General features: G+C 42.6%; 1 protein-coding gene and 1 long non-coding RNA gene across 3 annotated transcripts; one reads left to right on the top strand and one right to left on the bottom strand.

Moving 5' to 3' along the window:
• Positions 1-39,598: 39,598 nt before the first annotated feature.
• On the bottom strand, positions 39,599-41,741 carry LOC311257363 (uncharacterized protein). Of its 2 annotated transcripts, XM_084352959.1 has the most exons (5): positions 40,980-41,741; positions 40,830-40,883; positions 40,265-40,345; positions 39,973-40,048; positions 39,599-39,890 (listed from the first exon to the last, which is right to left on the bottom strand). In XM_084352959.1, the coding sequence occupies exons 1-4, from the start codon at positions 41,733-41,735 to the stop codon at positions 39,980-39,982; spliced, it is 960 nt and encodes a 319-aa protein (XP_084209085.1). In that variant the 5' UTR covers positions 41,736-41,741; the 3' UTR covers positions 39,599-39,890; positions 39,973-39,979. The 2 variants fall into 2 exon arrangements, with proteins under 2 accessions (XP_084209085.1, XP_084209084.1); XM_084352958.1 differs by having other exon boundaries at positions 40,830-41,741.
• Positions 41,742-48,269: 6,528 nt separating this feature from the next.
• Positions 48,270-48,872, top strand: LOC311257086. Its single transcript, XR_014622580.1, has 3 exons — positions 48,270-48,362; positions 48,458-48,529; positions 48,786-48,872. It is a non-coding gene; the product is annotated as an uncharacterized lncRNA (long non-coding RNA).
• Positions 48,873-72,089: the final 23,217 nt, after the last annotated feature.

Here is a 72,089-nt window from a genome sequence, read left to right as displayed (position 1 = left end):
ACGTCTGGGAGAAATTTCGAGTCAATCGGTCCAAAGACCTGGAAGCTATTGAAAAAATCGGCCGACGTTTTCATGAAAAAGGCCATTTTTTCTTTAAAATATTCGCCAAAAATACAAATTTCACCCGAATCCAATGGGGACTGCTGTGTCTCGTTCAGCCAGTATAGGACCACGTCTGGGAGAAATTTCGAGTCAATCGGTCCAAAGACCTGGAAGCTATTGAAAAAATCGGCCGACGTTTTCATGAAAAAGGCCATTTTTTCTTTAAAATATTCGCCAAAAATACAAATTTCACCCGAATCCAACCAAAACCGGCGAGCCTCATTCCACCAGTGAGGAGGACATGCATGTGCAATTTCGAGTCAATCGGTCAAAAGACGACCGTAACCCTAACCCTAGCCCCATAACCCTAACCCTAACCCTAACCCTAGCCTCAGCCTTAAGCCAGCCTCATGAAATATTGTCCCTCTCACTAAAATATTCGCCAAAAATACAAATTTCACCCGAATCCAATGGGGACTGCTGTGTCTCGTTCAGCCAGTATAGGACCACGTCTGGGAGAAATTTCGAGTCAATCGGTCCAAAGACCTGGAAGCTATTGAAAAAATCGGCCGACGTTTTCATGAAAAAGGCCATTTTTTCTTTAAAATATTCGCCAAAAATACAAATTTCACCCGAATCCAACCAAAACCGGCGAGCCTCATTCCACCAGTGAGGAGGACATGCGTGTGCAATTTCGAGTCAATCGGTCAAAAGACGACCGTGACCCTAACCCTAGCCCCATAACCCTAACCCTAGCCCCATAACCCTAACCCTAACCCTAACCCTAGCCTCAGCCTTAAGCCAGCCTCATGAAACATTGTCCCTCTCACTAAAATATTCGCCAAAAATACAAATTTCACCCGAATCCAATGGGGACTGCTGTGTCTCGTTCAGCCAGTATAGGACCACGTCTGGGAGAAATTTCGAGTCAATCGGTCCAAAGACCTGGAAGCTATTGAAAAAATCGGCCGACGTTTTCATGAAAAAGGCCATTTTTTCTTTAAAATATTCGCCAAAAATACAAATTTCACCCGAATCCAACCAAAACCGGCGAGCCTCATTCCACCAGTGAGGAGGACATGCGTGTGCAATTTCGAGTCAATCGGTCAAAAGACGACCGTAACCCTAACCCTAGCCCCATAACCCTAACCCTAGCCCCATAACCCTAACCCTAACCCTAACCCTAGCCTCAGCCTTAAGCCAGCCTCATGAAACATTGTCCCTCTCACTAAAATATTCGCCAAAAATACAAATTTCACCCGAATCCAATGCGGACTGCTGTGTCTCGTTCAGCCAGTATAGGACCACGTCTGGGAGAAATTTCGAGTCAATCGGTCCAAAGACCTGGAAGCTATTGAAAAAATCGGCCGACGTTTTCATGAAAAAGGCCATTTTTTCTTTAAAATATTCGCCAAAAATACAAATTTCACCCGAATCCAATGGGGACTGCTGTGTCTCGTTCAGCCAGTATATGACCACGTCTGGGAGAAATTTCGAGTCAATCGGTCCAAAGACCTGGAAGCTATTGAAAAAATCGGCCGACGTTTTCATGAAAAAGGCCATTTTTTCTTTAAAATATTCGCCAAAAATACAAATTCCACCGGAATCCAACCAAAACCGGCGAGCCTCATTCCACCAGTGAGGAGGACATGCGTGTGCAATTTCGAGTCAATCGGTCAAAAGACGACCGTAACCCTAACCCTAGCCCCATAACCCTAACCCTAGCCCCATAACCCTAACCCTAACCCTAACCCTAGCCTCAGCCTTAAGCCAGCCTCATGAAATATTGTCCCTCTCACTAAAATATTCGCCAAAAATACAAATTTCACCCGAATCCAATTGGGACTGCTGTGTCTCGTTCAGCCAGTATATGACCACGTCTGGGAGAAATTTCGAGTCAATCGGTCCAAAGACCTGGAAGCTATTGAAAAAATCGGCCGACGTTTTCATGAAAAAGGCCATTTTTTTCTTTAAAATATTCACCAAAAATACAAATTCCACCGGAATCCAACCAAAACCGGCGAGCCTCATTCCACCAGTGAGGAGGACATGCGTGTGCAATTTCGAGTCAATCGGTCAAAAGACGACCGTAACCCTAACCCTAGCCCCATAACCCTAACCCTAGCCCCATAACCCTAACCCTAACCCTAACCCTAGCCTCAGCCTTAAGCCAGCCTCATGAAACATTGTCCCTCTCACTAAAATATTCGCCAAAAATACAAATTTCACCCGAATCCAATGCGGACTGCTGTGTCTCGTTCAGCCAGTATAGGACCACGTCTGGGAGAAATTTCGAGTCAATCGGTCCAAAGACCTGGAAGCTATTGAAAAAATCGGCCGACGTTTTCATGAAAAAGGCCATTTTTTCTTTAAAATATTCGCCAAAAATACAAATTTCACCCGAATCCAACCAAAACCGGCGAGCCTCATTCCACCAGTGAGGAGGACATGCATGTGCAATTTCGAGTCAATCGGTCAAAAGACGACCGTAACCCTAACCCTAGCCCCATAACCCTAACCCTAACCCTAACCCTAACCCTAGCCTCAGCCTTAAGCCAGCCTCATGAAACATTGTCCCTCTCACTAAAATATTCGCCAAAAATACAAATTTCACCCGAATCCAATGCGGACTGCTGTGTCTCGTTCAGCCAGTATAGGACCACGTCTGGGAGAAATTTCGAGTCAATCGGTCCAAAGACCTGGAAGCTATTGAAAAAATCGGCCGACGTTTTCATGAAAAAGGCCATTTTTTCTTTAAAATATTCGCCAAAAATACAAATTTCACCCGAATCCAACCAAAACCGGCGAGCCTCATTCCACCAGTAAGGAGGACATGCATGTGCAATTTCGAGTCAATCGGTCAAAAGACGACCGTAACCCTAACCCTAGCCCCATAACCCTAACCCTAACCCTAACCCTAGCCTCAGCCTTAAGCCAGCCTCATGAAATATTGTCCCTCTCACTAAAATATTCGCCAAAAATACAAATTTCACCCGAATCCAATGGGGACTGCTGTGTCTCGTTCAGCCAGTATAGGACCACGTCTGGGAGAAATTTCGAGTCAATCGGTCCAAAGACCTGGAAGCTATTGAAAAAATCGGCCGACGTTTTCATGAAAAAGGCCATTTTTTCTTTAAAATATTCGCCAAAAATACAAATTTCACCCGAATCCAACCAAAACCGGCGAGCCTCATTCCACCAGTGAGGAGGACATGCGTGTGCAATTTCGAGTCAATCGGTCAAAAGACGACCGTAACCCTAACCCTAGCCCCATAACCCTAACCCTAGCCCCATAACCCTAACCCTAACCCTAACCCTAGCCTCAGCCTTAAGCCAGCCTCATGAAACATTGTCCCTCTCACTAAAATATTCGCCAAAAATACAAATTTCACCCGAATCCAATGCGGACTGCTGTGTCTCGTTCAGCCAGTATAGGACCACGTCTGGGAGAAATTTCGAGTCAATCGGTCCAAAGACCTGGAAGCTATTGAAAAAATCGGCCGACGTTTTCATGAAAAAGGCCATTTTTTCTTTAAAATATTCGCCAAAAATACAAATTTCACCCGAATCCAATGGGGACTGCTGTGTCTCGTTCAGCCAGTATATGACCACGTCTGGGAGAAATTTCGAGTCAATCGGTCCAAAGACCTGGAAGCTATTGAAAAAATCGGCCGACGTTTTCATGAAAAAGGCCATTTTTTCTTTAAAATATTCGCCAAAAATACAAATTCCACCGGAATCCAACCAAAACCGGCGAGCCTCATTCCACCAGTGAGGAGGACATGCGTGTGCAATTTCGAGTCAATCGGTCAAAAGACGACCGTAACCCTAACCCTAGCCCCATAACCCTAACCCTAGCCCCATAACCCTAACCCTAACCCTAACCCTAGCCTCAGCCTTAAGCCAGCCTCATGAAATATTGTCCCTCTCACTAAAATATTCGCCAAAAATACAAATTTCACCCGAATCCAATTGGGACTGCTGTGTCTCGTTCAGCCAGTATATGACCACGTCTGGGAGAAATTTCGAGTCAATCGGTCCAAAGACCTGGAAGCTATTGAAAAAATCGGCCGACGTTTTCATGAAAAAGGCCATTTTTTTCTTTAAAATATTCACCAAAAATACGAATTCCACCGGAATCCAACCAAAACCGGCGAGCCTCATTCCACCAGTGAGGAGGACATGCGTGTGCAATTTCGAGTCAATCGGTCAAAAGACGACCGTAACCCTAACCCTAGCCCCATAACCCTAACCCTAGCCCCATAACCCTAACCCTAACCCTAACCCTAGCCTCAGCCTTAAGCCAGCCTCATGAAACATTGTCCCTCTCACTAAAATATTCGCCAAAAATACAAATTTCACCCGAATCCAATGCGGACTGCTGTGTCTCGTTCAGCCAGTATAGGACCACGTCTGGGAGAAATTTCGAGTCAATCGGTCCAAAGACCTGGAAGCTATTGAAAAAATCGGCCGACGTTTTCATGAAAAAGGCCATTTTTTCTTTAAAATATTCGCCAAAAATACAAATTTCACCCGAATCCAACCAAAACCGGCGAGCCTCATTCCACCAGTGAGGAGGACATGCGTGTGCAATTTCGAGTCAATCGGTCAAAAGACGACCGTAACCCTAACCCTAGCCCCATAACCCTAACCCTAGCCCCATAACCCTAACCCTAACCCTAACCCTAGCCTCAGCCTTAAGCCAGCCTCATGAAACATTGTCCCTCTCACTAAAATATTCGCCAAAAATACAAATTTCACCCGAATCCAATGCGGACTGCTGTGTCTCGTTCAGCCAGTATAGGACCACGTCTGGGAGAAATTTCGAGTCAATCGGTCCAAAGACCTGGAAGCTATTGAAAAAATCGGCCGACGTTTTCATGAAAAAGGCCATTTTTTCTTTAAAATATTCGCCAAAAATACAAATTTCACCCGAATCCAATGGGGACTGCTGTGTCTCGTTCAGCCAGTATATGACCACGTCTGGGAGAAATTTCGAGTCAATCGGTCCAAAGACCTGGAAGCTATTGAAAAAATCGGCCGACGTTTTCATGAAAAAGGCCATTTTTTCTTTAAAATATTCGCCAAAAATACAAATTCCACCGGAATCCAACCAAAACCGGCGAGCCTCATTCCACCAGTGAGGAGGACATGCGTGTGCAATTTCGAGTCAATCGGTCAAAAGACGACCGTAACCCTAACCCTAGCCCCATAACCCTAACCCTAGCCCCATAACCCTAACCCTAACCCTAACCCTAGCCTCAGCCTTAAGCCAGCCTCATGAAATATTGTCCCTCTCACTAAAATATTCGCCAAAAATACAAATTTCACCCGAATCCAATTGGGACTGCTGTGTCTCGTTCAGCCAGTATATGACCACGTCTGGGAGAAATTTCGAGTCAATCGGTCCAAAGACCTGGAAGCTATTGAAAAAATCGGCCGACGTTTTCATGAAAAAGGCCATTTTTTTCTTTAAAATATTCACCAAAAATACAAATTCCACCGGAATCCAACCAAAACCGGCGAGCCTCATTCCACCAGTGAGGAGGACATGCGTGTGCAATTTCGAGTCAATCGGTCAAAAGACGACCGTAACCCTAACCCTAGCCCCATAACCCTAACCCTAACCCTAACCCTAGCCTCAGCCTTAAGCCAGCCTCATGAAACATTGTCCCTCTCACTAAAATATTCGCCAAAAATACAAATTTCACCCGAATCCAATGCGGACTGCTGTGTCTCGTTCAGCCAGTATAGGACCACGTCTGGGAGAAATTTCGAGTCAATCGGTCCAAAGACCTGGAAGCTATTGAAAAAATCGGCCGACGTTTTCATGAAAAAGGCCATTTTTTCTTTAAAATATTCGCCAAAAATACAAATTTCACCCGAATCCAATGGGGACTGCTGTGTCTCGTTCAGCCAGTATAGGACCACATCTGGGAGAAATTTCGAGTCAATCGGTCCAAAGACCTGGAAGCTATTGAAAAAATCGGCCGACGTTTTCATGAAAAAGGCAATTTTTTCTTTAAAATATTCGCCAAAAATACAAATTTCACCCGAATCCAATGGGGACTGCTGTGTCTCGTTCAGCCAGTATAGGCCCACGTCTGGGAGAAATTTCGAGTCAATCGGTCCAAAGACCTGGAAGCTATTGAAAAAATCGGCCGACGTTTTCATGAAAAAGGCCATTTTTTCTTTAAAATATTCGCCAAAAATACAAATTTCACCCGAATCCAATGGGGACTGCTGTGTCTCGTTCAGCCAGTATAGGACCACGTCTGGGAGAAATTTCGAGTCAATCGGTCCAAAGACCTGGAAGCTATTGAAAAAATCGGCCGACGTTTTCATGAAAAAGGCCATTTTTTCTTTAAAATATTCGCCAAAAATACAAATTTCACCCGAATCCAATGGGGACTGCTGTGTCTCGTTCAGCCAGTATAGGACCACGTCTGGGAGAAATTTCGAGTCAATCGGTCCAAAGACCTGGAAGCTATTGAAAAAATCGGCCGACGTTTTCATGAAAAAGGCCATTTTTTCTTTAAAATATTCGCCAAAAATACAAATTTCACCCGAATCCAATGGGGACTGCTGTGTCTCGTTCAGCCAGTATAGGACCACGTCTGGGAGAAATTTCGAGTCAATCGGTCCAAAGACCTGGAAGCTATTGAAAAAATCGGCCGACGTTTTCATGAAAAAGGCCATTTTTTCTTTAAAATATTCGCCAAAAATACAAATTTCACCCGAATCCAACCAAAACCGGCGAGCCTCATTCCACCAGTGAGGAGGACATGCGTGTGCAATTTCGAGTCAATCGGTCAAAAGACGACCGTAACCCTAACCCTAGCCCCATAACCCTAACCCTAGCCCCATAACCCTAACCCTAACCCTAACCCTAGCCTCAGCCTTAAGCCAGCCTCATGAAACATTGTCCCTCTCACTAAAATATTCGCCAAAAATACAAATTTCACCCGAATCCAATGGGGACTGCTGTGTCTCGTTCAGCCAGTATAGGACCACGTCTGGGAGAAATTTCGAGTCAATCGGTCCAAAGACCTGGAAGCTATTGAAAAAATCGGCCGACGTTTTCATGAAAAAGGCCATTTTTTCTTTAAAATATTCGCCAAAAATACAAATTTCACCCGAATCCAACCAAAACCGGCGAGCCTCATTCCACCAGTGAGGAGGACATGCATGCACAATTTCGAGTCAATCGGTCAAAAGACGACCGTAACCCTAACCCTAGCCCCATAACCCTAACCCTAACCCTAATTAGGATCCAGGGTTGTTTTTTTACTGCAAAGTTGGGTGTTACAACTGCAAAAGTGGATTTCAAAGTTGGGTGTCCTTTGACCCTATTTTTGACCCTTTTCCTGAGGTCCTAAAAATTTTTTGACCACAGCTCCGAGCTCCTGGGATTTTTCTGAGCATTTTGGAAAAAAAAAGTTCCTTCTACGACATCCCTGTGAAAAGTTGAAAATCTTGCAGTACCTTAAAAAATTCAGGGGGGCGCTGGACCTCTTCATGAGACCCAATATCTACATAAAGAAGCCCAAAATGTCCATATTGTACCCTTTCACCCTAAGTTCACAAAGATCTCAGTACAGACCCAACTTCTCCCTAAACCCAAATGCTTTCTTTCTTTCTTTCTTTCTTTCTTTCTTTCTTCCTGTCTTTCTTTCTTTCTTTCAGTGCAAAAGTAAATCGCATTTGAGAGGGGCTAAAGATGCTCAAAAACTCTTTGCACAAAATTCAGCCATAGGAGAAATTTACGTTTGATATGGGTCTCGGGCATGGGGTGGGGCAAAATGGCTCAACAGCGCCCCCAAAATTCAGGCAGCAGGCCATGATTTACCTACATGTACGAAATTTGGTAGGCACATGTATCATGGCCAAGACAAGAAAAAAAGTCTTTTGCAGCAAAACCCTAAACCCAACAGGAAGTCCGCCATTTCTGAATTTAGTGGCCATTTTAGGGCAATTTCCAGGTGTACTTTAACAAACTCCTCCTAGAGATTTTATCAGATTAACTTCATATTTGGTCAGTAACATCTAAAGACCTTTGTGATGAAAAGTTTTTTCCTCAGTCAGATGGTTTGGCCGTGGTGGCGTGGCGAATTTGTCTTGCCACAAAACATCAAGTCAACTGTCAATGGTTGAATCTGCCCCAAACTTCACATGTTTGATAAGAGTCCCAGCCTGAACACATTGACATGGGTCTCGGGCATGGGAGGGGGGTCAAAATGACTTAACAACCCCCCCTAAACTCAGCCAGCAGGCCATGATTTACCTACATGTACGAAATTTGGAACGCACATGTATCATGGCGAGACAAGAAAAAAAGCAAAACCCTAAACCCAACGGGAAGTCGGCCATTTTGAATTCTATGGCCAAAGTACAGTAAAATAACCAAAAAAATCCCTTGGAGGAGTTCATTAAAGTAAAACACCTGGAAAGTGTTTTACTTTAATGAACTCCTCCAAGGGATTTTATCACATCAACTTCATACTTGGTCAGTAAGATCCAAAGACCTTTGTGATGAAAAGTTGCTTCAACAGTTTAGCTTTCATCAAACATTTTGGCAGTGGCGGTATGGCGAACATTGATGTTTCGCCATGAAACATCAAGTTGCTATAACTCCACTGTACATGGTTGAATCTGACCCAAACTTCTTTGGTCTTTGAGATGTTGAGGAGCAGGTTGTTGGCCCTGTTCAATGTTGACAGCTGCTCCACCTCATCTCTGTAGGCAGACTCGCCCCCCGGACCCCCATTGATGAGCCCCACCACTGTGGTGTCATCCGCAAACTTCTCCATGCTGTTGCTGTGATGGACAGGGAGCAGTCAAGTGTGTAGAGGGAATAGAGCAAGGGACTCAGCACACAGCCCTGGGCAGAGCCAGTGCGGAGGCTTAGGGCCGTGGATTTGTGGTGGCCCACTCTGACCCTCTTTCTGTGATCAGAGAGGAAGCTATTGATCCACATGCAGGTTGTGTGTGTAAGCTCCAGTTCCCCCAATTTGACCAATAGCTTGTGAGGGAGGATAGTATTGAATGCAGAGCTATAATCCACAAAGAGCGTCTGCACATAGTTCCTCTGCTGCTCCAGGTGTGATAGTGCAGTATGGAGAGCTATGTCTGTGGTGTTCTCTGTGGATTGGTTTGCTATGTAGGCAAACTGGTGGGGGTCAAGGCTGGTGGGCAGGGCTGCTGTCATGTGACTCCAGACCAGTTTTTCAAAGCACTTCATCACCACTGGGGTGAGTGCCACTGGTCGGTAGTTGTGAGGCTAGAGATGTGGTGTTTCTTGGGCAGGGGAACTATTGGTGAGGATTTCAGGCAGGGTGGGACATTGGACTGTGCCAGGGACTGGTTGAAGATCTTTGTGAAGATTCTAGACAGCTGATCTACACAGTCCTTCAGCACGTGTCCCAGGACGCCATCAGGACCAGTCGGCTTCCTCCAGTTGACGGCCCGCAGCGTGCGCCTCACCTCATGCTCTTCAATTGTGAGGTTTACTCTGCTGTGGGCTGTGTGGTGTAGTCAGAATTTTAATCAGAACCCGCCCCTTCCCCGAAGTCAGATTTCCAACTCGGAATGTCAGATGAATCTCACCAGCCCGACATAGGATTCATGCTATCTGCTTCTCATGTAACAGTACCTGCATGTTTTATTGTACGTTTGTACAGCTGGGAAGCGCTGGGAGCACTCAACTTTAGGGTTATGTTGTTCCAAGCTCCAAGTTCCGACTTTCAGTGGAAACTGAACACACCATAAGGCACAACTCTCACTCCCTAGGGTCCTAAAGAGGAACTGGTAGCTCCACCTGTGCCTGTTTTGGTGATGAGACCATTGTCTACTATGAAAGAGCGGGTCATTTCAATTCAATGAAGGAGCATAATGAAGACAAAAAAACCCAATCAGAGCGCTTTTTCCAAAAACAAAATATGTAAGTAGTCTATCCTACACCTGTTGCCTGTTGACTTTCTCAGATGTGGCAGATAATCATTTTGTAATCATGTTGACTAGCTAGTCTGTGTCATGTTCCCCTGTTTAGTATTTTATTTTCTCCCTCATGTTTCATGTCTTGTCTTCCTGTTTTATTTTGTGATCACTCACCTCTGTCTCGGTTCCAGGTTCCTGTCTGCCCTGCCCCCTCCTCGTCTGTGTGCACCTGATGCCTGATTGTGGCTCCCTCACCTGTGTCTTATGCCTCTTGCCTTTTGCCTGACGTTTTTGGATACCTTTGCCTGATTGGACTGATTCTCCGTGTACCAACCTCTGCCTGAAATAAACCTTGCTTTTTCTTATCCAACTGTGCCGAGTCGTGCATTTGGGTCCTTGCCTTCCTGTGCCTAGTTCATGACAGTCTGACAATGATAAACAGCATTTGCTCTTACCTGAAGTAGGCTAAATCTAAAATAAAACACTTTTTAGGCGGTAGGTGAATAACTTTAATGTTGCTTTTTAATTTTTATGTATAATGTTATTTTGATAAGAAACTATTAAGTGAAATAAAAAATAAGATTTAAAATGTTAACATTATCCTCCAGGTCTGCAGGCAATTCCTGATGACAGGCCCATGAGGCAGGCCCTAGTCAGTCAAGAGAGGATCCGCCAGGGGTCAGCCACAGTAGAACAAGACGGCATGAAGAAGGAGAGACAGTAGGAATACAGACAGAAGAAGCAGGGACAGAACAAAGAGGGACAGGAGGCGACACATGGAGAGAAAGTTGACATGATAATGACACATACAAAGCCAAATCAACCTGACCCTAAAGTTTTGCAAAAACAAGTACTCAAAGACCGGACAATGACATTCCAAAAAGCATCATATGAGAAGTATCCCTGGCTGCTTGTTAGTATGAGTACTGATGGTGTTCTGTGTTCTCACTGCTCTGAATATTTTAAGACAGGGAAACCAGCACAAGCCAAGAGTATAGACCTAGGTTTTGTCGATACTGGATTTAAAAACTGGAAAAAAGCACTTGCTACATTTTCCATGTGTAACCACTACTTGGAATGAGCCAATTGTTAAGTAAATAGTTACATGAATGTCAATAGTTACATGAATATGCCCAATAAGGAGGGTGGTAAGCAAAACATGAATGCCATGTAATGGAAACAGAATTGATAAAAAAAATGCTAAGAAAATAAATAAATCAATAAATCAAGATTTCTCCCTCTGTCTTAGGATTTTAGCTTAGATTTCTCAATCAAAAAGAATAAAATGGGATAACTGGGAACTGAAATACACCACCCTGCAGCCTCTCAACTCCAATATTAAACAAAACACAAAGATGAAATTAAAGAGTCCACCTTTACAGTTTTTTCCTTTAAGTAGTGTCACAGTTTCCTTTACAATCCTTTTGAATTCACTCTAAGATAAATGTCTTTCTATTCTTTGAAAATCCAGTTCTGTTAAGTAAGGTCAGTGTGTCTCTTCTTCTTTTAGTCAACAAGTCAGATCCAGTTTAGTTAGTTAGGAAGTTCAGTTTGGTTACGTAGGTCATCCAGTTTAGTCATGCAGACGGTTCAGTTTTGTTATGTAGGGGTCCCTTTTTAGGTGTTCTTTTTGCTCGAGCTTAGTGGAAATCCAACGCGTCTCAGAACATCCACTTGACTCTCTCTGCCTCTCTCACTCTCAAGCTACAGCATGGATCCTAGATACACCTCCTGCTCACTGGGAATCTGCGGCACCATCCTCTTCTTCAGAAAGCGACTAACAAAAGAAAACCATTGGGAGAATTAAACAACTTCAAATATTGATTCTTCTTTCACCCCTCGGCAACCAAAACATCCTGTAAAAAAAACGTAAGTTACCTATGGAGAGAATTTTGTTCCTTTATTATTCAATCAAATAGAATAGATTTGAAACCAAAAAAGAGATTTGAGAGCAAAAGAGAGTAAGTGGCAATCAAATTTTTTTTTTTTTGAGATTGAAACAGAACAGGTTGCAATTGAAAAAAAAATATGAGAGAGCATATTTCTTCAACTTCAATCAAAACTCAAAACCATTTTGCTTATAAATCAGTCCTCTTTGCTTTCAAGTTAAAAGCCTTTGCTTGCAGATCAGTCCTCTTTGGTTGCAAATTCTAAAGTTTTGCTTGCGAATTCAACTGCACTTGATGGGCGGGGCCTACGCTGGTGGATGAGAGAAGAGTTTCTATTGGCTGGTTTGACCTGGCTCCAGCGCCAGCTACGCCTTCCGCATTACACCCACATCCCCCTTGTGCTGTGCTGCTTGGAGGTAGAGTTTAGATTCTCTGCCAAAGCCCGAGCCCGAGCCCGGACTTATTTCCCACCAGTATCCTCGGGCCGGGCCGGGCCCTTGATCAAGCATTTGTGTATGTTTGTTTTTTTTAATCATTACTTTATTCATTTGCGATCAATTCCGTTCTGAATAAACAAACAATGCAGTGTACATGCTTCTTCCTTGTTGCATTATTCATTAAGATAATTATAAACAGACTTCTGTAGTTCAAACACCTGGGAGTTATAGTTGAGAGCGTCAGTTATAACAGCCCACTGTAACATGGGCTGCTGAAGGGGAAGGTGATTGTCCACTTTAGTGCGGTGCCTCCGGTTACTAAAGAGACAGCAGGCAGCATGTGGGGGTTTCCACACGGCACTTTATTCATAATACTGACCACACCATGCCAGGTCTCTGCGGCACTAGATGTTACAGGCACACATGCAAACGATCCAGGCCGAGGTTCTTGCACCAACACTTTACTAAATAAAGACTAAATAAAATGGGGAGTCTTCTCTCTGTCAGCAGTATCCTTTCTCACAGGGAGCGGAAATACACCTGCTCTTCCTCATCGTACAGGTTACATCACCCACTAAACAAAAGGAGGCTACATTGAATAACTCTGACTGTTACGCCACGTATTAAAAATTGTCAGGTTTAAATCGGGCTCGGGCTCATAATTACAGTTAATGTGTCGGGCCGGGCCGGGCTCGGACACAACGGGCTCGGGTAGGGTCGGGCTTGATTTTTTGGGCCTGATCTAAGCTCTACTGGGAGGTAAGTTGATAGCCTGTTGCTCCTGAAACGTTTCCCATAAGTAATGAATTGCGCTATATATCGTTAGCTACAGCCTGCCGTACATTCACAACAACAACACAAGTAATGAATTATAATGCCCTGCTGCTGCAACCACACTGATTAGCAGCATCATGGTTGTCTCTGCTAGTCACGGCCTGAGCAGAGTAGCCTAATGAGTGAGTGAATTACAGGGAGGTGTATACAACGTAGGGCTGTGATTTAAACATTTAGTGTTGCATGGTACTGCAGTGCCAACACGTCACGGTTCCTACACAACAGTACTACCGTGGATTACTAAACTACCTCAACTAAACTCCTCCCGGCTCCGTTCTCACTACAGCTGTTCTAATGTCAACAAACAGATCAGTGGTGCTGAAATGTGCGTTTCTCTCCTATAGCCTACGCATTCTACATCTCGGAGGTCAAAAGCATCATTCAGTGTCATTTAAGTTGGACGTCTGACGCAGCTGCTCCTGTACAGACCAGTAATGCTGGCTGGTTAGAAATATGTGCGTCAATTTGTTAAATTATTCGCCACGTGTGTTTGTTGACATTAGAACAGCTGTAGTGAGAACGGAGCCGGGAGCAGTAGCAGCAGCCCGCTACACAGTGGAAAGTGGCACCGCGTTCAGCGGTAGTTTAGTAATCCACAGTAGTACTGTTGTGTAGGAACCATGACGTGTTGGCACCGCAGTACCATGCAACACTAAATGTTTAAATCACAGCCCTACGTTGTATACGCCTCCCTGTAATTCACTCACTCATTAGGCTACTCTGCTCAGGCCGTGACTAGCAGAGACAACCATGATGCTGCTAATCAGTGCGCTTGCAGCAGCAGGGCATTATAATTCATTACTTGTTGTTGTTGTTGTTGTTGTGAATGTACGGCAGGCTGTAGTCAACGATATATAGCGCAATTCATTACTTATGGGAAACGTTTCAAGAGCAACAGGCTATCAACTTACCTCCAAGCAGCACAGCACAAGGGGGATGTGGGTGTAATGCGGAAGGCGTAGCTGGCGCTGGAGCCAGGTCAAACCAGCCAATAGAAACTCTTCTCTCATCCACCAGCGTAGGCCCCGCCCATCAAGTGCAGTTGAATTCGCAAGCAAAACTTTAGAATTTGCAAGCAAAGAGGACTGATCTGCAAGCAAAGGTTTTTAACTTGAAAGCAAAGAGGACTAAGCAAAATGGTTTTGAGTTTTGATTGAAGTTGAAGAAATATGCTCTCTCATATTTTTTTTTCAATTGCAACCTGTTCTGTTTCAATCTCAAAAAAAAAAAAATTTGATTGCCACTTACTCTCTTTTGCTCTCAAATCTCTTTTTTGGTTTCAAATCTATTCTATTTGATTGAATAATAAAGGAACAAAATTCTCTCCATAGTTACCGTAACCGTAAGTATCTCCAAAAAACAGCAACTCAAATGCAACAACAGCAATATTTATTTAATTACACTGAATATGTATGAAATGTAAATAACTGTAGGTTAAATAAGAATTTATGTATATAAAAAATTAACTGAAATGTAACTATAACTGTCATTTTTCTTATGCTATGTGTAATCAACCATAAACAAATGAACTTAAACAATAACATTAAATGTGTTAAATGGGGGTTACACATGCATGAGAAACAGAGGGTCACAAACTGGCTGTTAAACTGCTGCATATGAAAACAGGCCTGTTACGACACAGTTGAGCAGTGCAGTACACAGCAGGCAGAAAACAGAGCTAGACTGTTAAAAATAAAAGGGTGTGAGATGTTTCTGGCGTGTCAGGGATTGGCCTTTAGAGGGCATGAACATCATCAAGGGAACCTTGATCAGCTTCTGAAATACAAAGCTGAAGATGATCAGTCATTCAGTTGGTCATTATCTGTAAAGAGGGGGGTGTACACATCTTGGGATTGTCAAAATGAGCGGATAAATTTGATGAGTTCATCAACTATCAGGAAAATTGCAGATGAGATCCGGTCCATACCAGTATTGCAGTATTCCATTATTATGGATGGGACAAGGGATGTCTCTGTTGAGCAGGAGGTGATGTGCCTACATTATGTTAACACTGATTTGCTGGTGCACAAAGACTTTGTAGGGTTGTATGAAGCAACTCCTTCAACAGGTGAAAACCTTGCCAGGATCATTTCGGATGTTCCGTTGAGGCTGAATTTGCCAATATCAGGCCTCAGAGATCAGGCACATGATGAAGCTTCAAATATGGCTGGAAAGTACTCAGGTGCACAGGATGTATAAATGATATATACAAAGTAACCAATATTTTGAAATTAATATTATTCGCAGATGATACAAATATTTTTTGTTCGGGGAATGATTTGAACCAATTAGTGGAAACAGTCAATAATGAAATGGCCAAACTCCACATGTGGTTCAATATAAATAAACTATCACTAAATCTAGAGAAAACTAAATACATGCTATATGGGAAGAAGGGCCACAACAAGAGTATTAACATTCAAGTCAATGGAGTGAATATCGAAAGGGTCAATGAATACAAAGTGCTGGGGGTGACTATCGATGACAGGTTAAATTGGAAAACCCACATTAAACACTTAAAAAGCAAACTTGCCAGGAGTGTGTCCATACTTTGGAAAGCGCAAAAACTACTTAATCAAAAAGCACTACATCTGTTGTACTGTGCACTAGTCTCTCCACACCTACAATACTGTGCAGAGGTCTGGGGACACACGTATAAAGGTAACACACATCCCCTGCTAATGCTTCAAAAAAAGGCTTTGAGAATTCTACATTTTGCCAACTACAGGGAACACACCAATCAATTATATATCAAATCAAAATTACTCAAATTACATGATTTAATAAACTACCGCACAGTACAAATGATGTACAAGGCTGCCAACAAAAGCCTCCCTCACAACTTACAAACACTATTCCTACATAGACAGGAGGGACACAATCTGAGAGGGAACTTTGTTTTCAGAAAGAGAAAGGTACGAACTACATTAAAGTCTTTTACCATGTCGGTCATGGGTGTCAGACAATGGAATAATCTTGATGAGGAAGTCAAAAAATCTGCAAATCTGAGTGTTTTCAAAAAAAAGTATGTAAATATGATTATTGATCGTTATAAACTGAACCAAGAAGAGAGTCTGGTAAAGGTCAGAGGCAGGAATCAGCAGACGCTATGTTGAGACTACAGGGAAGAATAAACAAGTACCAACTGTACCCAAACAATAGCTGACACTGAAAAGTACAAATATCCACTTGTGTGAAGAATTCAACTGACTCTGTTAATCGAGACACAAAGGAGAATCAATTGGTCCATGATAGAGTTGCTAAACTGGTCACTGAATGCAATCGACAGAGTGTTCTCAACAAGGCGTACTAGTGCTGGTGAGCCTACATGCCCGGACGGGACCTTCATGGCCGGCTACACAATGGATGGATGGGGAAAATGGAGAGTCTTGTGCCTTGCCGTAATGGATATAGAGGACGTTGAGGACGTGTACATATTCACGTTCATGACAATCGGAATGCTCTCCCTGGGATATGGAATGTTCATGCAACTTCGGAAGCTGAGAAAGATCACTGCCGAGCAGACCAGTGTGAGGGCTGACAACGCCAAAACTCGGAGTGCTGTGGTGGAGATGCGATCTGGCATCTCCACAATGTGCGAGTACATGGGAAAGATGCGAGCAGACGTGGCTTCTAATCAAGAGGTCTTGGTGAAGCTAAGCGCGGCGAAAGCTACAGAAGAGATGGATGAATAAAGACGGCAATAAGGGCTCTCACACCATCCCAGTTAACAACCAAATAACTGAAACTAACCTATATCGATTGGACCACCTTATGACTGTGTTACACTCCAGGCAACAAGTAGAGACTGTTGTTCACTCATGATGGACCAATATAGACACTGTGCAGACACACACGTAGTCTGTTGACTGTCTAGAGCTGGACTGCAGCTCTGTTCACTGCATGCTGCTGTAACATGTACGTCAAAATACAAAAGAAATATAATTTGTGGAAATAATGTATTCTGTGGGTAACGGGGGCGGGACTAGATAAGCATCTGCTTCTCCCGCTTTCCCTTTCGGCCATGTGTACTACCTGATTTTAACTAAGATGATGTGTGATGATGACTGTCTAATAACATGCCGAAATAAATAAATAAATAAATAAATAAATAAATAAATGTTATTCAGCGAGCACAGCCATTAGCACGATATATACATTGTGGAGCACAGTGTGTCAATTTAGTTACACAACAAGCTTGCTCAACCTTGTGTGTTGTGCGAAATCCACTCGACTGGATACATGACCTTGGCACATTTTTTGGGTAGTCTGGTAAGGTGAAAGACAAGCCATTAAAGCCATTGTTGCAGCTGAAGGGGACGGCCCAGCCCTGCCCATCAGGCCTTTATGTCCCACGAGGTGGACTGTACGCTCACCTGCTATCCATACTGTTCTCAGCCAGTATGGGATGGTACTAAGTGCACTAGATGAGATGGCTGCAAGTCATTCTGTCCCAACTTGTACCTTTGAGACCCTTTATTAAAAATACAATGTTGGCTGCAGAATGACTGAGACCTGTTTGGCCAAATATGGGTGTATGGAGATACAGTCATGACACCTTTGTTTCACACAACAGGAAGTAACGTAAGTATGACTCTGGCATTCATGATGTTATTGAAGACCACTTTCTCGGTATCTAAAGGCTAAAACACCCAGCTTGTACCTTTTGAGACCCTTTATTAAAAATGCAAAGTTGGCTACAGAATGACTGAGATCTGTTTGGCCAATATGGGTGTATGGAGATACAGTCATGACCCCTTTGTTTCACACAACAGGAAGTAACGTAAGTATGACTCTGGCATTCATGATATTATTGAAGACCACTTTCTCGGTATCTAAAGGCTAAAACACCCAACTTGTACCTTTGAGACCCTTTATCAAAAATGCAAGGTTGGCTACAGAATGACTGAGACCTGTTTGGCCAAATATGGGTGTATGGAGATACAGTCATGACCCCTTTGTCTCATACAACAGGAAAACTTTAGTATGACTCCAGCATTCATGAGATTATTGAAGACCACTTTCTCAGTATCTAAAGGCTAAAACACCCAACTTGTACCTTTGAGACCCTTTATCAAAAATGCAAGGTTGGCTACAGAATGACTGAGACCTGTTTGGCCAAATATGGGTGTATGGAGATACAGTCATGTCACCTTTGTTTCACACAACAGGAAGTAACTTAGGTGTGACTCCAGTGTTCATGAGATTAATGAAGACCACTTTCCCAGTATCTGAAGGCTAAAACACCCAACTTGTACCTTTGAGACCCTTTATTAAAAGTGCAAAGTTGGCTACAGAATGACTGAGACCTGTTTGGCCAATATGGGTGTATGGAGATACAGTCATGACACCTTTGTTTCACACAACAGGAAGTAACGTAAGTATGACTCCAGCCTTCATGAGATTGCTAAAGACCACTTTCCCAGTATCTAAAGACTAAAAGACCCAACTTGTACCTTTGAGACTCTTTATCGAAAATGCAAGGTTGGCTACAGAATGACTGAGACCTGTTTGGCCAAATATGGGTGTATGGAGATACAGTCATGACCCCTTTGTCTCATACAACAGGAAAAATTTAGTATGACTCCAGCATTCATGAGATTATTGAAGACCACTTTCTAAGTATCTAAAGGCTAAAACACCCAACTTGTACCTTTGAGACTCTTTATCAAAAATGCAAGGTTGGCTACAGAATGACTGAGCCCTCTTTGGCCAAATATGGGTGTATGGAGATACAGTCATGTCACCTTTGTTTCACACAACAGGAAGTAACTTAGGTGTGACTCCAGTGCTCATGAGATTAATGAAGACCACTTTCCCAGTATCTGAAGGCTAAAACACCCAACTTGTACCTTTGAGACTCTTTATCAAAAATGCAAGGTTGGCTACAGAATGACTGAGCCCTGTTTGGCCAAATATGGGTGTATGGAGATACAGTCATGACCCCTTTGTCTCATACAACAGGAAAACTTTAGTATTACTCCAGCATTCATGAGATTATTGAAGACCACTTTCTCAGTATCTAAAGGCTAAAACACCCAACTTGTACCTTTGAGACCCTTTATCAAAAATGCAAGGTTGGCTACAGAATGACTGAGACCTGTTTGGCCAAATATGGGTGTATGGAGATACAGTCATGTCACCTTTGTTTCACACAACAGGAAGTAACTTAGGTGTGACTCCAGTGTTCATGAGATTAATGAAGACCACTTTCCCAGTATCTGAAGGCTAAAACACCCAACCTGTACCTTTGAGACCCTTTATTAAAAGTGCGAAGTTGGCTACAGAATGACTGAGATCTGTTTGGCCAATATGGGTGTATGGAGATACAGTCATGACCCCTTTGTTTCACACAACAGGAAGTAACGTAAGTATGACTCTGGCATTCATGATATTATTGAAGACCACTTTCTCGGTATCTAAAGGCTAAAACACCCAACTTGTACCTTTGAGACCCTTTATTAAAAATGCAAGGTTGGCTGCAGAATGGCTGAGACCTGTTTGGCCAAATATGGGTGTATGCAGATACAGTCATGACCCCTTTGTCTCATACAACAGGAAAACGTTAGTACGACTCCAGCATTCATGAGATTATTGAAGACCACTTTCCCAGTATCTAAAGGCTAAAACACCCAACTTGTACCTTTGAGACCCTTTTTAAAAGTGCAAAGTTGGCTACAGAATGACTGAGACCTGTTTGGCCAAATATGGGTGTATGGAGATACAGTCATGTCACCTTTGTTTCACACAATAGGAAGTAAATTAAGTATGACTCTGGCATTCATGAGATTAATGAAGACCACTTTCCCGGTATCTAAAGGCTAAAACACCCAACTTGTACCTTTGAGACACTTTATTAAAAATGCAAAGTTGGCTACAGAATGACTGAGACCTTTTTGGCCAAATATGGGTGTATGGAGATTCAGTCATGACCCCTTTGTGTCACACAACAGGAAGTAACGTAAGTATGACTCCAGCCTTCATGAGATTGCTAAAGACCACTTTCCCAATATCTAAAGACTATAAGACCCAACTTGTACCTTTGAGACTCTTTATCAAAAATGCAAGGTTGGCTACAGAATGACTGAGACCTGTTTGGCCAAATATGGGTGTATGGAGATACAGTCATGACCCCTTTGTCTCATACAACAGGAAAACTTTAGTATGACTCCAGCATTCATGAGATTATTGAAGACCACTTTCTCAGTATCTAAAGGCTAAAACACCCAACTTGTACCTTTGAGACCCTTTATCAAAAATGCAAGGTTGGCTACAGAATGACTGAGACCTGTTTGGCCAAATATGGGTGTATGGAGATACAGTCATGTCACCTTTGTTTCACACAACAGGAAGTAACTTAGGTGTGACTCCAGTGTTCATGAGATTAATGAAGACCACTTTCCCAGTATCTGAAGGCTAAAAGACCCAACTTGTACCTTTGAGACCCTTTATTAAAAATGCAAAGTTGGCTGCAGAATGACTGAGACCTCTTTGGCCAAATATGGGTGTATGCAGATACAGTCATGACCCCTTTGTCTCATACAACAGGAAAACTTTAGTACGACTCCAGCATTCATGAGATTATTGAAGACCACTTTCCCAGTATCTAAAGGCTAAAACACCCAACTTGTACCTTTGAGACCCTTTATTAAAAGTGCAAAGTTGGCTACAGAATGACTGAGACCTGTTTGGCCAAATATGGGTGTATGGAGATACAGTCATCTCACCTTTGTTTCACACAATAGGAAGTAAATTAAGTATGACTCTGGCATTCATGAGATTAATGAAGACCGCTTTCCCGGTATCTAAAGGCTAAAACACCCAACTTGTACCTTTTGAGACACTATTAAAAATGCAAAGTTGGCTACAGAATGACTGAGACCTGTTTGGCCAAATATGGGTGTATGGAGATACAGTCATGACACCTTTGTCTCATACAACAGGAAAACTTTAGTATGACTCCAGCATTCATGAGATTATTGAAGACCATTTTCCCAGTGTCTAAAGGCTAAAACACCCAACTTGTACCTTTGAGACCCTTTATTAAAAGTGCAAAGTTGGCTACAGAATGACTGAGACCTGTTTGGCCAAATATGGGTGTATGGAGATACAGTCATGACACCTTTGTTTCACACAACAGGAAGTGACGTAAGTATGACTCCAGCCTTCATGAGATTGCTAAAGACCACTTTCCCAGCATCTAAAGACTAAAAGGCCCAACTTGTACCTTTGAGACTCTTTATCAAAAATGCAAGGTTGGCTACGGAATGACTGAGCCCTGTTTGGCCAAATATGGGTGTATGGAGATACAGTCATGACCCCTTTGTCTCATACAACAGGAAAACTTTAGTATGACTCCAGCATTCATGAGATTATTGAAGACCACTTTCTCAGTATCTAAAGGCTAAAACACCCAACTTGTACCTTTGAGACCCTTTATCAAAAATGCAAGGTTGGCTACAGAATGACTGAGACCTGTTTGGCCAAATATGGGTGTATGGAGATACAGTCATGTCACCTTTGTTTCACACAACAGGAAGTAACTTAGGTGTGACTCCAGTGTTCATGAGATTAATGAAGACCACTTTCTCGGTATCTAAAGGCTAAAACACCCAACTTGCACCTTTGAGACCCTTTATTATAGATGCAAAGTTGGCTGCGGAATGGCTGAGACCTGTTTGGCCAAATATGGGTGTATGCAGATACAGTCATGACCCCTTTGTCTCATACAACAGGAAAACTTTAGTACGACTCCAGCATTCATGAGATTATTGAAGACCACTTTCCCAGTATCTAAAGGCTAAAACACCCAACTTGTACCTTTGAGACCCTTTATCAAAAATGCAAGGTTGGCTACAGAATGACTGAGACCTGTTTGGCCAAATGTAGGTGTATGGGGATACAGTCATGTCACCTTTGTTTCACACAACAGGAAGTAACTTAGGTGTGACTCCAGTGTTCGTGAGATTAATGAAGACCACTTTCCCAGTATCTGAAGGCTAAAACACCCAACTTGTACCTTTGTTACCCTTTATTAAAAATGCAAAGTTGGCTACAGAATGACTGAGACCTGTTTGGCCAAATATGGGTGTATGGAGATACAGTCATGACACCTTTGTCTCATACAACAGGAAAATTTTAGTATGACTCCAGCATTCATGAGATTATTGAAGACCATTTTCCCAGTATCTAAAGGCTAAAACACCCAACTTGTACCTTTGAGACCCTTTATTAAAAGTGCAAAGTTGGCTACAGAATGACTGAGACCTGTTTGGCCAATATGGGTGTATGGAGATACAGTCATGACACCTTTGTTTCACACAACAGGAAGTAACGTAAGTATGACTCCAGCCTTCATGAGATTGCTAAAGACCACTTTCCCAGTATCTAAAGACTAAAAGACCCAACTTGTACCTTTGAGACTCTTTATCAAAAATGCAAGGTTGGCTACAGAATGACTGAGCCCTGTTTGGCCAAATATGGGTGTATGGAGATACAGTCATGACCCCTTTGTCTCATACAACAGGAAAACTTTAGTTTGACTTCAGCATTCATGAGATTATTGAAGACCACTTTCTCAGTATCTAAAGGCTAAAACACCCAACTTGTACCTTTGAGACCCTTTATCAAAAATGCAAGGTTGGCTACAGAATGACTGAGACCTGTTTGGCCAAATATGGGTGTATGGAGATACAGTCATGTCACCTTTGTTTCACACAACAGGAAGTAACTTAGGTGTGACTCCAGTGTTCCTGAGATTCATGAAGACCACTTTCCCAGTATCTGAAGGCTAAAAAACCCAACTTGTACCTTTGAGACCCTTTATTAAAAGTGCAAAGTTGGCTACAGAATGACTGAGATCTGTTTGGCCAATATGGGTGTATGGAGATACAGTCATGACCCCTTTGTTTCACACAACAGGAAGTAACGTAAGTATGACTCTGGCATTCATGATATTATTGAAGACCACTTTCTCGGTATCTAAAGGCTAAAACACCCAACTTGTACCTTTGAGACCCTTTATTATAGATGCAAAGTTGGCTGCAGAATGGCTGAGACCTGTTTGGCCAAATATGGGTGTATGGAGATACAGTCATGACCCCTTTGTCTCATACAACAGGAAAACTTTAGTACGACTCCAGCATTCATGAGATTATTGAAGACCACTTTCCCAGTATCTAAAGGCTAAAACACCCAACTTGTACCTTTGAGACCCTTTATTAAAAGTGCAAAGTTGGCTACAGAATGACTGAGACCTGTTTGGCCAAATATGGGTGTATGGAGATACAGTCATGACACCTTTGTTTCACACAACAGGAAGTGACGTAAGTATGACTCCAGCCTTCATGAGATTGCTAAAGACCACTTTCCCAGCATCTAAAGACTAAAAGGCCCAACTTGTACCTTTGAGACTCTTTATCAAAAATGCAAGGTTGGCTACGGAATGACTGAGCCCTGTTTGGCCAAATATGGGTGTATGGAGATACAGTCATGACCCCTTTGTCTCATACAACAGGAAAACTTTAGTATGACTCCAGCATTCATGAGATTATTGAAGACCACTTTCTCAGTATCTAAAGGCTAAAACACCCAACTTGTACCTTTGAGACCCTTTATCAAAAATGCAAGGTTGGCTACAGAATGACTGAGACCTGTTTGGCCAAATATGGGTGTATGGAGATACAGTCATGTCACCTTTGTTTCACACAACAGGAAGTAACTTAGGTGTGACTCCAGTGTTCATGAGATTAATGAAGACCACTTTCTCGGTATCTAAAGGCTAAAACACCCAACTTGCACCTTTGAGAACCTTTATTATAGATGCAAAGTTGGCTGCGGAATGGCTGAGACCTGTTTGGCCAAATATGGGTGTATGCAGATACAGTCATGACCCCTTTGTCTCATACAACAGGAAAACTTTAGTACGACTCCAGCATTCATGAGATTATTGAAGACCACTTTCCCAGTATCTAAAGGCTAAAACACCCAACTTGTACCTTTGAGACCCTTTATCAAAAATGCAAGGTTGGCTACAGAATGACTGAGACCTGTTTGGCCAAATGTAGGTGTATGGGGATACAGTCATGTCACCTTTGTTTCACACAACAGGAAGTAACTTAGGTGTGACTCCAGTGTTCGTGAGATTAATGAAGACCACTTTCCCAGTATCTGAAGGCTAAAACACCCAACTTGTACCTTTGTTACCCTTTATTAAAAATGCAAAGTTGGCTACAGAATGACTGAGACCTGTTTGGCCAAATATGGGTGTATGGAGATACAGTCATGACACCTTTGTCTCATACAACAGGAAAATTTTAGTATGACTCCAGCATTCATGAGATTATTGAAGACCATTTTCCCAGTATCTAAAGGCTAAAACACCCAACTTGTACCTTTGAGACCCTTTATTATAGATGCAAAGTTGGCTGCAGAATGGCTGAGACCTGTTTGGCCAAATATGGGTGTATGGAGATACAGTCATGACCCCTTTGTCTCATACAACAGGAAAACTTTAGTACGACTCCAGCATTCATGAGATTATTGAAGACCACTTTCCCAGTATCTAAAGGCTAAAACACCCAACTTGTACCTTTGAGACCCTTTATCAAAAATGCAAGGTTGGCTACAGAATGACTGAGACCTGTTTGGCCAAATATAGGTGTATGGAGATACAGTCATGTCACCTTTGTTTCACACAACAGGAAGTAACTTAGGTGTGACTCCAGTGTTCATGAGATTAATGAAGACCACTTTCCCAGTATCTGAAGGCTAAAAGACCCAACTTGTACCTTTGAGACTCTTTATCAAAAATGCAAGGTTGGCTACAGAATGACTGAGCCCTGTTTGGCCAAATATGGGTGTATGGAGATACAGTCATGACACCTTTGTTTCACACAACAGGAAGTAACGTAAGTATGACTCCAGCCTTCATGAGATTGCTAAAGACCACTTTCCCAGTATCTAAAGACTAAAAGACCCAACTTGTACCTTTGAGACTCTTTATCAAAAATGCAAGGTTGGCTACAGAATGACTGAGCCCTGTTTGGCCAAATATGGGTGTATGGAGATACAGTCATGACCCCTTTGTCTCATACAACAGGAAAACTTTAGTATGACTCCAGCGTTCATGAGATTATTGAAGACCACTTTCTCAGTATCTAAAGGCTAATACACCCAACTTGTACCTTTGAGACCCTTTATCAAAAATGCAAGGTTGGCTACAGAATGACTGAGACCTGTTTGGCCAAATATGGGTGTATGGAGATACAGTCATGTCACCTTTGTTTCACACAACAGGAAGTAACTTAGGTGTGACTCCAGTGTTCATGAGATTAATGAAGACCACTTTCCCAGTATCTGAAGGCTAAAACACCCAACTTGTACCTTTGAGACCCTTTATTAAAAGTGCAAAGTTGGCTACAGAATGACTGAGACCTGTTTGGCCAATATGGGTGTATGGAGATACAGTCATGACACCTTTGTTTCACACAACAGGAAGTAACGTAAGTATGACTCCAGCCTTCATGAGATTAATGAAGACCACTTTACCAGTATCTGAAGGCTAAAACACCCAACTTGTACCTTTGAGACCCTTTATTAAAAATGCAAAGTTGGCTGCAGAATGGCTGAGACCTGTTTGGCCAAATATGGGTGTATGCAGATACAGTCATGACCCCTTTGTCTCATACAACAGGAAAACTTTAGTACGACTCCAGCATTCATGAGATTATTGAAGACCACGTTCCCAGTATCTAAAGGCTAAAACACCCAACTTGTACCTTTGAGACCCTTTGTTAAAAGTGCAAAGTTGGCTACAGAATGACTGAGACCTGTTTGGCCAAATATGGGTGTATGGAGATACAGTCATCTCACCTTTGTTTCACACAATAGGAAGTAAATTAAGTATGACTCTGGCATTCATGAGATTAATGAAGACCACTTTCCCGGTATCTAAAGGCTAAAACACCCAACTTGTACCTTTGAGACACTTTATTAAAAATGCAAAGTTGGCTACAGAATGACTGAGACCTGTTTGGCCAAATATGGGTGTATGGGGATACAGTCATGACACCTTTGTTTCACACAACAGGAAGTAACGTAAGTATGACTCCAGCCTTCATGAGATTGCTAAAGACCACTTTCCCAGTATCTAAAGACTAAAAGACCCAACTTGTACCTTTGAGACTCTTTATCAAAAATGCAAGGTTGGCTACAGAATGACTGAGCCCTGTTTGGCCAAATATGGGTGTATGGAGATACAGTCATGACCCCTTTGTCTCATACAACAGGAAAACTTTAGTATTACTCCAGCATTCATGAGATTATTGAAGACCACTTTCTCAGTATCTAAAGGCTAAAACACCCAACTTGTACCTTTGAGACCCTTTATCAAAAATGCAAGGTTGGCTACAGAATGACTGAGACCTGTTTGGCCAAATATGGGTGTATGGAGATACAGTCATGTCACCTTTGTTTCACACAACAGGAAGTAACTTAGGTGTGACTCCAGTGTTCATGAGATTAATGAAGACCACTTTCCCAGTATCTGAAGGCTAAAACACCCAACCTGTACCTTTGAGACCCTTTATTAAAAGTGCGAAGTTGGCTACAGAATGACTGAGATCTGTTTGGCCAATATGGGTGTATGGAGATACAGTCATGACCCCTTTGTTTCACACAACAGGAAGTAACGTAAGTATGACTCTGGCATTCATGATATTATTGAAGACCACTTTCTCGGTATCTAAAGGCTAAAACACCCAACTTGTACCTTTGAGACCCTTTATTAAAAATGCAAGGTTGGCTGCAGAATGGCTGAGACCTGTTTGGCCAAATATGGGTGTATGCAGATACAGTCATGACCCCTTTGTCTCATACAACAGGAAAACGTTAGTACGACTCCAGCATTCATGAGATTATTGAAGACCACTTTCCCAGTATCTAAAGGCTAAAACACCCAACTTGTACCTTTGAGACCCTTTATTAAAAGTGCAAAGTTGGCTACAGAATGACTGAGACCTGTTTGGCCAAATATGGGTGTATGGAGATACAGTCATGTCACCTTTGTTTCACACAATAGGAAGTAAATTAAGTATGACTCTGGCATTCATGAGATTAATGAAGACCACTTTCCCGGTATCTAAAGGCTAAAACACCCAACTTGTACCTTTGAGACACTTTATTAAAAATGCAAAGTTGGCTACAGAATGACTGAGACCTTTTTGGCCAAATATGGGTGTATGGAGATTCAGTCATGACCCCTTTGTCTCACACAACAGGAAGTAACGTAAGTATGACTCCAGCCTTCATGAGATTGCTAAAGACCACTTTCCCAATATCTAAAGACTAAAAGACCCAACTTGTACCTTTGAGACTCTTTATCAAAAATGCAAGGTTGGCTACAGAATGACTGAGCCCTGTTTGGCCAAATATGGGTGTATGGAGATACAGTCATGACCCCTTTGTCTCATACAACAGGAAAACTTTAGTATGACTCCAGCGTTCATGAGATTATTGAAGACCACTTTCTCAGTATCTAAAGGCTAATACACCCAACTTGTACCTTTGAGACCCTTTATCAAAAATGCAAGGTTGGCTACAGAATGACTGAGACCTGTTTGGCCAAATATGGGTGTATGGAGATACAGTCATGTCACCTTTGTTTCACACAACAGGAAGTAACTTAGGTGTGACTCCAGTGTTCATGAGATTAATGAAGACCACTTTCCCAGTATCTGAAGGCTAAAACACCCAACTTGTACCTTTGAGACCCTTTATTAAAAGTGCAAAGTTGGCTACAGAATGACTGAGACCTGTTTGGCCAATATGGGTGTATGGAGATACAGTCATGACACCTTTGTTTCACACAACAGGAAGTAACGTAAGTATGACTCCAGCCTTCATGAGATTAATGAAGACCACTTTACCAGTATCTGAAGGCTAAAACACCCAACTTGTACCTTTGAGACCCTTTATTAAAAATGCAAAGTTGGCTGCAGAATGGCTGAGACCTGTTTGGCCAAATATGGGTGTATGCAGATACAGTCATGACCCCTTTGTCTCATACAACAGGAAAACTTTAGTACGACTCCAGCATTCATGAGATTAATGAAGACCACTTTCCCAGTATCTGAAGGCTAAAACACCCAACTTGTACCTTTGAGACCCTTTGTTAAAAGTGCAAAGTTGGCTACAGAATGACTGAGACCTGTTTGGCCAAATATGGGTGTATGGAGATACAGTCATCTCACCTTTGTTTCACACAATAGGAAGTAAATTAAGTATGACTCTGGCATTCATGAGATTAATGAAGACCACTTTCCCGGTATCTAAAGGCTAAAACACCCAACTTGTACCTTTGAGACACTTTATTAAAAATGCAAAGTTGGCTACAGAATGACTGAGACCTGTTTGGCCAAATATGGGTGTATGGGGATACAGTCATGACACCTTTGTTTCACACAACAGGAAGTAACGTAAGTATGACTCCAGCCTTCATGAGATTGCTAAAGACCACTTTCCCAGTATCTAAAGACTAAAAGACCCAACTTGTACCTTTGAGACTCTTTATCAAAAATGCAAGGTTGGCTACAGAATGACTGAGCCCTGTTTGGCCAAATATGGGTGTATGGAGATACAGTCATGACCCCTTTGTCTCATACAACAGGAAAACTTTAGTATTACTCCAGCATTCATGAGATTATTGAAGACCACTTTCTCAGTATCTAAAGGCTAAAACACCCAACTTGTACCTTTGAGACCCTTTATCAAAAATGCAAGGTTGGCTACAGAATGACTGAGACCTGTTTGGCCAAATATGGGTGTATGGAGATACAGTCATGTCACCTTTGTTTCACACAACAGGAAGTAACTTAGGTGTGACTCCAGTGTTCATGAGATTAATGAAGACCACTTTCCCAGTATCTGAAGGCTAAAACACCCAACCTGTACCTTTGAGACCCTTTATTAAAAGTGCGAAGTTGGCTACAGAATGACTGAGATCTGTTTGGCCAATATGGGTGTATGGAGATACAGTCATGACCCCTTTGTTTCACACAACAGGAAGTAACGTAAGTATGACTCTGGCATTCATGATATTATTGAAGACCACTTTCTCGGTATCTAAAGGCTAAAACACCCAACTTGTACCTTTGAGACCCTTTATTAAAAATGCAAGGTTGGCTGCAGAATGGCTGAGACCTGTTTGGCCAAATATGGGTGTATGCAGATACAGTCATGACCCCTTTGTCTCATACAACAGGAAAACGTTAGTACGACTCCAGCATTCATGAGATTATTGAAGACCACTTTCCCAGTATCTAAAGGCTAAAACACCCAACTTGTACCTTTGAGACCCTTTATTAAAAGTGCAAAGTTGGCTACAGAATGACTGAGACCTGTTTGGCCAAATATGGGTGTATGGAGATACAGTCATGTCACCTTTGTTTCACACAATAGGAAGTAAATTAAGTATGACTCTGGCATTCATGAGATTAATGAAGACCACTTTCCCGGTATCTAAAGGCTAAAACACCCAACTTGTACCTTTGAGACACTTTATTAAAAATGCAAAGTTGGCTACAGAATGACTGAGACCTTTTTGGCCAAATATGGGTGTATGGAGATTCAGTCATGACCCCTTTGTCTCACACAACAGGAAGTAACGTAAGTATGACTCCAGCCTTCATGAGATTGCTAAAGACCACTTTCCCAATATCTAAAGACTATAAGACCCAACTTGTACCTTTGAGACTCTTTATCAAAAATGCAAGGTTGGCTACAGAATGACTGAGACCTGTTTGGCCAAATATGGGTGTATGGAGATACAGTCATGACCCCTTTGTCTCATACAACAGGAAAACTTTAGTATGACTCCAGCATTCATGAGATTATTGAAGACCACTTTCTCAGTATCTAAAGGCTAAAACACCCAACTTGTACCTTTGAGACCCTTTATCAAAAATGCAAGGTTGGCTACAGAATGACTGAGACCTGTTTGGCCAAATATGGGTGTATGGAGATACAGTCATGTCACCTTTGTTTCACACAACAGGAAGTAACTTAGGTGTGACTCCAGTGTTCATGAGATTAATGAAGACCACTTTCCCAGTATCTCAAGGCTAAAAGACCCAACTTGTACCTTTGAGACCCTTTATTAAAAATGCAAAGTTGGCTGCAGAATGACTGAGACCTGTTTGGCCAAATATGGGTGTATGCAGATACAGTCATGACCCCTTTGTCTCATACAACAGGAAAACTTTAGTACGACTCCAGCATTCATGAGATTATTGAAGACCACTTTCCCAGTATCTAAAGGCTAAAACACCCAACTTGTACCTTTGAGACCCTTTATCAAAAATGCAAGGTTGGCTACAGGATGACTGAGACCTGTTTGGCCAAATATGGGTGTATGGAGATACAGTCATGTCACCTTTGTTTCACACAACAGGAAGTAACTTAGGTGTGACTCCAGTGTTCATGAGATTAATGAAGACCACTTTCCCAGTTTCTGAAGGCTAAAACACCCAACCTGTACCTTTGAGACCCTTTATTAAAAGTGCGAAGTTGGCTACAGAATGACTGAGATCTGTTTGGCCAATATGGGTGTATGGAGATACAGTCATGACCCCTTTGTTTCACACAACAGGAAGTAACGTAAGTATGACTCTGGCATTCATGATATTATTGAAGACCACTTTCTCGGTATCTAAAGGCTAAAACACCCAACTTGTACCTTTGAGACCCTTTATTAAAAATGCAAGGTTGGCTGCAGAATGGCTGAGACCTGTTTGGCCAAATATGGGTGTATGCAGATACAGTCATGACCCCTTTGTCTCATACAACAGGAAAACGTTAGTACGACTCCAGCATTCATGAGATTTTTGAAGACCACTTTCCCAGTATCTAAAGGCTAAAACACCCAACTTGTACCTTTGAGACCCTTTATTAAAAGTGCAAAGTTGGTTACAGAATGACTGAGACCTGTTTGGCCAAATATGGGTGTATGGAGATACAGTCATGTCACCTTTGTTTCACACAATAGGAAGTAAATTAAGTATGACTCTGGCATTCATGAGATTAATGAAGACCACTTTCCCGGTATCTAAAGGCTAAAACACCCAACTTGTACCTTTGAGACACTTTATTAAAAATGCAAAGTTGGCTACAGAATGACTGAGACCTTTTTGGCCAAATATGGGTGTATGGAGATTCAGTCATGACCCCTTTGTCTCACACAACAGGAAGTAACGTAAGTATGACTCCAGCCTTCATGAGATTGCTAAAGACCACTTTCCCAATATCTAAAGACTATAAGACCCAACTTGTACCTTTGAGACTCTTTATCAAAAATGCAAGGTTGGCTACAGAATGACTGAGACCTGTTTGGCCAAATATGGGTGTATGGAGATACAGTCATGACCCCTTTGTCTCATACAACAGGAAAACTTTAGTATGACTCCAGCATTCATGAGATTATTGAAGACCACTTTCTCAGTATCTAAAGGCTAAAACACCCAACTTGTACCTTTGAGACCCTTTATCAAAAATGCAAGGTTGGCTACAGAATGACTGAGACCTGTTTGGCCAAATATGGGTGTATGGAGATACAGTCATGTCACCTTTGTTTCACACAACAGGAAGTAATTTAGGTGTGACTCCAGTGTTCATGAGATTAATGAAGACCACTTTCCCAGTATCTGAAGGCTAAAAGACCCAACTTGTACCTTTGAGACCCTTTATTAAAAATGCAAAGTTGGCTGCAGAATGACTGAGACCTCTTTGGCCAAATATGGGTGTATGCAGATACAGTCATGACCCCTTTGTCTCATACAACAGGAAAACTTTAGTACGACTCCAGCATTCATGAGATTATTGAAGACCACTTTCCCAGTATCTAAAGGCTAAAACACCCAACTTGTACCTTTGAGACCCTTTATTAAAAGTGCAAAGTTGGCTACAGAATGACTGAGACCTGTTTGGCCAAATATGGGTGTATGGAGATACAGTCATCTCACCTTTGTTTCACACAATAGGAAGTAAATTAAGTATGACTCTGGCATTCATGAGATTAATGAAGACCGCTTTACCGGTATCTAAAGGCTAAAACACCCAACTTGTACCTTTTGAGACACTATTAAAAATGCAAAGTTGGCTACAGAATGACTGAGACCTGTTTGGCCAAATATGGGTGTATGGAGATACAGTCATGACACCTTTGTCTCATACAACAGGAAAACTTTAGTATGACTCCAGCATTCATGAGATTATTGAAGACCATTTTCCCAGTGTCTAAAGGCTAAAACACCCAACTTGTACCTTTGAGACCCTTTATTAAAAGTGCAAAGTTGGCTACAGAATGACTGAGACCTGTTTGGCCAATTATGGGTGTATGGAGATACAGTCATGACACCTTTGTTTCACACAACAGGAAGTGACGTAAGTATGACTCCAGCCTTCATGAGATTGCTAAAGACCACTTTCCCAGCATCTAAAGACTAAAAGGCCCAACTTGTACCTTTGAGACTCTTTATCAAAAATGCAAGGTTGGCTACGGAATGACTGAGCCCTGTTTGGCCAAATATGGGTGTATGGAGATACAGTCATGACCCCTTTGTCTCATACAACAGGAAAACTTTAGTATGACTCCAGCATTCATGAGATTATTGAAGACCACTTTCTCAGTATCTAAAGGCTAAAACACCCAACTTGTACCTTTGAGACCCTTTATCAAAAATGCAAGGTTGGCTACAGAATGACTGAGACCTGTTTGGCCAAATATGGGTGTATGGAGATACAGTCATGTCACCTTTGTTTCACACAACAGGAAGTAACTTAGGTGTGACTCCAGTGTTCATGAGATTAATGAAGACCACTTTCTCGGTATCTAAAGGCTAAAACACCCAACTTGCACCTTTGAGACCCTTTATTATAGATGCAAAGTTGGCTGCGGAATGGCTGAGACCTGTTTGGCCAAATATGGGTGTATGCAGATACAGTCATGACCCCTTTGTCTCATACAACAGGAAAACTTTAGTACGACTCCAGCATTCATGAGATTATTGAAGACCACTTTCCCAGTATCTAAAGGCTAAAACACCCAACTTGTACCTTTGAGACCCTTTATCAAAAATGCAAGGTTGGCTACAGAATGACTGAGACCTGTTTGGCCAAATATAGGTGTATGGGGATACAGTCATGTCACCTTTGTTTCACACAACAGGAAGTAACTTAGGTGTGACTCCAGTGTTCGTGAGATTAATGAAGACCACTTTCCCAGTATCTGAAGGCTAAAACACCCAACTTGTACCTTTGTTACCCTTTATTAAAAATGCAAAATTGGCTACAGAATGACTGAGACCTGTTTGGCCAAATATGGGTGTATGGAGATACAGTCATGACACCTTTGTCTCATACAACAGGAAAATTTTAGTATGACTCCAGCATTCATGAGATTATTGAAGACCATTTTCCCAGTATCTAAAGGCTAAAACACCCAACTTGTACCTTTGAGACCCTTTATTAAAAGTGCAAAGTTGGCTACAGAATGACTGAGACCTGTTTGGCCAAATATGGGTGTATGGAGATACAGTCATGACACCTTTGTTTCACACAACAGGAAGTAACGTAAGTATGACTCCAGCCTTCATGAGATTGCTAAAGACCACTTTCCCAGTATCTAAAGACTAAAAGACCCAACTTGTACCTTTGAGACTCTTTATCAAAAATGCAAGGTTGGCTACAGAATGACTGAGCCCTGTTTGGCCAAATATGGGTGTATGGAGATACAGTCATGACCCCTTTGTCTCATACAACAGGAAAACTTTAGTTTGACTTCAGCATTCATGAGATTATTGAAGACCACTTTCTCAGTATCTAAAGGCTAAAACACCCAACTTGTACCTTTGAGACCCTTTATCAAAAATGCAAGGTTGGCTACAGAATGACTGAGACCTGTTTGGCCAAATATGGGTGTATGGAGATACAGTCATGTCACCTTTGTTTCATACAACAGGAAGTAACTTAGGTGTGACTCCAGTGTTCCTGAGATTCATGAAGACCACTTTCCCAGTATCTGAAGGCTAAAACACCCAACTTGTACCTTTGAGACCCTTTATCAAAAATGCAAGGTTGGCTACAGAATGACTGAGACCTGTTTGGCCAAATATAGGTGTATGGAGATACAGTCATGTCACCTTTGTTTCACACAACAGGAAGTAACTTAGGTGTGACCTCAGTGTTCATGAGATTAATGAAGACCACTTTCCCAGTATCTGAAGGCTAAAACACCCAACTTGTACCTTTGAGACCCTTTATTAAAAATGCAAAGTTGGCTGCAGAATGGCTGAGACCTGTTTGGCCAAATATGGGTGTATGGAGATACAGTCATGACACCTTTGTTTCACACAACAGGAAGTAACGTAAGTATGACTCCAGCCTTCATGAGATTGCTAAAGACCACTTTCCCAGTATCTAAAGACTAAAAGACCCAACTTGTACCTTTGAGACTCTTTATCAAAAATGCAAGGTTGGCTACAGAATGACTGAGCCCTGTTTGGCCAAATATGGGTGTATGGAGTTACAGTCATGACACCTTTGTTTCACACAACAGGAAGTAACGTAAGTATGACTCCAGCCTTCATGAGATTGCTAAAGACCACTTTCCCAGTATCTAAAGACTAAAAGACCCAACTTGTACCTTTGAGACTCTTTATCAAAAATGCAAGGTTGGCTACAGAATGACTGAGCCCTGTTTGGCCAAATATGGGTGTATGGAGATACAGTCATGACCCCTTTGTCTCATACAACAGGAAAACTTTAGTATGACTCCAGCGTTCATGAGATTATTGAAGACCACTTTCTCAGTATCTAAAGGCTAATACACCCAACTTGTACCTTTGAGACCCTTTATCAAAAATGCAAGGTTGGCTACAGAATGACTGAGACCTGTTTGGCCAAATATGGGTGTATGGAGATACAGTCATGTCACCTTTGTTTCACACAACAGGAAGTAACTTAGGTGTGACTCCAGTGTTCATGAGATTAATGAAGACCACTTTCCCAGTATCTGAAGGCTAAAACACCCAACTTGTACCTTTGAGACCCTTTATTAAAAGTGCAAAGTTGGCTACAGAATGACTGAGACCTGTTTGGCCAATATGGGTGTATGGAGATACAGTCATGACACCTTTGTTTCACACAACAGGAAGTAACGTAAGTATGACTCCAGCCTTCATGAGATTAATGAAGACCACTTTCCCAGTATCTGAAGGCTAAAACACACAACTTGTACCTTTGAGACCCTTTATTAAAAGTACAAAGTTGGCTACAGAATGACTGAGACCTGTTTGGCCAAATATGGGTGTATGCAGATACAGTCATGACCCCTTTGTCTCATACAACAGGAAAAATTAGTACGACTCCAGCATTCATGAGATTATTGAAGACCACTTTCTCAGTATCTAAACGCTAAATCACCCAACTTGTACCTTTGAGACACTTTATTAAAGATGCAAAGTTGGCTACAGAATGACTGAGACCTGTTTGGCCAAATATGGGTGTATGCAGATACAGTCATGACCCCTTTGTCTCATACAACAGGAAAACTTTAGTACGACTCCAGCATTCATGAGATTATTGAAGACCACTTTCTCAATATCTAAAGGCTAAAACACCCAACTTGCACCTTTGAGACCCTTTATTAAAAATGCAAAGTTGGCTACAGAATGACTGAGACCTGTTTGGCCAAATATGGGTGTATGAAGACACAGGCATGACACCTTTGTTTCACACACCAGGGAGTAACTTAAGTATGACTCCAGCATTCATGAGATTATTGAAGACCACTTTCCCAGTATCTAAAGGCTAAAACACCCAACTTGTACTTTTGACACACTTTATTAAAAGTGCAAAGTTGGCTACAGAATGACTGAGACCTGTTTGGCCAAATATGGTTGTATGTAGATACAGTCATGACCCCTTTGTCTCATACAACAGGAAAACTTATGTATGACGACAGCATTCATGATATTATTGAAGACCACTTTCTCGGTATCTAAAGGCTAAAACACCCAACTTGTACCTTTGAGACCCTTTATCAAAAATGCAAGGTTGGCTACAGATGACTGAGACCTGTTGGCCAAATATGGGTGTATGGAGATACAGTCATGGAACCTTTTTTTCACACAACAGGGAGCAACTTAGGTATGACTCCAGTGTTCATGAGATTAATGAAGACCACTTTCCCAGTATCTGAAGGCTAAAACACCCAGCTTGTACCTTTGAGACCCATTATTACAGGTGCAAAGTTGGCTACAGAATGACTGAGACCTGTTTGGCCAATATGGGTGTATGGAGATACAGTCATGACACCTTTGTTTCATACAACCGGCAACTTAAGTATGACTCTGGCATTCATGATATTTTTGAAGACCAATTTCTCGGTATCTAAAGGCTAAAACACCCAACTTGTACCTTTGAGACCCTTTATTAAAAGTGCAAAGTTGGCTACAGAATGACTGAGATCTGTTTGGCCAATATGGGTGTATGGAGATACAGTCATGACCCCTTTGTCTCATACAACAGGAAAACTTGAGTATGACGACAGCATTCATGATCTTATTGAAGACCACTTTCTCGGTATCTAAAGGCTAAAACACCCAACTTGTACCTTTGAGACCCTTTATCAAAAATGCAAGGTTGGCTACAGAATGACTGAGACCTATTTGGCCAAATATGGGTGTATGGAGATACAGTCATGTCACCTTTGTTTCACACAACAGGAAGTAACTTAGGTATGACTCCAGCATTCATGAGATTATTGAAGACCACTTTCCCAGTATCTAAAGGCTAAAACACCCAACTTGTACCTTTGAGACCCTCTAGTTATTAAAAATGCATAGTTGGCTAGAGAATGACTGAGGCCTGTTTGGCCCAATATGGGTGTATGGTGATACAGTCATGACTTCAGCTTTCATCAGATTATTGAAGACCAATTTCTCGGTATCTAAAGGCTAAAACACCCAACTTGTACCTTTGAGACCCTTTATTAAAAATGCAAATTTGGCTACAGAATGACTGAGACCTGTTTGGCCAAATATGGTTGTATGTAGATACAGTCATGACCCCTTTGTCTCATACAACAGGAAAACTTAAGTATGACTCCAGCATTCATGAGATTATTGAAGACCACTTTCCCAGTATCTAAAGGCTAAAACGCCCAACTTGTACTTTTGAGACACTTTATTAAAAGTGCAAAGTTGGCTACAGAATGACTGAGACCTGTTTGGCCAAATATTGTTGTATGTAGATACAGTCATGACCGCTTTGTCTCATACAACAGGAAAACTTATGTATGACGACAGCATTCATGATATTATTGAAGACCACTTTCTCGGTATCTAAAGGCTAAAACACCCAACTTGTACCTTTGAGACCCTTTATCAAAAATGCAAGGTTGGCTACAGAATGACTGAGACCTGTTTGGCCAAATATGGGTGTATGGAGATACAGTCATGTCACCTTTGTTTCACACAACAGGAAGTAACTTAGGTATGACTCCAGCATTCATGAGATTATTGAAGACCACTTTCCCAGTATCTGAAGGCTAAAACACCCAGCTTGTACCTTTGAGACCAATTATTACAGGTGCAAAGTTGGCTACAGAATGACTGAGACCTGTTTGGCCAATATGGGTGTATGGAGATACAGTCATGACACCTTTGTTTCATACAACCGGCAACTTAAGTATGACTCTGGCATTCATGATATTTTTGAAGACCAATTTCTCGGTATCTAAAGGCTAAAACACCCAACTTGTACCTTTGAGACCCTTTATTAAAAATGCAAATTTGGCTACAGAATGACTGAGACCTGTTTGGCCAAATATGGTTGTATGTAGATACAGTCATGACCCCTTTGTCTCATACAACAGGAAAACTTAAGTATGACTCCAGCATTCATGAGATTATTGAAGACCACTTTCCCAGTATCTAAAGGCTAAAACGCCCAACTTGTACTTTTGAGACACTTTATTAAAAGTGCAAAGTTGGCTACAGAATGACTGAGACCTGTTTGGCCAAATATGGTTGTATGTAGATACAGTCATGACCGCTTTGTCTCATACAACAGGAAAACTTATGTATGACGACAGCATTCATGATATTATTGAAGACCACTTTCTCGGTATCTAAAGGCTAAAACACCCAACTTGTACCTTTGAGACCCTTTATCAAAAATGCAAGGTTGGCTACAGAATGACTGAGACCTGTTTGGCCAAATATGGGTGTATGGAGATACAGTCATGTCACCTTTGTTTCACACAACAGGAAGTAACTTAGGTATGACTCCAGCATTCATGAGATTATTGAAGACCACTTTCCCAGTATCTGAAGGCTAAAACACCCAGCTTGTACCTTTGAGACCAATTATTACAGGTGCAAAGTTGGCTACAGAATGACTGAGACCTGTTTGGCCAATATGGGTGTATGGAGATACAGTCATGACACCTTTGTTTCATACAACCGGCAACTTAAGTATGACTCTGGCATTCATGATATTTTTGAAGACCAATTTCTCGGTATCTAAAGGCTAAAACACCCAACTTGTACCTTTGAGACCCTTTATTAAAAATGCAAATTTGGCTACAGAATGACTGAGACCTGTTTGGCCAAATATGGTAGTATGTAGATACAGTCATGACCCCTTTGTCTCATACAACAGGAAAACTTAAGTATGACTCCAGCATTCATGAGATTATTGAAGACCACTTTCCCAGTATCTAAAGGCTAAAACGCCCAACTTGTACTTTTGAGACACTTTATTAAAAGTGCAAAGTTGGCTACAGAATGACTGAGACCTGTTTGGCCAAATATGGTTGTATGTAGATACAGTCATGACCGCTTTGTCTCATACAACAGGAAAACTTATGTATGACGACAGCATTCATGATATTATTGAAGACCACTTTCTCGGTATCTAAAGGCTAAAACACCCAACTTGTACCTTTGAGACCCTTTATCAAAAATGCAAGGTTGGCTACAGAATGACTCAGACCTGTTTGGCCAAATATGGGTGTATGGAGATACAGTCATGTCACCTTTGTTTCACACAACAGGAAGTAACTTAGGTATGACTCCAGCATTCATGAGATTATTGAAGACCACTTTCCCAGTATCTAAAGGCTAAAACACCCAACTTGTACCTTTGAGACCCTCTAGTTATTAAAAATGCATAGTTGGCTAGAGAATGACTGAGACCTGTTTGGCCCAAATGGGTGTATGGTGATACAGTCATGACTTCAGCATTCATCAGATTATTGAAGACCACTTTCTCAGTATCTAAAGGCTAAAACACCCAACTTTTACCTTTGAAACCTTTTCAAAGACAACAAACATGAATTCTTCCTAAAAAACCTTTACATATTCAAGAACGTTTATTCTGTTCTCAACAACGTGGCACTTGGATGTCCCTTCCTCCTCTTTAATCAGTTAGGGCCAGGTCCACACATTTCACATAACTTTGAGTAAAGATGTTGAGATAAACACTGAGCATACATGAAATTATCAAAAACAACATTTAGGAACTTCAATGTGCCCTAATGGATGTGGCTCCTGGACATCATGTTCTCCTTTGTGACCTAATCTGAACTGTTTTGAGGGAAATGTTCACATATAAACCAGTCTAATATTTATGTTAACAGAACTTTAAGGGATTCTTCATCCTTGGACGTTTCTTCCTCTGAAGAACATGGCTCCTGAAAGGATGCAAAAAGATGTGGTTTTCCAACATATCTGTAATGTAGTAAACAGCACTAAAACCGTCTTCATACTGCTCACCTTTGCTTTACAATGCTGTCGTGACCTCCTCGTGGGATGCATTTTTCTCATTTTCTGTGTGCAAGGAACATGGCTCCTTAAGATGGGGGACAAGCAGATATTGGTTCATGTATGACTTGATTTCATGCACACAAAATTAAACCAGTTTACTTCCACTCACCTGTCCTTCAACATCAATCTCATCTTCTGTGTGCAAGGAACATGGCTCCTTAAGATGGAGAACAGACAGATATTGCTTCATGTATGACTTGATTTCATGCACACAAAATTAAACCAGTTTACTTCCACTCACCGGTCCTTCAGTCTCAGCCTGATCTCTGTTTCCCATGGATCCATTGTCCTCTGATTTTTCTATCTGTGAGGAGCACAAATCCTACAGAGGAGATTTTGTGATTTAGAGGTCATGGACAGAAATCCTCTAAAAAATAACTATACTGTCTGCACACATCGCTAAACCAAGCTTAATACTCTTTGCCTTGGCTTCAATACAGGCTGTCAGACCCTCCTCAATAGATGCATTCTTCTCATTGTCCTCTGCAGAGGAGGACAGCACCTGGAGACAAATCATGAGATTTTTGTATTCAAGGGATAGATAGATAGATAGATAGATAGATAGATAGATAGATAGATAGATAGATAGATGTTGGGGTTTTACTCATACTTTAAATGCTGAGATGGCCCTGTTATTCAATAGAATTACATTCAAAGGTTTCCAGCTGCCACACTATGAAATGTATACTAACTACTGGTTTTGCTCCTTAGTGACTAGATGACTCCAGAGGTTACAGTGATATACAGCATCCTAAACAGCATGCAGTTAATCATAAAACAGAGACATGAATATGTCAGCTACTCACAGGGTCGGTAGCCTCCGTTGCCTCATATGGGTTGTCTTCTTCCTCACACCTGAGCTGCAATGATGAGCGCAGTATGAAAGAATATTCTGTTGGCACAAAAGACCAAAACACTCTTACATATGCAGATTTCTTTAGCTGAACCTTCCTTACCTGTTCTATTATTATGGGCCAATAGATGCATGAGTTTCTCTGAGCCCATGGATTCCTCCTTAACGTTCCATGCCTTTTTCTGCGGCGGTAGTAAATGACTGAGGTGAGCGTTACAGTGATGAGCACAATCACAGCAACAATAGCTCCTGCTGCAGTTCCTGCTGTAGGTCCATGTCCGTCAATCACTGTTGATGGAGATGTGATATTGAGTACAGGCTCACAGTCTTCAATACCCACTCCTGCTGTAATTTCAGCTGTAGTTCCTGTGTTAGGTCCAAGTCCGTCAATCACTGTTGATGGAGATGTAATATTGAGTACAGGCTCACAGTCTTCCATACCCACTTCTGCTGTAATTTCAGCTGTAGTTCCTGCTATAGGTCCATCAATCACTGTTGATGGAGATGTGATATTGAGTACCGGCTCACAGTCTTCCAAACCCACTTCTGCTGTAATTCCAGCTGTAGTTCCTGCTATAGGTCCATGTCCGTCAATCACTGTTGATGGAGATGTGATTTTGAGTATAAACTCACAGTCTTCCATACCCACAAGGTTCTGGACGGTACAGCGGTAGGCTCCAGAGTCCCTCTCTGTGATCTTATCCAAGTATAAGTCCCCTCTTTGAGCATCAACAAAGGCATCTGGATCCAGCATCCGGTTTACGCTGAGCTTTGCCCATCTGTATTTAAGCGGTGGAGTGCCTTGTGAGGATTTGCATCTGAGCCTTATATTTGTACCTAACACAGCTTCACCATCCATGTAACATACCGGTTTGTCTGGCCTCTCCATTACAGTCAGAAGAATGTCTTTAATCTGTTCTCTTCCTAGGTATCTCACCTTACATTGGTATGTTCCAGAATCTGTGAGCTTAAGGTCAGTGATGCTTAGAGAAGCATCACCGTCTTGGGGCTCAGGAGATGTAAAGTAGATCCTGTTCTTTAAAGGGGCATATAAATTATTATGAATGATACTTTGAGTATACAAGAGTATCAGTTTGTCATCTTCCCTCCTGTTTGGTGGCACAATGTTCCACTCCATGTCCAAATTTTCCAAATCCTTAGAATCAAGGGTGAACTCACAGTTGAGAGACACACTTCGATCTCTAGTTCCCAAATAGTGATTATTGTCAGATGTTATTTTTAGAGAATAAGCTTGTTCTGGGGTAAGAGCGCATATTATCATCATGGCAAAAATCCATAGCTCTGTGAAATATCCTGGGAGGCAGCAATGTTGATGCACAAGCATAATGACGTACTTGGATTGGTGGGCTGCAGATTCAGTTTGCACTGCCTGGGTTTCACTGTAAAACATAAGTGTTACAGTTAGGGCAGGACTGTATATGGGAACATACATATTAGACCTTGGCACACCAGTTTGGCTGAGAGAGAGAGAGAGTGAGAGAGTGAAAGGTATCCTCTTAGCCCCCAGACCCCATACATACACAATATTATTTTCATGTCATATGGTGTTGATTACAAGAATGTGAGATTGTTTAAAATGCCCTTTCTCCTGTGATGTAAAGAAAATAAAGCCTACAAATATCACAACTTTCAACACGTTTTTGAAAAGCTCCAATTCCACATCAGGCAAATCAGGCATTTTAAGCGACAACAATCTAAAAAATCGTACAATGTCCCAGGGGGAGTAGTAATAAATACACCAAGTATCTAAAATATTTCAAAGCATATTCTATAAATGATGCAATAAATTTTTTATTGATTATGTCAAATTAATTTATTTGACCCATGTTAAATATGGAGAGACAGCTTTACAGTAAATTGGGTTCATAATTGCCTCAGCTCTATCATATTACAGTAGTGTGCTACTTAATAGCAGGATACATTGTATCAGAATTTTTAGTTTTAAAAGTTTTAATCTTTTACTGCAAAAGTGGGTCCTTAGTTATTACTATACAGAGAAAATGGACAGATTCACTCGCAGAAGTTTTACCTCCCCCTCCGCCAATTGTCGCTCTGAGATTTCAAACTAAAATAAAACTTTATCTACAAAAGAGACCAAAGTGGGCCACAAATCCACATTTGAACAACATTTTAGCTAGAAAAAGACTAAAAGTGTGGTGTAATTGTGCAGCATTACAGCAATGTAACAGAAAGAGGAAACAGAAAGTGGGCTACAAACCAGAAATTGACTCTTACCTGCAGAAGAGTTGAAATCTTTCAAAATCTGTGCAGATTTAGCAGAACACAATGTAGGATGATGCAGAAACCTCGAGGCCAGTTCAGAAAAGTGAAGAAAATCCACAACATCACCAACACACTGGAGCAGACAATCAGTGCAGTCATTAACTTTTCAGCCAGTCAGAGCAGTCATTAACTTTTTAGCCAATCAGAGCAGACCCATGTCCTCCTGTGTGAAGGGCAGGAAGAGCGCGCGCGAGAGAGAGAGAGAGAGAGAGAGAGGAAGAGACAAGTTGAGGAGGAATCATGGACGGAGGTGTTGCAGCAACCAGCAATCAGGTAAAATCCAAAAATACTGACATGTTGGATATCTGTGCAGTCTGGGCAATGAATGACTGCTTGTTGTTTTTGTTGCACTTTATTAGTATTCATTAGCATGTTTTACTTAAATAAGCTTAGCTAAAACATGCTTAAATTAGCTTAAATAACATTTTACAACCTGTTACTTGCATTTAAATGTACCCAGGCTCCCTCTAAACAGGCTGGGTTTTAAATTGTTGTTTTTATTAGCTGATTTTTCCCTGATAGATCACAGCATGAAGGTATTAGAACAGCAGGAATTACTTTTGCAGATTTTACTGGTCTGAAATTTTTTAAAATGTAACTTAAAATGTCACTTTATTTTGATTTTTTGTCACAGGAAGAGAAAATATACAATTTGTAAAAAACAAAACAAATCAGTGTATCATCTTAGTTGTGCAATAGGTTACAAAATTCAGGGTTCAGTTGAGATGATGTGTCATGTCCGATTAAGGAAACACAATGGAACAGGACCCAAATGCAAGAATAAAAAACTTAAATACGTCTATTAAACAGAAGATCAAAACGACCAAATCATGACATTATGGATCGATTCATTGTTTGCATAAGATAAAAAAGAATGAAAGGAAACTAAATTTACGAATTTACCCAGGAATGTGGGAAATATTATTTTATAAAGTAAAGAAAGCATAAACTTACACCCAGATAATTAAAGTAACTAGAAAATTTCCTCTGGGGAAATTTTGAAAGAGCCACGGGGGCTACTGCCGGAGTGTGTACATTATGATGAGATTCGTATTTGAAATTCGAAATTCGTATCCTGTGAAGAAAGGTAATAGCACACCTATCCCGATCAAGACGCACGTTTTGATATATCATTTGTCCTACAACTCTTCTAATTGTAGGACAAGAAGCGAACCGAAATTGTATCTGGAAGAGGAAAGGATAAGAAGAAATCCACAGTATAACAATAAGCCCCGAGCACTGGTCCCATAGCTGCAGGGACCAGTGCTCGGTGCAATTGCCCCGTGGCCCTAATAATATTAAACTCTAGAATGTCTGTGTATGGCAAATATCATGGGGTATGATGGAAACAGGTCAGAGATTATCTGTGTAATCCATTCACCAATATCTACTATTGGGCTTCGACGAGCAGTACTTTTGTGTCCATGTACAGGAACCTGATGAGGAGCCTCAGACAGCAGGACCACAGCAACAGGAATCTTCTGACTGCAGCCCTCCAAGCAAGCAGTATGAGAGGTGCAAGCACAAGTGTCTCATTTGTGGGAAACTGTATGCTGATATAGTCCAGCACCTGAGAAGCACAGAAAAGGTGGTCAACAAAACAGAGTTGAGTCTTCTGAGCAAGTTTTCTCATCGACAGTAAGTGTCCTGTTTCCTCTTCAGGATGCTCTTAAAGAAGCTTCTTATGGTGCTTTTTCACTATCAATGAAATAGGGTCCAAAACACTATTGTTAATCAGTGTTGTATAGTAAGTTGTTGCTTTTAAATAATCACTGTAATAAAAGTGCTTTTTTCAGTAACAAATAACGTAATGCAAATGTAAATATCGGTCTGTGATGTATGAGGCTACAACTGATTTTGCAAAAGTCTCTCAAAAATAGATGCAAGGCAGGTCATGAATAATCTGTATTAGCAAGTGTCATATGTTTTTTTTTAACATTTTTAAGTGTTAAGTGTTACACATGTTACAAAGAAATGTGTGCATATTTTCTTAGTACACTGTTTCATTTCACACTTCTTACAAACATTTTTTCTACTACTAAATCAAAGACTCTTCTTGCTTCTCCAGTTTTCGTGCAAATCTGGACTGCCCAGTGCGTTTCTGCAAGTCTAAATATATTAACCGACTCGACAAGCATCTGCAAAGGATCCACAGCCTGAAGGTAGTCCCTCTGTGTGATTTATGTGTATTGTTGAGTTAGGTTGAGATCTTAAACCCAGCAACTGTGGTCCTTGTTGTGCTTCTTGTTCTTCCTTGCTGTGTGGTGGGTCTGTGGTCTTCATTTGATCCTTGTGTGGTTAATATAGATTCAGAAATGCTGTATTTATTTAGTGCTACAAATCCCACAGAAAGAATATTGCTGGTTAAATACATGCATGATGCTAAAGTTAATGAGATATCAATAATGTAACTTTTTTCAGACAGAATGAAATGATTTACTAAATGTACGTTCTGCTTTTTTTGCAGAAGCCAATGGTTACACTGTACATCCAGAAAGCGAAGGACAGATACATTGCGAGAGAACTGGCCCTCCTACGTGCCTCGAAACCCACACCACCAATGGTCTCACATCTTGACGAGGTGGATGATGCAGCAATCGAAGAGGGTGTCAGGAGGGTGATAGAGGCTGCTTCCCATGCTGCAGCTTCTACCACTGTGCCTCCTCTTTCGGGCCCCGTGTCTAGTTCTCCCCTTGCCAGCCAGGGTTCTTGTGACCCAAAAACAAAAACTATGCAGGATCCTTCTCCCTCAACCAGCCAGGCTTCCTGTGACCCAGAAATACCAGTGATGCAGGATCCTTCTCCCTCAACCAGACAGGCTTCCTGTGACCCAGAAATACCAGCGATGCAGGATCCTTCTCACTCAACCAGCCAGGCTTCTTGTGACCCAGAAATACCAGCGATGCAGGATCCTTCTCCTTCAACCAGCCATGCTTCTTGTGACCCAGAAATACCAGCAATGCAGGATCCTTCTCCCTCAACCAGACAGGCTTCCTGTGACCCAGAAATACCAGCGATGCAGGATCCTTCTCCCTCAACCAGACAGGCTTCCTGTGACCCAGAAATACCAGCGATGCAGGATCCTTCTCTCTCAACCAGCCAGGCTTCTTATGACCCAGAAGCACCAGCTATGCTGGATCTTTTTCCCTCAACCAGCCAGGCTTCCTGCTACACAGGAACAGTTGACCAACAGGCCAAGCGAACTAGAAGGCGTTCTGTCCTGAGGGCCCCTGATCCTGGGTGCAGGAACTGCCAGCTTCTCTTTGCCGAACTAAACGTGGTGAAGAACCTGCTCCAGATTGAGATTGAGAGGAACCATGAGCTCAAGCAGCTACATTCTTCAACAATGCGTGCAACTGTGAGTGTTGGGTTATTCCTTTGGTGTACTTCTGAAATGTGACCAATTGTTTCAGTAACTCTTGATTAAATAAATCTGCTTCATGTGCTTTTTTCAGGCAGCAAAACATCGCAGACGTGCACCATTTCCCCCCAGCAAAGCCCCTCGCTATGGTGAAGATACCCTCATATAGTAGTCACTGTACTAGTATTGAACTTGAAATATAGGGGATGTTGTGTTAATATGCAGATTGTAAAGACATCTGAGGTCAGTGATTTAAGAAAGAAGACCATGCAAAAATATTTGATTTGCTTTATATTCTTTCCTCTTTAGTGAGATTGGTCGAGGAATTTAGGGGCCACACAGAAGGTGCCAACCCCAGTAGGAAAACGTCTGAAAACGCCAAGCAGCGAGCCAAACATGTTCGGGATTTTCTAGAGTACATGGCAGACTCATCGATCCCAAATGTTGACCTTCTTTTCCTGAGCAACCACGCTAGAATCCGTGGGTAAGTACTGTCAGGAAAACGTGTTTGTTTATTTGAGAGAAGACAAACTACGACGTGCTCTTAACTATTTATTTTCAAATTGGATTATTAAAAGTACATGATCATGGACCTTTTCTGTTTGGAAAAACACAGTCAGCGGATCGCTGTTACTCTGTATCCAGCCTCCCAGAAAAGGATAAAGATTGTTAACACATATTCACTATATGATGTGCAGCATGCAAATTACAAGTCAACATTGATTATTATGATTGGCTAAACTGGTGGGAAGAAACCGTGGTTTAGACATAGCTCTTCCTTCGTTGGTGCACAGGCTGGTCTCAGCCTCTTGGCCCACGAACCATCCATCCACAGAAGACATCACCCTGTTGAAAGATCCTCCCTATACTATCTCACCTGCACCATGTTTGGAGTCTTTCTATGGTCTTAGGCTCCATTGTCTCTGTTACTTTCTCCCATCACTTGCTTGCATCCTTCGCATGACCTTGGCCACAGCTTCAGGCTGATTCTTTGAAAACAAAGGCACCTGTGTAACTTGGTGTACAGGCCTATCTTTAAACAATTGCATCAAATGTCACAGTATGAGCTACAGTAAAAAGTCACTTTTAGTGCAGACTTGTGATTCAGTGCATGTTTGTTAGTAATAATAATAATAGCTAGTAATAATAAAGGGACTTTCAGAGTATCCTGGTTTATTTCTCACATGTATTAATCCTTAACACCATGGGACTAATGCGTCATACCCTCTCATTGTTGGACAGGTCACAACAACTCAATGATTAGTAACACAGTATCTTTGATTATTGCATACAAACACAATATGTGATTCAAGGCACACTACACTGTCTCGAGGTAGGAAGTATAGCTGTATTAATCAGAGGTAGGAAAGGGTCACTTGATCAGCTTTATCAATAAGAGGTAAAATAAGTGACTTAATCAATAGGAGAGGTAAAACACTATTTGATTATAAAAGAGATAAAACACTCCTTACAGATATCAGGGGATGGTGTAATCAGCACAAGAAACAAAAATATCCCTAACAGTACTACACTGTAAGAAGCATCAGTGTGTCACAGGGTAGAGGACATGACTGTATTTGTATTTTTGTCTTTCAAGTTTTGTTGCAGACCTTCAGGAAAAAGGCTTCAAACCCCCAACACAGAGAAACTATTTGATGGATGTTGTGGCCTTTATGAAATATATTTCAAACATGGCACCACCATCTGTCAGACTGAGAACAAAAAAAATCAATGCCATCTTGGTAGAGCTGAGGGCCCGGATCAGAGATATTGGCCGGGATGTGGTCGGGCACCAGCTCAGTGTGAGGCGAAGTAAATCTGGTATGTTTAACATTTATAACCCCACGTCCAAACATCAACATCACATCGTTAAAAGCAGGGAACATGCATATAATAAATGCTATTCAAAATTTCAGAGAGACTGGTCAAGGCACAGAAACATGCATGGTTTATAGATGAGGCTCCGAAGAAGATCACTGCAGTACTGGGTATGAATCATTGCTCAGCATAAGTTTCAGATTTGTAAAAATAAGGTTTATTTAATGTTATGGGGCTTCTCCAGACTCAAACTTTGGGTGAAGATACCGTTCTGCAGATTTTACATTACAGGGATTAACATCTACAAACTGGGTTTTTATATATGGGCTGGTCTCTGCTGCTTTTGTGTGGCCAACGTGTGGTACTTAGGTAAGAACATCATCATTGTGAGTGAATGCATACAATGTCCTTCCTCTGCTTTTACAGTTGACCTTGAGAAGCATCCAGAGGACCGAGCATGTCTGAAAGAGTTTTTTGGACTGCTGGGTGGCTATATTATTGCAACAACAGGCCACCGAAAGGGTGTTGTGATCAACATGACCAGAAAGGAGGTCAAGGCAGCAGAAAAGACTAAGCAGGGTGCCCGCATCATCCGTGTAAGTGCAAACATTATTACAAAAACTGAAAGGACACAAGAGACATACACATTTTTATATCAGTTGGTCAGAGTGAAAAGTCAACTTTCCTGAATTATTAGGTTGGACAGCACAAGACTCAAAGGTACTTTGGTGAAGCAGCTGTACCCCTCAAGCCAAGCGAGTATTCCTGGTTGCAGCGTTACAACCTGCTTCGAAACAGAATTGAAGGAGGCAAAGAGGCTTCTACCTTCTTTCACACAACCAGTGGAGGTGTCCTGCTGAAGCTGTCTGAATATTTCAAGGAGGCCTGGGAGGGGATGGGCTTGGGGACAGCCCCAACTTTCAACATGCTGCGCTCCTCTGTTGCCACTTATGTGAGATAACTTCTCATGGTTTTTTGTATCTTAAAAACAATTAAGTGTGGTGAAAACTTAATGAATTTTGCACTTGTATATATTTCTTTTTTACATTCATTCCCCAGGCCAAGCGGCAGTTGGGCCATAAAACCTACCAGAAAGTGGCGACTTTTATGTGCCATGATGCAAACACAGCCAAAAGATTTTATCAAGGTTTTTTAAACAATCTAAATCAAACCTATTTTTTCTTGTAGTATCCATCAACTTGTATTCATTTTATCCATTTCTTTGCACAGCGGAGGACCCAGCAGAGGTCACACTCCAGAGTAGAGGATTGTCAATGATGGCAATTTCTACATATGCTGCAAAGACAAGGAAACGCAGAGAGAAACACAAGAAAGACAACACCATGACCATTGCTTCTGAAAGGGAGGACAACGAACCTGCACAAAATGAAGACAATCAGGGGTTTGAAGAGGAGGAGCAGGAACCATTGGGCCAAGAGAAGCCTGTGAGAAAAAGGCTTAACCAGCTGTACAGCAACAAGATCCTTGTGCCCTCAGACCAGCAGGTGAGACATGTGACTAGCTGCAGTGTTTCCACACACAAATTAAAAATACGTCATTCTAAAATGAGCTTAATATACTTTATTTTTCCTAAAAAAAGATGGTGAGCTCATCTGATGAGGATGATGCAGGTGATATGAAAACCACACTTACTGAAACAGTACCAGATCCTGAAGAGGATGAGGAACATGTGCCAAAAAGGACTTACCAGCTGCGTGAGAAAAGGGCATCTGTGCCTTTGAACCAACAAATGGTGAGTTTTGACAGTTTTCAGTACTTCCACATATTACAAAGCTTTTAATATTCTTTTGACTTTTCATTAAAAAACAGACGATGACCTCTTTTAAACAGGATGGAACAGATAAAAGGGAGGTTGAGTGCCCTTTCCAGAAAATAGAGGTGAGAGTAATAATTAGATTCAGTGCTTCCCCACATTCTACTAGCTTTCAATTCAAAATCAGTAAAATGAATCTTGTGTTACCTAAAAACAGAGCTTTAGTTCATCTGAAGGTGATGGCTCCGCTGATGAATGGAAACCCACACAGCAGGGATCTGAGACTGATTCTGAAGAAGAGGAGGAACAAGTCCTACAAAGGGTTCACAAGGTGACCAAAAGAAAGAGATCTGAGAGCCTTGTCCTGCAAAGAGAGGTGAGATCTATCATCAGTTTAAGTGTTTAAAAGTACTGAAGACCTTCAGAGCTAAATGAGTTAGAGTTTTAATGAGTTAAAACCACACAGGAGGAATCAGAGGGTGATTTTGAAGAAGAGGATGAACAGATCATAGGAAGGGTTCACAAGGTGGCCAAAAGAAAGAGATCTGAGAGCTCTGTCCTGCAAAGAGAGGTGAGTCATTATCAGTGTAAATGCTTCGGAAAATACTAAAAGCTTTCCAAATGAACAAATTATTTTTGTCTTTCATAAAACCAGCTGAGGAGCTCATCTGAAGTTGAGCGGGTTGGTTCAAGGGTCCGTGCACTGAGAGTAACAGAAAAGGAATCAGAGGAGGAGTGTACGAGAGGAGAGAGTCCATGTCTGCCTGAGAAAGAAGAGGAAGCCCAGTCAAAAGGAAATATGGGGGAAAGTGGTGAGGAAGATGTGTTGCAGAATGAGGTAAGTGAAGTAGCTAGTACATCAAACAAGCAATAATCATATCACAAAAAGATAAAGTTTTACCACATTAGCAAAATAAAAACTTGAAACTTGGCTTTTAAAACCCACACTTGTCTATTTCATTTGTTCTTTAATTCATATTGCTAAATTAACAGGACACACGAGCATTGATGAGCCAATCTCCAGACCTAAAACTGAATACAGCCCTGGTTTCAGTGAGTCCTGTCACTCTCAAGACAGTATAATGTCAACATATACCACCATATACCACATATAACACAAACAAGAAAAGCTGTTACTGATGTCTCGTCAGAAAAAGTATTTTACAGTAAACAGACTTGTTTAGACATCAGGTCCATTCTTTGCAATAAAGGGACTCTTACATAGATGTTGGATCTTTGCCATTGTGTGTAGGTGATAAAATGGGTTTCTATAAGGCCAACAAATCAAAATGATAACTTCTGGCTGTGAAGTAGATCTGCTCACTTTTTGTTAATAATTAGTGGCTTTCTAAACTGTTTACAACATGCTTTGACCTTTTCCCACAGAATGACAAGGTGGCAGTCAAAGTCTGTCCTGGTGTAAGAGCACTGCACTAAAACACACCTGAACATCCGAGCTAGACGAACTACATGATCTAGAATATATTTTCACACCTTATTTCTTTTTCTTTTTTTTAGATGCAGCAGGCTTTTGTAAGCCCAGGAACGGCAAAAATGTTGTCAACTCACTCAAGAAAAACTGTGTGTGACCGAGTCAGTATGGTGAATAAGATGGTTTTCCACCAGTCATCTTTGTTTGAAGACATCATGCCAATATCTGGTAATTATGGGAAAATATGACAAAGTGAAGTAATGGAGCCTGGACAAGAAAAGTTGCATTTTATAATACATTTATGTATTTATCATACACTTTTAAGGTGACAACATTAAACACCAGGCTGGATCCACAGTTGGACAGATGATTCCCTCAGGTACATACATAGTACAGTGCACAGGATAAATACTGGTGCAGTTTTCAATAGTAACCAATCATTATTAACTTAACATAAAGGATCCATGGGGAAAACTGTGTCCAAAGAGTGGCTATTGGAGAATGAAGTCTCAGTGGGAGACACAACATTGCACAGGAGCCTGCCTGAAGAAAGGGGGGGGGGAAATGAAGGACAAGAAAAAGAAGGTGAAGTGGATGAGGGCTATTTGGAGATGTCAAAGATTGAAGGTGAAGACAGAAATAAGACAGAAGATGAGCTAAGAGAAGGACAAAAGACAGAGAAAGAGACACGGGAAGAGACTTTGGAGAAGATGGACAGTGATGGTGAAGAAGGACAAAGGGCAGAGGAAAAGATCCACAGTGATGGTAGAGCAGGACAAAAGACAAAGAAAATGATTCTGGAAGAAACCTTGGAGAAGATGGAGAGTAAGAGTGAAAAGGGAAAGAAGAGAGAAACAAAGATTCAAGAGAAGACTTTGGAGAACATGGAGGGTAAGAGTGAAAAGGGAAAGAAGAGAGAAACAAAGATTCAAGATGAGCCTGTGGTGATGACGAGGAGTAAAGTTAAAGAAGTGCAGAAGAGAAAGATAATAGAGGAGCATCTGGAGAAGAGTGAGAGGGGAAGGGGAAAGAAGAGAGAAACAAAGATTCAAGAGAAGACTTTGGAGAACATGGAAGGTAAGCGTAAAAAGGGAAAGAAGAGAGAAACAAAGATTCAAGATGAGCCTGTGGTGATGACGAGGAGTAAAGTTAAAGAAGTGCAAAAGAGAAAGATAAAAGAGGAGCACTGGAGAAGAGTGAGAGGGAAAGTGAAGAAGGATCAAGTGGAGCAGCAGAAAAAACCTGGAAGATACCTTTGAAGAGAAGGAAATTTCAAGAATGACAGGAAGAAAGGAGAAGGCAGGAGGAAATAGAAACTGTTCAAAACTTATGCAACATTAAAATGTTCAGTCACCATACAGAGTTCCTTGAATTTGATGTGTTCAATAGAACTGCTCAACCTGAAAAATAGTGGAATTTATTTTTCCGCAGTTCATAAGTCCGGTAATAGAATAGAATAGAATAGAATAGCCTTTATTCGTCCCACAGTGGGGAAATTCCGGAGAATAAAAAATAAATATAACAGTATATACAATATAAACAGGAAAAAGACAAAAAAAAACAACAACAACGACATACATTGACATACAGTGACAAACAGAAACAACGGCAAGACAATGGCAACAGTGCATAATGGATAATTTAAAAAAATCTGCATGTTTGAGTATCTATTGCACATAACAGTTTATTATTGAGTCCGAGTGTATGAGTGGTCTACTTAGAGCAGTGCTGGTTAATCCTAGCATTTAAATCTTTACAAAGTTTAGCTAAACATCTCAGGGATCTCAGGCTGAAAGTTTTGTCAGTTATTCTGCACTCCATGTGGGCCATTCCTGTGGTGGTTTGAACCCTCTCAGTCTTTCCATCTGCCAATGAGGTCCATATTTGGCCAAACAGGTCAAAGTTATTCTCGAGCCACCTTTGTACTTTTAATAAATAAAGGGTTATACTGTAATGTTAGATCTAACCAATAGTGCAGAGTCACTGACTAAACATTTCTAAACCAGTTTCTAGAAGTTGGAGGCCCTAATTTATTTCTAAGTTATTTCTCCTAGTTCAAGTTTCAGGCCTCCATCTGCTTTGGTGACCAAATGAGGTCAAAAGAGCAACTGGTCTGGGAAGGCCTCAGTCAGTGTCAAAGGTCATTGGAGATCATCCTTTCATTGTATATATTAAAAAAAAAATCTGGAATTGCAATTCACAGGGCATGGTCCTTGGTGGGCCGAGATAATGTGTATAAACTTTGGTGGATGTAGCCCCAAGGATTCACTTAACAAGCCAATAGAGCACCAACACCTACAGATGGTCTAAGGGTGTATAAGTCTAAGGGGCTGGATCTTTCTTGGTCCAACCAGAGAAACTTTTTTTCCTCTCAAGCTAGAAGTCTGAAAGTTTTGTCAGTGATTTTGCACTCCACGTGGGCCAGTCCTGTGGGGGTTTGAACCCTCTCAGTCTTTTCATCTGCCCATGAGGGCCATATTTGGCCAAACAGGTCACAGTCATTCTCTAGCCAACTTTGTTTTTTTTTTTTTTTTGAAAAATATTTTTATTGCATTTTTTCAAAACACACAGAACTGCTCAGACATGACAGAAAAGAGGAGGAAAAAAACGGAATGTGGGTACAGCAAATAGAAAAATGTTATGGAAATAAAAATAAATGACCAGCCCCCTTCCCATCAATCTCCTGCAGCAAGACATGGCAGTATCCAGATGACAATCAATACAGAGCATACAAGCACAACAAGGCAGGAAGGTGCTTGTTAGAAAGTGAGCACTTAGAACAATGTTATGGAAACAGGCTAGGCTGATTTGGGAAATCCACAAAGCAAGCAGGATGAAAGGCTGGGTCCAATATGTTGCAAGTAAGGGTTTCAGACCCTATGGAAAGCATCTATTTTGTAGTGAAACATACATGTGATGTATTCACTAGGAATGCAGTCCATAACGATGTTGTGCCATGATTTTTTTGTTGGAGCAACATTCTTGATCCAGATGAGCAGAATGTTCTTTCTAGCAGCAAAAGTTAGTATATTGAAAAGTCTCCTGTGTTTACTGTCAGTGATCTGATCATCCAGGAGACCAAGTATCAGGCATATAGGGTCCATCCGTATTGAGACACCAAAGATTGCAGTTAGTTCATTCACAATACTAGACCAGTATATTTGTAACTTCACACATGACCAGAGGCAGTGAAAGTAATCACCAGTCTCAGAATTGCATTTCCAGCAAAGCGGGGAATTACTTGCGTCCATTTCATTCTTGACAACAGGTGTTATATGTTTGCGATGTACAATTCTGATTCCGATTACACACAGAGATTTTCATGGCCTGAGACCAGACTTCCCGCCAGTCAGCATCATCTATGGCAATGCCAAGATCTTTCTCCCAAGCTTGCTTAGTGGCTTGTGAGGTATGAGGAGAATTAGAGTTTAGGGCTCTGTAAAAAACAGTAATGCATTTCTTACTAATCAGTAGAGACAGGGCCTTCTCAACACATGAAGTGGTGTTATTAGTCATTTAAGTGGTGTTTTTAATTATGAAATCTCTAATTTAATGTAAATACCTGTAAAAGTCACCTTGATTAAATAAACCAAATTGTTGTTACAACTGCTGAAAGGATAGTAAAATTTGGCAATTAAATAGATCACCTATTTTCTTCAGCCTCTGGGTGCTCCATACTTTAAAGCCCTGGTCCTTACAGCCTGGCAGGAAGTCCGGGTTGTCAAGAATGGGAGTGAGAGGAGATGTCAACTGAGCCCGGCTTCCTATAGAGCGAATGGATCTCCAGGCTCTGATGGTACTGAGAGTAATAGGGTTAGAGCAGAGTTTTTTGACAGATTCAGGGTTATTCATAAACAATAGATTTACCAAGGGACACTTTGACTGAGAGGACTCAATATCATGCCAAATGGAGGCTGGATCATAGTTGTGCCAGCTTGTAATCACCCGCAGGTGTGAAGCCAGTTGGTAAAATCTAAGATTTGGTACATGTAGCCCTCCATCACAACCTGCCATTTGAAGTTTTGTCATCTTGAGACGGGGCCTCCTCTTGCTCCAAATGAAGGAGGTTAGCCAGCCTTCAAGCACCTTAATAACCTTGCTTGACAATAATATAAGGATCATCTGCAGTGGATATAGCAGTCTGGGCAGGACGTTCATTTTTATAAGAGCCACCCTACCTAGCCAGGAAAGAGGGAGAGGGGCCCAGCGGTCTAAGTCAGCCCTTAGCATCCAAGAGGGGGGGGTGGGGGGAAGTTGGACTTAAACATCTGACCAAAGGTAGGTGTTACATGCACTCCTAAGTAAATGAAACCGGAAAGGGCTCATTCATATCTGGAACTCAAGTTAAAGATCCCAGGGGCATAGCTTCAGATTTTGCAATGTTAATTTTACATTCCAACAAGACGGTGAATGACGAAATGACCTTAAGCAAGTAGGGAACAGAAGTTTGGGGTTGCGATAGATGTATCAAAATGTCATCAGCTTATAAGGTGATGTTGTGTTCCCTTTCACCAACGAAAATACCAGAAATTAAAGTGTTTTGCCTTACTGCCTGGGGCAGCGGCTCAACAGCAATATCAAATAACAAGGGGCTGAGGGGGTTGCCCTGTCTATTCCTGTGGTGGAGGGGGAAATTGTTGGATCTCAGCCCGTTAGTCAGAACCGCCGCTGTCGGAGTACTATACAGAACCCTAATCAAATTCACAAAGTTATCGCCTAGGCCAAATTCTTCCAAAGCATAGAACAAATACGACCACTCGACCCGGTCGAATACCTTCTCAGCGTCAAGAGACAGCACGAGGGCCAGGTCCTGACATCTCTGGGTTAGTTGGATGATGTCTACGTTAAGGAGCCTCCTCAGATTATCACAGGAGTTCTGGCCCTTGACAAAACCGGTTTGGTCCTCCTTGACAATATGGGGCAGCACCTTCTCTAAACGTGGGGCCAGAATTTTGGAGAGTAGTTTTTGGTCAGAGTTGAGTAGGGCTATTGGCCTGTATGAGGTGCAGCTTTCGGGGCATTTTCCTTTTTTAAGGATGAGAGAAATATTGGCCTCCCTGAGGGACTGAGGTAGGATCCCATTTTCAAACGAATGATTGAGCATAGACAACAAAAGGTCTAAGAGAATATCACTAAACACCTTATAAAACTCACATCCAAATCCATCTGGCCCGGGGCCTTACCGGATGGCATAGATTTCAAAGCAAGTAGCACTTCCTCTCTAGTAATTGGGGCATTTAGTTGTAATTTTTGATTATCCGTAGCTTTGGGGAGTCTCAAATCTGCATAAAACTTATGCATAAGGGTAAGGGCATTGTCAGGCTGTTCAGAACTATATAGGTTGGAATTAAATGATGCAAAGTGTTTATTAATCGTTCTAGTATCAAACAATCTAACACCACTAGGGTCAGTAATAGAGACTATATTTTGAGAATCTGCCCTATTTTTGACAAGACTGGCAAGATATTTTCCAGGTTTGTCCCCAAACTCATATAGTTTCTGCCTGGCAAGTTTAAGGGACTGCTTAGAGTCCTGAATCATAAAAGTATTCAATGCAGCACGTGCAGATAACATTTCATTGAGTAAATCAGGACTCGAGCTAGATGTGTGATTTTTCTCCAATTCAGCTAGTCGGGATTCAAGACGTTTACGCTGCTGTGTACGCTGCTCCAACAATCTCATGAATGCTGGAGTCATCTTTAAGTCACTTCCTGTTGTGTGAAATAGAGGTGTCATGACTGTATCTCCATACACCCATATTTGAACATATAGGTCTCAGTCATTCTCTAGCCAACTTTGTATTTTTAATAAATAAAGGGTCTCAGAGGTAAAAGTTGGGTGTTTAAGCCTTTAGATACTGAGAAAGTGGTCTTCAATAATCTCACGAATGCTGGAGTCATGCTTAAGTTACTTCCTGTTGTGTGAAACAGAGGTGTCATGACTGCAATAAAATGTGGGGATGTTGGTTCCAACAACCAACATCTGCGGTATAAACCCAACATCTCCATATTAGACCCTTTTGTGGAAAAAACCTGTAGGAAATACTAAATCAAATCAAATCAAATTTTATTTATATAGCCCACATTCACAAATCACAGTTTGCCTTGGAGGGCTTTACAATCTGCACAGAGACGATACCCTCTGTCCTTAGACCCTCAGTTAAAGTGAGGAAAAACTTGCCCCCAAAAAACCCTTTTAGCAGGGGAAAAAAGGTGGAAGAAACCTCAGGAAGAACGCAGAGGAGGGATCCTTCTCCCAGGATGGGCAGACATGCAATGAGTGGCTCGTGTACAGAACAGATCAGATAGGGTCTAATAAAGAAATGTTGGGTCTATACTGTAATGTTGGATCTGACCAATAGTGCAGAATCACTGACTAAACATTTCTAAACCAGTTTCTAGAAGTTGGAGGCCCTAATTTATTTCTAAGTTATTTCTCCTAGTTCAAGTTTCAGGCCTCCATCTGCTGTGGTGACCAAATCATGTCAAAAGAGCAACTGGTCTGGGAAGGCCTCGGTCAGTGTCAAAGGTCATTGTAGATCATCCTTTCATTGTATACATAAAAAAAAATCTGCAACTGCAATTCACAGGACATTGTCCTTTGGGGGCCTAGATAATGTGTATAAACTTTGGTGGATGTAGCCCCAAGGATTCACTTAATAGGCCAATCCAGCACCAACACCTACAGATGGTCTAACGGTGTATAGGTCCAAGGGTCTGGATCTTTCTTGGTCCCACCAGAAAAACCTTTTTCCTCTCAGGCTAGAAGGCTGAAAGTTTTGTCAGTGATTTTGCACTACATGTGGGCCAGTCCTGTGGTGGTTTGAACCCTGAAGTCCTTTCATCTGCCCATGAGGGGTCACTCCATTTGAATTTTTTCTCCAGTTTTAGGCACATAACTGGGCCAATATAGCTCCAAATGAGCTGAACTTGTCAGGAAGCACTTATATTACATGACCAAACCAGGTTCTAGACGTTGGAGGCCAAAAGTTATTACTGAAGCTACGTTCAGTATGGTAGTAGCAACATAACATGTTTCCTGGATAACATGATTTTACACATCTCAGGGATCTGCTAGTTCAAGGTTCAGGCCTCCATCTGCTTTGGTGACCAAATGAGGTCAAAAGAGCAACTGGTCTGGGGAGGCCTCAGTCAAGGTCAAAGGTCATTGGAGACCATCCTCTCAGTATATACATTAAAAAAAAACCAACCTCTGCAACTCTGTCCCTTTAACCTAAAACTACACTGGCTGATTCACGAGCCCCCCAGCTCGTTGGTCCTGGTACATAGAAAGTTGAAATTCACAGGACATGGTCCTTGGTGGGCCTAGATAATGTGTATAAACTTTTTTCCTCTCAAGCTAGAAGGCTGAAAATGCTGTCAGTGATTCTGCACTTAAGTGATCTGTTGACAACGTTGGTGTAGAGAGAGAAATGCACACATCTTTGGGGGCTTCCAGTGCTTATTGTCCAGGTGCTGGATGTGATTTTCCCCAGCCTCACCTGCTGCCTCCTGTCTGTCAGGCAGTTTGTGATCCACTCAGAGGTGGAGGCTGGAACTGTGAGCTGGGTCAGTTTGGTGTGGAGGACTTTTGGAATGATGGTGTTGAACGCTGAGCTGAAGTCCACCAACAGGATCCTTGCATAGGTCCCTGGGGAGTCGAGGTGTTGGAGGATGTAGTGCAGTCCCATGTTGACTGCATGCTCCACTGACCTGTTTGCAGTCGTCAAAATGCGGGGGGTCCAACAGGGGTCCTGTGATGTCCTTCAGGAGAGTCAACACCAGTCTCTCAAATGTTTTTATGACTACAGACATCAGGGCGATGGGTCTGTAGTCATTCAGTCCTGAGATGGAAGGTTTCTTTGAGACTGGGATTGTTGTTGAGTGTCTGAAGCAGGAGGGGACTTCACACATCTCCAGTGGTCCTTGTGAAGATGGGGGACAGCTGGTCAGCGCAGACTTATAGACAGGAGGGTGAGATGCCGTCTGGACCTGGGCCTTCCTGGTCGTCTGTCTCCTGAAGAGCTGGTACACATCCCCTTCACAGATCCTCATTGATGGTGGGTGGTGAGTGGGGAGGGGTGAGGGTGGAGAAGGGGGTAGTGATGGTTGTCTGGTGTCAGGGTCAGAGTGGGTGAATAGAATAGAATAGAATATCCTTTATTCGTCCCACAGTGGGGAAATTCCACTTATTGCAGCAGCAAGAGGATAGAATAGTAATAAATAAATATTACAGTATATACAATATGAACAGGAAAAAAAAACAACAACAGTTACATAGAGCGACATACAGTGACAAAAAAACAACGGCAAGACAATGGCAACAGTACACAATGGATAATTTAAAAATCTGCATGTAAAATTGGGTGTCTATTGGACATAACAGTTTATTATTGAGTCTGAGTGTATGAGTGGTCTACTGAGAGCAGTGCTGGTTGAACAGTCTGACAGCAGCAGGAAGGAAGGACCTGCGGTACCTCTCCTTCACACACTTGGGATGAAGGAGTCTGTCACTGATGAAGCTGCTCAGTGCGGTAACAGTGTCCTGCATGGGGTGGGAGTCGTTCTCCATCATCCTCCTCTCTCCCACCACCTGCACTGAGTCAAGGGGGCAGCTCAGGACAGAGCTGGCCCTCTTTATCAGCTTGTCCAGTCTCTTCCTGTCAGCGATGGAAATGCTGCTGCTCCAGCAAACCACTCCGAAAAAGATGGCTGATGCTACCACAGTATCGAAGAAGGTCTTGAGGAGAGCTCCCTGCACTCCAAAGGACCTCAGTCTTCTAAGCATATAGAGTCTGCTCTGGCCTTTTTTGTAGAGAGCATCAGTGTTTACAGTCCAGTCCAGTTTATTGTTTGGGTGAACACTCAGGCACTTATAAGAGTCCACTCTCTCAATGTCCATTCCCTGGATGTTCATCGGTGTCGGGAGGGAGTGGCTGCGCCTGCGGAAATCCACCACCAGCTCCGTGTTTTTGCCGAGTTGATTTGGAGGTGGTTCTGCTGGCACCAGTCCATAAAGTCCTTGCTCAGTTCTCTGTACTCCCTGTCATTGTCCTCTGAGATGAGGCCGACGATGGCAGAGTCGTCAGAAAACTTCTGGAGATGGTAGGTGGCTGAACTGAGTCTGAAGTCTGCAGTGTACAGGGTAAACAGGAAAGGAGCCAAAGGTGTTCCCTGTGGAGCCCCTGTGCTGCAGACCACCATGTCTGAGACACAGTCCTTTGACCTCACATACTGTGGACGGTTGGTGAGGTAGTCTGTAATCCAGGATGTGAGGTGATGATCAACTCCTGTGAGCTCCAGCTTGTCCCTCAGAAGCACAGGCTGGATGGTGTTGAAAGCAGTGGAGAAATCAAAGAACATGATCCTCACAGTGCTTCCAGGCTTCTCCAGGTGAGAAAGAGCTCTATGTTGGAGGAAGATGACGGCGTCAACCACCCCGAAGCCAAGATGGTAGGCAAACTGTAGCGGGTCCATCAATGGTTCCACCAGGGGGCGGAGATGGATGAGGACCAGCCGCTCCAGTGTCTTCATCAGGTGCGATGTCAGCGCCACTGGCCTGTAGCTGTTGAGGTCCTTCGGGTGCCCCGCCTTTAGCACCGGTACCACACAGGATGTTTTCCACAATTTTGAAACTCTCCTCAGCTTCAGGCTCAAGTCCTGGAGGTGTCGACGAGGGGAGCTGCAGCAGGAATGGCTTGGCTGGGGGATGGGTGGATGGCTGGGAGCCTGGTTCTTTGTGCCCGGAGATTGTTTTGAGGCCTCTCCAAACTCTGCTGATGTTGCTCTGCTGCTGCTGGTCCTCCATCTTCTTCCTGAAGTGGTTCTTCCCCTCTCCGATCTTCCTCCTCAGCTCGCTCTGTACAGTCTTCAGCTCCTCTTTGTTGCCCGACTTAAAGACCCTCTTCCTCTCATTAAGTAGAGCCTTTATGTCGGGGTTAATCCAGGGTTTGTTGTTGGAGAAGCACCGTACAGTCCTGGCGAGTACAGTGTTCTCCACGCAGAAGTTTATGTAGTCCGTGATGCAGTGTGTGAGGCTGTCGATGTCCTCCCCATGAGGATCACAGAGTTCCTCCCGCTGTGGTCTGATCTCCCCAGGGGAGGGAGAGGTGATGATGAATATGTTAACAATCACAGCCAGCCCCCCTCCTTTCTTCTTACCGCTCTCCCGTGTCCTGTCTGCGCTCCGCAAATTAAATCCCTCCAGAGAAACAGTCGTGTCCGGTGTTAGTGAGTTCAGCCATGTCTCCATAAACACCATGATGCTGCAATCACAATATTCCCTCAGGTGCCGGGTCAGCGCCGTTAACTCACCCATCTTGTTGGGAAGAGATCTCACATTCCCCATAATGACAGACGGAAGGACGGGTCAGAAACGGCTCTTCCTACGGCATTGAATTCCAGCACGGGTCCCCCGTCTCCTCTTCTTCAACTCACGGGGAACGTTGGGTCTATCCTGGGGCAGCACCACTGTGTTACAGAGGGCTAACAGCTGATCCCGACCGTAAACAATAGGGTCGTGGCTGGGTATGGGGCCCTCTGGTCAGGGAAAGTGTAAAAAACAAAAAAAAAGTCCAGAGCAAACACAGCAACTTTGGTATCCATAGGTGCACCGTTGTAACAGAAAATGAACACACAAAAAGAAATTAAGATTAGTCGCTAAAAACTGCTAAAAATAAGTGAAAGAAACTCAAATTGAGCAGGAGCTGCTGCAACTGCTGCCACTCAGGGGTGGCGCAGTGATAGGTGTGAATGATTTCTCAAACCTGCAGTAGAACTCATTCAGCTCGTCGGCCAGTTGAAGACTCTCTGCAGTGTGGGGGGGAGGGTCTCCTGTAGTTGGTGACACCCTGCAGACCTCTCCACACTGATGCAGGGTTGTTGGCTGAAAACCTGTTTGTAATGCCTCTTTGCTCCTCTGACCTCCTTTGTCAGTGTGTTTCTGGCCTGGTTGTACAGGACTCTGTCCCCGCTTCTGTAGGCCTCCTCCTTGACCTGGCGAAGCTGCTTGAGTTTTGAACCAGTGAACCAGGGTTTATTGTTTTTGTATGTGCAGAAGGCTTTAGTCTGCACACACGTGTCCTCACAAAAGATATTGTACGATGTTACAGTGTCAGTGAGTTCATCCAGGTCGGAAGCTGCAGCCTCAAAAACATTCCAATGTGTGCAGTCACAGCAGGCCTGTAGTTCCAGCTTTGCATCGGTGGTCCATCTCCTGACAGTCTTTACTATAGGCGTAGCAGATTTTAACTTCTGCCTGTAAGTTGGTAGAAGATGAACCATGCAGTGATCAGAGCGCCCCAAGGCTGCATGGGGGACAGAGCAATAGGCGTTCTTTAATGTCTAATAGCAGTGGTCTAGAGTGTTTGTGTCCCTGGTGGGACACTTAACATGCTGTATATATTTAGGTAGGTCATGGCTGAGGTTTGCTCTGTTGAAATCCACCAGAACAATGTGCAGGGAGTCTGGATGTTTCTGCTCCATGTCCATTATCTGGTCAGCCAGGTGTTATAAAGCGTCACTAACACAGACCTGAAGTGTCAGGCGGACTGACCTCCTTGCGGCCTTCAGGAAACCCGTGGCAATGTCTCTCAGCAGGGTTACCTGTAAAGTCTAATCAGTTGTTAATCTGCCTGCTATTTCAAGATTATGTGATACAGACACGTGTAACTCTCCAGCTCACTGTTGTCTTGTATTTTATTCTAGGTATGACCGCTTCATTCGGGATCAGAGGAGCCTTGATGACTGCCAGAAAGTCCTGTGTGTGGCAAAGAAAGACATGCTGGGCATTCATGGGAGGCTGCTTGAAATTTTTTTATTTATGTTATTTATGTATACTCACACAAGGACAGTAAGGATGTGGACTCAGGAGGCTGCTGGGGCACTGCAGGACTGCTTTGAGACAATAGACTGGGATGTACTCTGTGAGCCACATGGGGAGGACATCGATGACATGGCGGACTGCATCACAGAATACATCAGGTTCTGTGAACACACCACCACACCAACCCAGACTGTTCACTGTTTCCCCAACAACAAGCCATTGATTACCAGTGACCTGAAAGCACTCTTCAGCAAGAAGAAGAGGGCCTTCAGGTCTGGTGATGGAGAGTAGCTGAGGAGAGTGCAGCATGAACTCAGGGAGATGCTGAGGGGTGTAAAGACAGCTACAGGAGGAAGCTGGAGGCCAAACTCCAGCAGAACAATGTGAGAGATGTGTGGACTGGGATGAAACAGATCACTGGATGTAAAGTGAAGGGCAACCAACCATCAGGCTGTCTGGAGAGACCCAAGAGCCGATGGCTTCTGTAACAGGTTTAGCTCGCAGCCTTCCAGCCCCCCACTCACCCACACTGTTTACACCCCTCCCCCTCTCCTCCCTGCCGCAGGACCTGATGGTATCAGCCCCAGGATCCTGAAGACCTGTGCTAGCCAGCTGTCTCCTGTTCTCCAACATCTCTACAACCTGAGCCTGAGTCTGGAGAGAGTCCCAGTGCTGTGGAAGATGTCCTGCTTTGTTCCTGTCCCAAAAAAGTCAACTCCATCGGACCTCAATGACTACCGACCAGTTGTCCTCACATCTCATGTGATGAAGGTGCTGGAGAGGCTGGTCTTGGCCCACATGAGACCGCGGGTGAAGGAGCTGCGAGACCCTCTACAGTTTGCTTACCAGCCCAATCTGGGAGTTGACAACACTGTCATCTATCTGCTGCAACGAGCCCATTCGCACCTGGGTAGTAGTGGCAGCACTGTGAGAATCACATTCGTTGATGTCTCCAGCGCTTTCAACACTATTCAGCCACTGCTGCTGGGTGAGAAGCTGCGGGTGCTGGGAGTTGACACCTCCATTGTCTCCTGGATTACTGACTACCTGACAGGCAGGTGACAGTTTGTCTGTCTGGGCAGTGTCCTGTCTGATGCGGTGGTCAGTGATACAGGAGCTCCACAGCGGACTGTGCTGTCCCCTTTCCATTTCACCTTATACACCACAGATTTCCAATACAACTCTGAGTCATGTGACTTACAGAAATTTTCTGATGACTCAGCTGTTGTCGGGTGTATAAGTTGGGGAAGGGGAGTACAGAGCAGTGGTGGATGACTTTGTAGAGTGGGCTGGACGCAATCACCTGAGGCTGAATGTCAACAAGACCAGAGAGATGGTGATTGACTTCAGGAGGAAGAGGACTACTTCACAGCCACTGTGTGTTCTGGGCGAGGATGTGGAGGAGGTTGAGGACTACAAGTACCTGGGTGTTGTCATGATTCCTGCTACAAGCTATCACAATGTACAATAACTCACATCTGTCTGTCAGAGTCAACTCACAACTCTCTGCTGTATAGTCCTGTTTTTGCATACCTGCTCACTGCCACATTGTTTTTCCACTCTCACTCTTTTCCTGTTTTTATAGTTTTTATAGTTTATATTCTGTATATTTGATATTTTGTTATATTCTGTATATATTAGGATTTATTTTATATTTTCTTTTATTTTCTTTTATTCTAATTTAAACTACCTGCACTTTTACATTTATACTTCTGCTGCTGTAACAGTTGTGGTTAACTGTTGTGGTTGTGGTTAGGCAAAATCAGTCGCTTCTTCTTCTGTGTTGTAAACTTTCTCTCTTTTTCTCACCGCAGCATCCACCCTCTGCTGTGTGAAGTCAAGTGATGATACTGCTCTAAGTGACCATCATCGTCCAGGAGAAGGCAAAACTCATGTGTATTCCCATCTACAAGAAAGACCGAGGACACATCACCAAACCATCCAGAACTACACAGAAGCCGAGAGACTGAATCAATTTCAAAACGTCAAACACAGGCTGACAATTACAGTCAGTGTGTGGCTGATGGGTCTGGCATTAGTGCCTTAGTTTGTCATAACAAAGCTGACTCTAGCCCATCACTTAACAGCAACATGGTGGACTCATAATTTATCAGTCATAATGTTTGTGACCTGTGTGAACAAGGACATGTTTGAACACAGTTGTTTGCTTAAATACTGTGATCGACAAGCGTGTTATTAGATTTTTAAAAATTTGATCATAATCTTAATCTATTTTTCTATTTATACAATGCAAGACCTTTTGTACTGTCACTGCTCCTACAATTTGATGGAAATAAAAACTTTTCTTTAAAAAAACAAAAACTCTTTGCAGCTGTTTCATTTAACTGTAATTTCAGTTGTCTGACTGTAGTCCACATTTCCAGGCATCATATTGTTACTATTTTCTGTGGGATTTTTGCTCCCAACTGACAACCTCTAATCTGCAGAGAAGATGAGAAGTTCTGATGACATGATTACTAAGTTTCTATATAGTTTGACCTTTCACCTCCAGGAGGTGAGGCAGCATGTGTTAATGTCCCCGTTCTTCTTCTTCTTTCCCATCTTACAGCCCCTGTAGCACAGGCACAACTAAATATATAAAATAAATAAATATATACAGATATAAAATAATAGATAATGTATACAGATATAAAATATCAACAGATATAAAATATACATAAGTACAATATATACAGATATAAAATATATAACTCCACTCAGCAATGCTTAACTACAAATCCTCAATTTTCTTAAGGCTAACCCTCAATTGTCTAATGCCTGGGAACCTGGACAATGTTGCCTCCCTTGGTCCGTGTGCACGCTGCCCCCCCTCTTCATTTGAGTCAAATTGTTCCATTTCTGATCCCTGCTTTTCCGCTGCATCCGTCATGATCATCAGGCGCTCAGGGTCGGTGTCTGGTTCAAAGGCTTGGGCACGTCTCCTCATCCTTCTGACCCTCGTCCTTCTTTCCTTTGCTTTTCTTCCCTCCCTGCTGCTCCGAAAAGCCGCCTTCTCGTCTTCATTAACTCCTTCTCTCCTTCAGAGAGCTCAGACACAGAGTCCGTGCTTTCAGCATACATTGGTTCCTTACCCCCAGAGTCTGAGGTGGAGGCAGGATGTGGGTCCTCCGTTTCCTCTATGAGGGCTTTCATCCTCAGGCTGCAAACCTCCATGGCCTCCTTAATGAATGGAAGAGCACAGTCATATTTTTCTGCCGTCGCCACGTCATGGCACATGGCGGCCACAACCCGACCAAACTCATCCTTGGACAGCTGTCTCCGTGCCTTGGAAGGAGGAAATGGATTATAAATTCAGTGTCACATACAGATGACAAACAGAGGGTGAACATTGGTCTTCAAAATTTTGTTTGTTTCATTTTTTAGCATTAAAAAGCCACCTGGGGTGGATCTGACATGACACTTCCAATTTCATCTTTCAGATTTAGTAGTGTTCTTTCCAGAACCATTACGCTTTCAATTACAGCTTAAAGATTTAGTAATGTTCCTTCCAAAAGCTAGTCTGTGAATATTCTCCATCATCCAGTTCATAGTTATCTCAAGGAAATCAATTGAACGCAACTGGACTTGGTTATAAGTCTTTGATTCTCATACAAGTTTCATCGTCATCATCATATATGATGACAAGTTTCGGGTCTGATATCAAAGGCCAAGGCTTCCACATGTTTGCTGGACCCCATGCCAACTCCATTGGTGAAGGCCTGCCTCCCTGCCCTCTGCCCTTTCATCACTGACATAATCAACTCCATCCTAGCATCTGGTGTTGTTCCCCCCAGTTTCAAAACTGCTTCCATCACTCCCATCTTAAAGAAGCCTGGTCTGGACCCTGATGGTCTCAGCAACTTCCAGCCGATCTCCAACCTTCCTTTCCTCATCAAGGTTCTGGAAAAAGCAGTGGCTGCCCAGCTTCACCAACATCTGTCTGACCATGAGCTCTACAAACCCCTGCAATCAGCCTACAGAGCACACCACAGCACAGAGATCACCCTCATCAAAATAACTAGTGACCTTCTCATCGCTGCAGACTCTGGCAAAATCAGTATCCTCATTCTCCTCAACCTCTCCGCAGCTTTTGACAGTTTCCCACACAATCCTCCTCAAATGCCTATCCCATTACCTTGGCATCACCGGTACAGACCTTACATGGTTTCAGTCCTATCTAGCCAACCGATCTCAGTTTGTCCCCAAAACAGAGCTCATGGTCGTGGCCCCAAATCCAGTGCTCCGGAAGATTGGGGATCTCCTCCTCCACATTTACGGCTGCTCAATTACTCCATCCCATGAAATACGCAACCTGGGCATCATCATGGACTCCACCCTCTCCTACCAGTCTCATGTCAAATCCATCACCAGGTCTGCCTTCTACCACCTCAGGAACATCTCCCGTCTCTGGCCCTCACTCTCTGTTGCTGAAACCCTGATTCACGCTTTCCTCTTTTCCCATCTGGACTAATGTCATGGAGTCCTGTCAGGGTTCCCAGTAAAACCCTGGAAAGGTTTCCAGTTTGTGCAAAACTCAGCAGCCAGGGTTCTCACTTACATCAAGCCCTGGCAGCACATCACCCCTAACCTCATCCATCTCCACTGGCTCCCGGTCAAATACCGTATTTCTTATAAACTTCTCCTCCTCACTTACAAATGCCTCCATGCACTCACCCCAAACTACATGTCCGACCTTCTCCACCAACACACTCCATCCCGGAACCTGCGGTCCTCGGACATGGGCCTGTTCTCCATCCCTCGCACCAGACTTAAAAGCTTCGGGGACAGAGCCTTCAGTGTGGCTGCACCAACCCTCTGGAACTCCCTCCCTCCCAATATCCACAATGCCCCAACCCTGGACACCTTGAAATCATTCCTCAAAACCCACCTCTTCGCCCTCTCTCCCTTAATCTGTTTCTTTAAGCCAACTCCAAACCCCTGCTAATTCTCATGTAAAGCACCTTGGGTATTTTGAAAGGCGCTATATAAATACAAGTTATTATTATTATTATTATGATTGTCATCAACACCACTCAAATTATGCTATGCTATAGCACCTATGGTGCTATGCTATAGCACCATCTGGGTGTGCTTCGTCTTATTCTTATGACTCTCGATCTAAAAAATAGCTTTTTTTTTTAGATCGAGAGTCATAAGAATAAGACGAAGCACACCCAGATGGTGCTCAATTCTACTGAGCATGGATGCTCCGGAGATTCATCAGACTCCTTTAGCGTGCATATTCAAAAATACCTGTGATATTTCCCAACAATGAGGGAAAAGTGCAGCGGAGGCTGGGCCTGGTGTTGAAGGCAGCATGGACCGACACAAAGGAACCTCAGGGAAATTCAATCGAATGCAACTGTTCTTGTTAAGAATTCTTTCAAAGATTTAGGGAAATTCAATCAAACGCAAATAGACTTGGTTATAAGTTATAAATAAACACCCAAGACTTTTGGTTCCCTCAAACCATTACACTTCCACTTTCAGCTCCTGGATTTAGTAATGTTCCTTAGACATGAGTAAGTTTATGCTAACACTTTACCCTGATTGATGGTGGAGGGTGGTGGGTTAGGGTGAAAGGTGCCACTCACCTGACTGCTCACGCTGGAGTGGATCTGGTTGAATGTCACGCTACTGGTGAGGCCTGCGTTGCTCCATGTTGCATTCAGCAGAAGGCCCAGCTTCCGGTGCTCTTTTCCCTCCATATTATGGAAAACAAGAGGCACTTTTGGGTAGACTCAATCGAGGACTCTGATGAATCTTCGCAGCCACCGATGCTCAGAAGAATCAAGTACCATCTGGGCGTGCCCATATGTGGCCTGGGTCTTGTTACTCTCGATCTAAAATACACATAAAAAATAATACAACTTGACTTGGTGATGATGATCATATATGATGATGATAAAACTTGTATGAGAGGTGAAACATCTTCAAAGACATAACCAAGTCTAGTTGTGGTCAACTCAATTTCCTTGCCACAGGCCATCATGTTTAACTCACCCACACCATGTAAAAGCCCTCCTTTCCTTCTCGCTCCCAGACCTCTTTCTTTGTCAGGCTGCAGTACACCACTGGCCAGTGACGATGACAAGGTAACCCTGCAGGAGCTCTACGGTGATCCATTGTACCTTTTCCTGCATTTACTGTGGAAAAGAAAAAAAATTATTAGTCTTTCATTAGGGGCAGCTGTGGCACAGGAGGCAGAGTGGTCCTCCACCAACTGGAAAGATGGTGGCTTGATTCCCGTGCCCCTGCAGTCCATGCGTCGAAGCATCCTTGAGCAAGATACTGAATCCCCAATTGCTCCTGGTGGCATAGCCATCGGTACATGCATGAATGTGTGTGAATGGGGTTAATGCTGACTAGAGTTGGACAGCGCCTATAATGGTCGCGAGGATGAGAAAGGTGCTATCTAAATCTGTCCATTTTTGTATGGCCCACGAAAGCAAGAAAGGAGCCTCCTCTTCTACCTTTGTCATACTTTGGGATCTCCTAAAGCTCTTAAGACTCTTAATGGGTGTTTTGGGACCACAATTAAAGTTGTGCATTAGCTTGACAGAAATCAAATTTCATAATGCAAACTAGCCATTACAGTTTGCCTCAGAGGGCTTTACAATCTGTCCTTCACCAAAAGAGAAACCCATCCGTAACAAAGCAAAGGATAAGGAGGATACTTACTTAGCAGAGCAGGGGTCCTCATCGCTGCCACCATGATGAATTTTTGCTCCTCCGAGGCACTGACCAGTTTCCCTGGATATACACATGACAAACATTGAGCAGACATTAATAGGAAGATTTTTCAGTCTGTTTTGTTTTTTGTGAATGAAATAAGCTGCCTTGAAAGATAGATTTACTTTATTGATCCCAAACTGGGGAAATGTTTAATGAAAACACTTGTAAGACTTCCAATTTCATCCTCCATATTTAGCAGTGTTCCTTCGAAAACCATTACCCCTCTTATTCCTCTTGACCCACTGCCTATGAACCACCACCTCCCCCAGAAAGTCCAACTGCAGTCTCTTGATGCAGTCTTTGGCCAATCTGGGTGGGTGTCAGGCGGTTTTCTTTTCAGTGAAAGAGCTCTACGTGGGAGAGGAAGGTCTTCGCGTTGGTGAGCACATTCTTGACTGATGTTGGTTTATACCCAGCCTTTTTCAATGCAGTTGGCCAACTAGAGAACAAAGAGAACCATTTTAGCAACATATGAGTCATACACCAACCTGGGCCACTGCAACAAGTAAGTCAAGTCACTGGTGTCGACCTCCAATCAAACTTTATCTGGATAGCTCAAACTGAAAGATTGCCTCGGAGGTATGTACAATCTGTACAGGGAGTTACATCAACTGTCCTTTGACCCTTGGGTCAGGTAAGGAAGCCCCCCCCCCCAAAAAAAAAATCCCTTAGCAAGGAACAGAGATGGAAGAAACCTCAGGAGGGGCCACAGAGAAAGGGTGCCTCAACTAGGTGCAGCAGTACTTATACCTGACATTTCTCCATATTGTTGAGAAAACGAAGGCCCAAGGATTTTCTCTCCCCGGAGACAATCTCCTTTGTGATTAATAAGCTATCTATCCATCTATCGATGTCAAATCAAATCAAATCAAATCAAATCAAATTTTATTTGTATAGCCCAAATTCACAAATCACAGTTTGCCTCAGAGGGCTTTACAATCTGTACAGAGACGACACCCTCTGTCCTTCGACCCTCGATTCGAGTGAGGAAAAACTTGCCCCAAAAAAAGGCCCTTTTAACAGGGAAAAAAAATGCGGAAGAAACCTCAGGGAGAGCCACAGAGGAGGGACTCTCCCAGGACGGAGAGACGTGCAATAGATGTCGCATGTACAGAGCAGATCAACGAGATCACAATGTATTCAATTATAAGCGATGGTTGACAGGAGTGAAAGTACATAAAGATGTATTACAGCAATAATGATGAAATGCACATGGAAATGTGATTACTAGTGATAACAGTAGTAGTGATTAATGATAAGGATGGTATGTAGTAATGCATTACGATAATAGTAGTGGAACGTATGTAACAGAGATGTGACTAATATTAGCGACAGTAGTGGTGGGTGTCAGGCAGGGCCATAGCAGTGGGCGCATCCACGATCAGGCAGGGCCATAGCAGTGGGCGCATCCACAATCCACGACCCGGGCGCGGCCAGGATCCATGGGAGCCTGTAGGACTAGAAAGCACAAGGACTCCGGGGAAGAAGTAAGTCAGTGACATGCAGAGATGGGGCATGTATACAGGCATAATGTATACAGATGGAGAGGAGAGGAGAGGGGAGGAGAGAGAAGCTCAGTGTGTCATTGTTCCCCAGACTAGGCCTATAGCAGCATAACTAAGAGCTGGTCCAGCCCTAACTATAAGCTCTATCGAAGAGGAAGGTCTTAAGTCTACTCTTAAAGGTAGAGAGGGTGTCCGCCTCCCGGACCAAAACAGGAAGATGGTTCCACAGAAGAGGAGCTTGATAGCTGAAGGCTCTGGCTCCCATTCTACTTTTGGAGACTTTAGGAACTACAAGTAATCCTGCGTTCTGGGAGCGTAATGCTCTAGTTGGGTGATAGGGTAATATGAGCTCCTGGAGATATGATGGTGCCTGACCATTAACAGCTTTGTAAGTGAGGAGAAGGATTTTAAACTCTATTCTTGATTTTACAGGGAGCCAGTGCAGAGAGGCCATCCAAACT

Source organism: Pagrus pagrus, assembly GCF_965226575.1.
Source record: "Pagrus pagrus genome assembly, chromosome: 5".
Classification (NCBI taxonomy): Eukaryota; Metazoa; Chordata; class Actinopteri; order Spariformes; family Sparidae; genus Pagrus; species Pagrus pagrus.
The sequence above is the reverse complement of the archived record's forward strand: the minus strand, read 5'-3'. Positions and strand labels throughout refer to the sequence as shown.

What these genes read in the sequence shown, in the direction of transcription:
- LOC311257363 (XM_084352958.1), bottom strand. Translation starts at nt 41,735, where the DNA reads ATGGATGGTGAAGCTGTGTTAGGTACAAATATAAGGCTCAGATGCAAA. An exon ending in CAACGGAGGCTACCGACCCT is followed by an intron (nt 40,346 to 40,829) that starts GTGAGTAGCTGA and finishes TCTCCTCTGTAG; the next exon opens with GATTTGTGCTCCTCACAGAT. An exon ending in AGGCTGAGACTGAAGGACCG is followed by an intron (nt 40,049 to 40,264) that starts GTGAGTGGAAGT and finishes CCCCATCTTAAG; the next exon opens with GAGCCATGTTCCTTGCACAC.